General features: G+C 39.4%; 1 protein-coding gene across 4 annotated transcripts; it reads left to right on the forward strand.

Moving 5' to 3' along the window:
* The first annotated feature begins 407 nt into the window (after nt 1–407).
* gab1 (GRB2-associated binding protein 1) lies at nt 408–58,475 on the forward strand. 4 transcript variants are annotated; one of them, XM_074686717.1, is made up of 13 exons: nt 408–853; nt 989–1,148; nt 38,326–38,454; nt 38,932–39,097; nt 45,338–45,563; nt 46,267–46,949; nt 48,518–48,612; nt 49,679–49,979; nt 52,247–52,339; nt 53,568–53,661; nt 54,246–54,369; nt 56,402–56,530; nt 56,629–58,475. In XM_074686717.1, the coding sequence occupies exons 2-13, from the start codon at nt 1,077–1,079 to the stop codon at nt 56,785–56,787; spliced, it is 2,271 nt and encodes a 756-aa protein (XP_074542818.1). In that variant the 5' UTR covers nt 408–853; nt 989–1,076; the 3' UTR covers nt 56,788–58,475. The 4 variants fall into 4 exon arrangements, 3 of the variants coding, with proteins under 3 accessions (XP_074542818.1, XP_074542829.1, XP_074542837.1); XR_012599539.1 differs by lacking the exon at nt 54,246–54,369 and having other exon boundaries at nt 56,629–56,647; XM_074686728.1 differs by lacking the exon at nt 52,247–52,339 and having other exon boundaries at nt 409–853.
* Nucleotides 58,476–72,089: the final 13,614 nt, after the last annotated feature.

Here is a 72,089-nt window from a genome sequence, read left to right on the forward strand (position 1 = left end):
AAGTATCCCAAAGTTGCTACGCAAATAGGTACACAACAATTGTCTTAGAATACCATAGGGTCAGAATCTCTCTCTCTCTTTCTGAATATATATATATATATATATATATATATATATATATATATATATATATATATATATATATATATATATATATATATATATATAGTAATCAAAGGTAATTCAGCTAACAAGGCCCCACCCCTCAATAGTCAATTAAACAAGAAAATACAGAAAATAACTCTTAGAAAAGACTCAAAATGGATGTTCTTTCTTTTCTTCAGCAACTTTTAAGACAAATTTATCATGTTGAGGAAATTCAGTTATGGTGAGATTTTATTTTGAAATTGGTACTACTACATTTCCGGTTTTTAGCCGCTTTCCCAGTTGACTTGACTCCCCCATGTTCCAGAGGAGGGTGAGTTGAGGGAAAGACGGAGCCACCCTGTCAATCATAATTAAGGAACCATGGGAGTAAACTGGTAGGGAAGCTCGGTGGAGCCACTGTGTTTACGGTGAAGATTGTTTAAATTGCGCAGAACGACAATAATGCGCTGGTACACTGTGGGACGTTTACATCTGATTTCGCCAACTGGGAATCACTCTACTTTGGTGGGAATTAGCATGGAGCGCTGCATCTAACAACAAAAAACTTAGCGACTTTGAGTTGCCTGCGCCTGTTTTTGACCCCTCGGCGATCCATTTAGAACAAAACACACAAGTCATCGTTGATTTTTGTACAAAAGGCGGTGCCGCGGAGGTTTATATGAACTCCAAGCACAGGACATACCCGATTATTTGACTACTACTCGGGGAAAATCTGGTGTGTGCATTTCAGAGAACAGCCTTGCTGGTGAGTAGACTCGAAGGAGTGACGTTTTTTTTTTTTTTTTTACCGCTTTTCAAAGCACAATCATTCATTACGCACATTTTAACTTGTATTTCAACTTTAGAGTTTGAGCTTTGTGCCAACGTGTTTTAATTTCAGGTACAAAAAGAAGACACTCCCAAAAGCAAACGAAGGCAAACAGAAATCTGCACTCAAACTCCAGCAAGAGAGCAAGAAAGGAGCAGATATGAGTGGGGGAGATGTGGTGTGCTCAGGGTGGCTGAGAAAGTCTCCTCCTGAAAAAAAGTTGAGACGTTACGTAAGTGCAGTTTATATCCTATTTGTTACGTTGTAATACGGTAACCTGTTACACTAAATGAGACAGCATTTCCCTGAACACTTCAAGTGTACGACTGGGCGCAGTGACAAACGTGTAGGCCTCGTCTTGGGTGCACTTCAACAAAAAAAGTTTTTGCCTTTTCCTGATCCACAAATAGCATTCAAGTCTACATAACTTGGTTTGCTATATTGCTAACAACTATTTTATCATAACACAACAGGCATGGTGTTGATGTTTTAAGCCATACCAGAGACATTTTCCCCATGACACAGCTTCCTGAATGGCTGATTTATGCACAGCAATCCAAACCCTCATTTTCTCTGAGGATTTGATTTTTCTTGGAGCACAAACACAACACATTGATTACTTTGGGAAGCAATGCTTTTGCAGTCACGATGTAAAAGGTGATGGATGTCACGCCAAGGGTTGAATGATTTACAAAACATCTGCAGAATACTACAAAGAATGACCCCATTCCTGTAAAACGCAAACAGTATTTGTAAAGAGTTGTCAGAAGTGCACAATGAAGTGTTACAGTTGTTTTTGTTGGCGGTTACTGCCTTTCTCTGGATAATCCCCCATGCTGTCCCCTCATGTTGAGGACAAAATGTCTCTTTCATTATGAATTGTCTCAAGAGTTAATATCTGTGCTTATTTGTTGTGCACGTTGGCAGCAACAGCTGATGCTAAAACAAATAACTTGAGCAGTACATGAGCTGTCAAGTCTTCATGCTTTCCTTGTGGATCAGTGGATATCACCGTTATTGATATTTGAATTACAAGGCCAGCAACTTGAGAGGAGGCTTGGTTTTGCAGAAACCACAGGTCCAATGAAGTCTTTATTCTGAAAGCAATACAAGAAAATCTAGCCACAAAGACCCAGTTTCACAAGGCTGTGTCAGGATTATAACCTAGTGGTGTCTGATACAAGGAGGATGGAGTTTAAGTCTTTGTTTATTAAAGTTATGTATATGCTGTCATGACTCGTACATAAAAGCAGCTTCTTAACACTAAATATAAGATTTCTGATTTAGCATTTCATAACATTAAGTGAGTTTTAGTGTCCAAGGTCACTTTAATGGACTGTGTTTGACGCTGAGATTGACACATTTTCACCCAGAATGCTCTGTGTTCTTCATTACGCTATACAGTCTCCAAAACCAAGTGTTAGCATTGATGACCCAGAATGGTTCCATCTCAGTAAACAGAAAGCTGGTGAATGATTTTATTGTTCTCATGGGGATATTTCAGCTCACTGCTCCAGTTTCATAACAGGACACAGAAGCTTAGAATAGCCAGGAGGCCATCTCACAGTGTTGTGAAGAGCATGGGAAATCTCTGATGATGGCCCAGTAAAGAAATCTCGTAATGGTTTACAGCTTGTCCAACAATAAACAATGAGGGTTGTTGTTCGTTTTTCCTTTTTCAGGAATTTTTGCTCTTTGAAATAGTTGCTTGCTGTAATAAAATTATAAATGATTTAAAGTACTATTACCAAAACAAGCATAGGAAACAAGTTCTAGGGTTCAAGGGTCACAGGCCACCTCCAACCAGCTGCATCTTTAGTGATTACGCTGGTAGTCCTTGTCTTGTTCCAAACTTTGAAAGAGTAATAATGTTTCTTGCTGTTTTTATCGGAAGAATGTGATCATTACCAGGAGCTAAATTAATTATGTAGCTGTCAATTTTTTTTTATTTTGAAATAGGCTCCACATCTCCCCTAGTTACTGTGTTATACTCTGACTGTGTAACAATTAACTTTAAACCCTCCAAATGAAAAGCAAAGTTAATTTTGTCTCATGTTTGACAGTTAGAATTACATTAAAGAGGGGGTTTTGTGATATTTTCCAGGCTTTATACTCACCCTCTGGAACCTTGGTAGTAGCTTACATGATTGACAGCTCAAAAAAATCTCAATTTTTCTCACATTGGCCTTTTAAAAAACCCTTATTCCAGCCTCTGTCTGAAATGCTTAATCTCTTTGTGGCCCCCAGCTCCAAAAACCCCCTTCACTCTGATTGGCTAGCCCCCTGGAAGCCTTACAGTGGGCAAAGCTATGGCCAGATCTTGAAGATTGAAGTCCTTCCTTTCAACCCACCATCAACCAGTCCGGAGATGTTTATGCAACGACCTCATCATTCTGCAATTTTTACATTACTCCATCTTTGCATTTTGGGGAAGCATCATACCCCCTCTTTAAGTTTAACTAAAGTCTATCAACGAGTTGTGGACCATTTAACAGAAAACAGGGAGTTGGTTTAGTGAGGTTCCTCCTCAGTGACAGGCCATGGTTCTCTGTCACATGGAGCTGTGCAATCATTGGAAGTGCTGACGTTCTATTTTTGGCGGATGATGAATTGTTCAAGTGTTGCCATTTAGGAATTTACCCCCAGCTGTTTGCATTGATGCCCAAAATAAAAGAAGAAGTCTATTCTTCGCTAAAATAGAAACCAGGCAGCTGCTAATGAGGCACTGTGTTTTTAAACTGACAAGGGTTAGTGGGATGAATGCTCTGGTATTTCACTAATTCAGTGACAGTTTTTGGGTTTTTGTCTGTGTTGTAGTTTAAAAACAACAATGTGAGGCCCTGTTTAAACCTGGTGTTTGAGTTGACGCTCCATGTACAGAGGCTGTTGTCCAGGTTTGATACCAGCCTGCAGCCCCATTCCTACACATTTATTCCCTTCTCTTTCTCCTGGTTCCCTGCCCTGCCCATGGTTCCATCCTTTCTAATAAAAGCGTAGTAGCCCAAAATATCTGTCTTTGAGAAATAACAATACAATGAGCTAAAGCCACTTGTTGTTGATATTACATTTTAGGTCCTCCTTCTTTGATGATATTTTTGATGACATATCAAAGATTATGCAGCAGCATGATAACAGTGATGTGCTTTTGGTGCTTCTTTGCAGCATGAATCAATAAGGTGACTGCACAGTCCTGCTCCAAATACCAGAGGTTGTATGCATGATCTTGGTTGTTGGGTTGTGTTGTGTTCAGTAGCTATCATATGATTTGGTGTGTTGGCTAAATTAAGATGAATTGCACTTAACAGTCTGGAAACCAGCCAAGACAGAATCTTCTGTTTTACAATCTTTTGTTTGTGTCAGACGATGCCGTTTCCACATTATTCAAACACAGACTTGAATCAGTTGCTGTCAGCTATCATACAGTTTCCTGCATTCCCTGAGGATCCCATATTTTAATGACTAAAAGTGGACCTGCTCTGTGCTGTAAGAAAAAAATAGTAACTTCAATGTTTTCTCTGCCAAGAAAACTTTCTTCTCTTCTCACACTCTTTGTTGTTGTAAGCAGGTGTTTCCAGGTGAAATTATGGAGGGCACAGTTTAAAACTTTTTGGAAAAGTTTGTACACCACCAGATTGATAAGGTTACTCTCTTCACTGGACTGAGCAGCAGTCGACCTGAAAAACCAGGGCCCTTGCTTCCCTGATTAACCACTCAGGGCAAAGTTTGCAGACTCAGGCTCCACTCCTGATCGCTGGAGCTCAAAGGTGAAGACTGCTCAGCTGTCTTGCCTCTGTCTGGCCAGCCCTCACCATCACAGACTTAATGTGCTAGAAAATGTTACCTTTTTGGCTTCATTTCAGGGAAATGCGAAAGGCCTGAACAATTAATCAAATTAAAAACGACATTGCAATGTAATAGAATGCAATTTTCAAATCACAAAGGCTGCTATTAAAAAAAAGTTAATGTACACAAACCTGAAGGGAATATAGTAACTTGAAGTCAATATGCTGGTTTTTCAGGGAAAAACTTGTGAGCTTCAGAGATCCATGCAGTAGAATGAATGATTGTGGCTGGCAGAGCCATAGCCCTTGTTCACCTTATTTTGTATGGTTTGTTACCCTTACTGACAACTGGAGTAACATTTCTCAGTGTTCCTTTTTCTTTTTCAGTTAAAGTCTGATCCATTTTTCAGTGGTTAAGCCAAATCTTTATTTATATTTATATTTATGCACTTAAGTATGCGTTTTGTTACTTATGAGAAATCAGTAAGACTTTTAGACATTCAGTATTTTTACTTTTGTTCACTCAGTGTTTCTTTTTCATTTTATAAAAAAGTATGTTCCACATAACATATTACAGTGGTTGAGCCAGAGATTTGGTCTTATTTACATTTCTGCACTTCATTTTGTGTAAGATTCATAGATAAGAGGATTCATATTTATTTTTCATATCATTGTTCATTCCAGGCCTGTTGTTCTGCAGTGTTTTTTTTCCTTTCTCTGATTTTATTTAAGACAATTCATGATAATTGTATTAAATGGTTTGTATTAAATTAAGGCTTGAAGTTAAATCAGTCAGTCTATATTCTACTGTGATTGTAATAGTTTAATAAAGTTGTTATTTGTATCAATTCATACATCATATATTGAAAGTATACTTTGTCATGTTGGTTATACCATTTATACCATAGAATGATTTATTGCTTGTGCTTAGTGAATAATGCAGAAGATACCCCCCCCCCACCCAAGAAATAAATGAATAAATAAATAATAATAAAATAAATAAAAAAGAAAAAGATAAATTAATAAGTAAATAAATAAAAATAAATAAATTTATTTATTAACCAAAAAATTGCAAGTTAAATCACAATCACAAGATTAGTCCAAAAAAAAATTAAAACAATATTTTTTTTCAAAGTCGTTCAGCCCTAAAATGCGGTCAAGGACACACTATTCAGAATCCTCAAATTTTGACCTCTTTAACTCTTTGTTGGCAAACCACGAGTTTTCATCAATGAACGAAACATAAACAGTTGATATAATCTTCCTCTGCTCTGACTGTCCTGGCCTTTTGAAGATCCACCTCAATGAAAAGTGTTAGTTATTAGTTTTGATTTTGGGGAAGTTTTTTGACTTCTCAGGACAAGCTTCCTCAGAATTCTCTGAGAAAGACTCAACACTTTCTGGCAATTAACGTCTCATTTCAAAGCAGCATGCAAGTGTCTAACCACTATTGCTTTTTTGGGACTTTACCCAGCCAGATTTTTGTCATAACTGTGTTGTCTGTGGTTTTCCATTTCATTGACACTGCATTTTCCATCTGGTTCTCCTTTCCCACTTTCGTTTCTCGTACCTTTCATTCTGTATTTTCTGTGGAAGTCCACCAGTAAGTATAAAAAACAAAATACTAAAAAAAACATCTTCTAAGGAATGGCTTTTTGACGTATTTCCATAAAACATCTGGAGGTGCAGGGATGGAGGAGCATGGTTGTAATCAGGGAATTTTCTGTAAGGGAGCATGTGCATGTGACAGAACCCTGGTCAAATACAGAACAGAACTTCCTCTTTTTAACACAAAGTCAATATGTCTCGTTAAAGTGTAGCATTCTTTATTAGATGCGTGTTAAAAGAGATAGAGAAAGGCCTAGTTTTGCTCGGAGACATACTTTCCAGGAGAATTCATTCTGTATGAGATTTGTAAAGCAGGGTTATAGCTGGGTTAGGTTTTGTTTTTGTTTATACCAAGGTGCAGTGTTTGGGTTTGGCACCAGCTATTTGTCTTTGGCCAGGCTTCAATTTAAGACCTTGCCATGCAGTGCAGGAAGATTGGACCACAGAGATGTAACAGAATCTGGCAGGAATGGACGCCCCCTTACCTCCCACTGCCACCTCCTGACAGCTTGAGCAATACTCACAAGGCCAGATGCTTGACAAAAAAGATGGTGGTGTTTTACAATGCCCGTTCTCTCCTGTGCTCTTTATCTCTCTCTGTCTCTGTCTCTCTCACATCAGCACCAAAGCAAAGTGTCCTGACCTCTGTCTGACACTTCCTAACCTCTATAACCTCTTGCAGTACCTTATAAGAGGCTTATCGCTGTCTACAGTAAATTGAATAATATTCAGCACCATACATTTACCACCCACCCATACATGTTAAGTTTAAAATCCAGCTTTTAATCTGATCTCTCTGCTTGTGTCAGCCCTGAGATGGACTTATGACCTCTTCACCTCAGCTTGTCCAAACAGCTTCTAGCCCACAACCTAGCATGCAAAGGAGTGGTGTTTAAAATGCAGGGTATGTGCAGTAACAGGGGGCTTGGAGTCAGAGAAAGTTTGCATTTTTTAAGGAGGCAGAGATATACATCATGTAAGGGTTTACAGCTTTTCCAAAAACAAACAATCAGTGTCTGTCTGTCTGTCATACAAATGTCCATCTATCAGAATAGAATGGAATAGAACAGAATAGAATAGAAAATACTTAATTAATCCCTGAGGGGAAATTTAGGAAGAGTCACAGCAGCAAACAAGAAAGCAAAAGTAAGAAAGTGTTCCCAAAAACGATGGATGGAAGGACAGGTCGATGGTGTCACTTTTTAGCTCACACATGAGAACCAGCACGTCGTCCTCATCTCCTTCTCCTCACCTTGTGGGAAGACATCGGGCCCTTTGCCAGTTAGCATTGACATGCTACAGGCTGTTAACAGCTGATTTCACATGTAAACAATGCAGCCATGTTACATGAAGGATCTCCAGACAAACACAGGAGCAAAAAAAGTAAGAATATCACTGAAGACACAACCAGTTTGGTGTCCATGGCCAGCAAATTAACCATTTTAATTTGAATATAGAGCTCTTTTTGCTTATTGATCTATATATTAGGGCATAGCTGTTCAAAATCAAGTGGGAAGGTGTAAGTGTGTAGGAGTACACTGGTTGTTAAATGTGGATCATTATGATAAGTGTTGTCCTCTGGCATATACCCACTGGAAACAGATGAGCGTTTTGTAGTACACTGTCCAGCCCTTAACAGGGCCCCAGTGCTGCAGCAAAGAGCGGCTTGGTAGACCGGAAGAGGGAAAATATTGAACCCTAAAGGTCCTCCTCTGATGGCTGTAAAGGGAGACTGAGGATAAACTAAAATCAAGTCTTGAGTCCTATCAGCTGAGGGAAATGCATTTACTGTACCCCACTGTGGCTATTAGTCATTACATCTATCTGTGACCAATTCCAAACACCTCTCCTTTGAAAAGTGTAAAGAAACATGCTCTGAAGAAAAGTGAAAGGCTGTCAAACGAAAACAAAGGCATAGCTCTTTGATTAAATAGAGGATTCATTAAATCTGCTTAGCAAGTGGAACAGGGAACAAACACTCACTTTCTGTTCAGCCCCTCCTCCCTGCATGCTAAAAGAAACAAACAAACAAGCTATCCGGCAGGATTCAACAGAGAGGGACTTGTGTAGCATTAGCCTCTAAGGCTAACAGAAAATAAAAACAAAGCAAACAAAAAAATAGAAACCTGAATTTTTGTCTCTGTTCGGAGCTGGCAGACTTCTGTTGTAGGATCTGCCAGCTTGAAAATGGATTGCATGTGCCATCAATTATTCAATGTCCATTACAAACAAATAACCATTAAATATTAATATCTGTGCTACTACAGTAGTTATCCTTAGCGGCTCACTTTGTCTCAGACCCAGACTGCTGTCATTGTGTTATAGGTGTATCTGTTGCACAGTAGGAGCCACACTAGTGACAGTTTGGCCATAAAAAGTCACTATTTCATCCGCAGAGAAATCTGTAAACACACAGTGAGTTGTTTTTCAGTGGCTGAGATGTTTGTTAAAGCATTTGTTTAAGGACACAATAGAAGTGAACATTGCCTGCATTTTCCTTTGGGTATTTATAGAGTGTAGTAAGCCTGAAATTAACTTCTTGCATCACAAAGGAAAACACAGCCACAAAAACAAAGCAGCCAGTACAAGAAGAGGCGTCTGAAAGTTGGCAGTGCAGACTGAGTTTGTGACAGGTTGAATTTTTATTGTTGTATTTTTACTTGTTTAAAAAAAGAAAACATACCTAGGAATTAAGGACCTTGTGTGTTTCCGTTGTCACAAGTCCTCTGTTGACAGAATTTAATTGCCCACATGAGAACAACACAGATAGACACAACAGCATCTTAAGTCAAACTCATTTAGGTCCTGCTTTCGTTAAACTTTGACTCTCTTTTGCCGTCCCTTTCTTTGTAGGTCATCTGCTGTTTGTCATTTGGATCCTTCCACGCAGACTCTTGAGCAACAGAAGTGCCTTTTTTGAGTGCAGCAAAGTGTTATTTATACCAACACACCCCTATTTACAGTTTCAAAATAGAGACCAAACCAAAGAAGATTGTTGAGCTTTTGCTTCTCAATCTAAAGCTTCACTGCAGTATAAACTCAGGCTTATTTTCAAAGACGGTCGAATAAACCAAAGATCATGAAATTTGATTGGCTGTTGGGGAGCGTTTAGGAGAATGGGGCAAAGGAGATGCTGTAGAAATCAAACTTTCTTTCACGTGATTTTCAAAAAGTTGTAACTGCTTCATTAGTATAGTAAATTTTCAAGTTGAAAGGCCTCAAAAGATTCTTCTTTGTGTCCTAAAACAGTTCTAAAGCTCTGAATCTTTATTATTGTCCTGGTAGGTCAAGGCTGACATGGAGCATTTAGTAAACAGATGTGTCTCTTTTTGCCTGCTGCAGCTGTTTACTGTCTCATGTGCCAAGTCTACCAGCAGCCCACAGAGGGACTGCTTAGAACTGGTTCCCATGTGGACTTGGATTTCTCTTGTTTAAAGCTTGGGAGCAGAAAATGAACTGTGTTTTTTTTTTTTTATTGGAGTCAGATTCTTGTGAATTTCAAATGAAGCTTTTGTGCCTGTCACTCGGCCAAGTCGAACAGTTTTCAAGTGAAGCTATTATTAAAAACAGATGACAGAAACCTCTCAACTATTTGCCAAGGCTAAAAGTACACATCATCATGTGTTCTTTCTTTTTCTCATGAGTGCTAAAGGGGACAAAGATTCAAGAGCCTTAATTTATTTACACATGCACGTTTTTTTCCCCTCATGCATTGCATACTTACAATATTTGTCATGTTTCAACAGTTGCACCACCAGGCAGTGAGAATAATCTGTCACAAAGCTGCTTTCTAAGCCCAGATTGTTGTAGTTTGTTCTGGACATAGATCAGGGCTGGTAGGAGAACAACCAAAACAAAAAGGCTGCAGGCGTCTCTGTTCCCATCAGATTTATGGGTTGTTTCAGTAAAAAAGGACAACAAGGTCAAATTTATGGTAATGTACATTCTCAGAAGTGTGTCTATGCAGGAGAAACTTTCCCCAAGGCTAATGGAGTGGGACCATGAATATGTATGTAGTGACGTGCAGGCTGGGATGTACCACTAAGGCAATCAATAACTTTGTCATCATTGTAGAGAAGAGAGAAATGGGACCAGAAAGAGTGCAGCAGCATTAGACCATCTCCTGTGAGAACAGCTCTTTGCCTCTTTCTCTCTGTTCCCAGTGTTTCTTGGCAGGAGCACACAGCAGGAATGTGAGGTTGCACTGTGCTCCTCTTTGCCTGGTCTGCTGGGGTGTGAGTGCCTGGTCCTGGGCTGCTCCTGTTGCCACTGCTGCTGCTAGGTAGGATGGGCTAGTCTGCATGAGACTGCTCTGCAATGCAATGCACTGGCCCATTGTTGTTTCTGCAGCTCCAGAGAGAGAAGACGAGCCGCTCCCTGGCGCCCCAGCAAGGCACAGCCGCCCCTTCCTGTGTGAGGCGCTGATGGCTACCAGATGGCGGGGGAAAGGGAGAGGAGAAGAGGAGGGGTCCGAAAAGCTCTCTCTCTCTGTTCTTTCTTCATCCTTATTGTATTTCACGTTCAATTCTTCTTGTTTGCATCCTTAAATGTCACATTTTTAATTTAAAAGATCAAAAACAAAGAGAAACAGAAACGTATTTTCCTTTATACCTTGGTGTGCTTCTGTAGGTGTTACATATCCTGACACACAAAAGACGACACTGTGACTTAAATACGCTCATGACTCACTAAAGAATTGTATACCTTGAAAGCCCACTCATGACTCATCATCCCTTTTAAAGACCCTCACAGTAGCATCTAAACATTGACCTTTATCACCACAGCAGCTGTTGTCACCATGGAGTCTGCACACACCTGTGCAGCATGGGCTGAGTTGTGCATTTGCTGCTTGGTGGCCTTTGGGAAAAGCCATTAGAACTGAGCTTGAGTAACATTGATAGCCCACTCCTCACCAACAGGAGGCCCCCTAAACTCATTGCACACTCGGATCACTGTCTACTTTGGTGTCACAAAGGACTCACAGACATCAGGCTCTGCATTTTGGCTATAAGATAAACATGTCCACTGTTTTATCTACAACTTGGAGGCTTTTGGTTTATGATGAGAGTGATGGTTAGATGCAAATGTGGATTACAGTGGCATCTTTGAAGCCTGATTAAATTTCTGAAAGAGTTGTGACCCTTGAAATCACATGCCAGAGTCTGACTTGATGTTTTCAGAGTAGTCTTCCTTCAGAGCTAGAAATCATGGAATGGAAAAAGTTTGGTTAATTTCATATACGATTAAATCAGGCTGAAAAGAGAAGCTCTTGCACCAGAAGTCTTGTGACCCAGGCTTTTGAAAAGTTCCTCTTTGAGATTTTTTTTTTCCAAAAGTCAAAGATAATAAGCATAAATTTCCACTGCATGCAGACTGCTAGTTGTGCACCTTTGAAAGGACATGGTGCATGCAAAATGCTGGATAACAAATCATTTCCAAAAGGTCACACGTATGATTGGACATGTGTTTTATGTTTGGATTCTCCAGCCTTGTCTTGGAAAAGTTTCTTTTCCTGGAAACTTTTGTTGATAATCAATCCGACCTCTTTGAGAAGTTTAGAGGTTGCAAATGTTGGACGGTTAGAGTGATCAGATTTGAGCGTAGCGTTTGAAGACAGAAATATGTGCAACTGTATCTGTTCATATTTAACTCCAAAGCTTCACCTGTGCCCCCCCTCACACACACACATATACACAAACACACACACACACACACATATGCAGCAGGCACTTTAGCTATGCAGTGCTGTGTGATCTGACCCCAGCCGCTGTGTCTGCAGCCCCTTAATATAGCTCACTGCTGTCACTGTAGTTTCTGCCCTCTCTTCTCTGGCTCTGTGTGGTGTTTGTCCCAGCTTGAGTACTGGCTGAGGCAGACAGGGGGTGTTGGGGTGTCAGCCTGGAGACTTGATGTGAAATATTGGTACTGACCTGTGTAATTTCCCAAGTTACTGTGACTCAGACAGGCCTTCAATAAAATAGTACCTGTCTGTATCTGATCAGAGAGAATATGTTCTTTTTCTAGGTTTCAAATAGGATTTTCTCGGTGGGGTTTGTGGCAGGAAACGTCATAAAACAAGCAGAAATGAACAGAGAAATATGGATTGCTGTTTGCTATTCACCAGCCGTTCTGCTGTGGCTACTGTCCCTGATTGCATTAGAGTTACTATGGTGCTGCCTGATATCTTTGGCCTGGACTCGAGCCAAAGGACAAACCCGCTCACACACACACACACACACACACACAATCCCAACGATAGAGACACAGAGATACAGCTGAGACCCCTGCTCTCATTGAGCACTCGCTTCAAGCCTGATTGGGAGCTCTGAGTCCAGAGCACCTCCCCCCCTTGTCCACCTACTTTCTTGGCATTTCTCTGAACTTTCCCCTGGCATACTACTCTTCTTTTTATGACGGGAGTGTCTGTGAAACCTGTGGAATACCTTTTTATACCCTGTTTGGCTCACTTTTTAGCCCATGGCTTTTGGATAACTACCTGCTAACTGTTTGAAATCCAAGCAGAGGTCAAGGTTGGTCAATTTTTACTTGGCTTTTTATCAAATATTGGAAATTACCCAAAAAGAAGATCCCATTTTTTGGGGGTAGGAATACAGGTGCACACTGTTGTGTCTGTAAAAGATACTTGTAACATTTTCCAACTGTCAAGTATCACAGCCTGCTTGATATCATGAGAATACTTATTTTTATCAAGATTTTGATGCAGTTTGAGCTAACTTGCAAGAGCATCTTCCAACTGGGATGTTTCACAAAGCACAGTTTTCGTGTTTACTATAAAGTTTTGAGATTTAAGAGCTTACTGTGAAAGATTGTTGGCCTCTGACTTATAAAGTGTCTTACAAAGCATTGCAAGCTGCACCTGCCGCTCTAGTTCAGCCTTATGTTGAAGAATCTGCTTCACATCAGATGTTCTGAATTTTAGAAAAACACCTTGTATCAGAACTTCGTGCAAGTGATTTAGTAAGTGTTGTGTGGTTATCGTTTGCCCCACATGTCAATCTGTTTTTTTTTTTTTCTGATCTGTGTACATGTTTGGCTGAGCCCGCACTGTTTCACGACTGACAGGCCAATCGAGGCTGAAAGGAGAATTGTTTAAGCCTCTCTCGTCAGCGGTCAAGGAACGGCATGATCATGTGAACCAAGTCTGCCATGCCAAAAGAATGTGTCGAATTCTAACCATGCAGCTTTGACAAGTGCATGTGACTCGGTGCGAGAGCTCAGATTGGCGAGAGCAGGAGAAGCAAAGGCAGATAGGATGAAAACAGAGGAGATGATAGAGGACAGGCAGTCAGAGGAAAGAATGCAGTGGATTTAACCGTCAAGGTTACGGAGCAGCAGAGCATGCAACATTTTGACCTTTTGCTTATCTGGGGAAAAAGGACTAAAACTGAAAGACCAAACAACAAGGAGACACTGTGGGAACATGATAAACTTGCGTTTTGGGCAGTTGCATATCCTGAAGTCAGATGAGCTGGTCTTTATCTCCAGTACAGCTTTGCTTCTCGTGGCTTAGAGTGGGCTGCCATCTGCACTCACAAACCGTCCTCAGAGCATGCTGATTGAATAGGGCACTGTATGAACAGGGGTTATTATGTACGCTGAGGCTGGGAATCATTTTCAGCAAAGATTCCCATTGGCTATATAAAGGGTTGTAATAAATGTGGTGTTAATGTATCAGAGGGAGCAACAGTGACTTCTTTTAGTGTGTACACAAAGACAGCCTGATACTTGTTTCATCCACGAGCAGATGGTGTATTTAAACCAAAACATATCCACTGAGTCTCATCATGGTGCTCATGTGTTAATGCCACAATGTTTTCTTTTAACATCACAAAGAGGTCGAGGAAATGTTGTTGAATAAGCTGGATTTATTTAGAAAAGTTTCACAGATGGATTTCCAGAAGTTGCAATAACTGGATGGAATAGCTGAAAGAGAAATCACATGCACCGAGCTTAATGTTGTTTCCTACTCCGCTGAGTAATAGGTAATGATTAGTGACCTGGATTTTGCCTTTACCATCAAAAGTCAATGTGAGTGCAACATAGAGAGGGGCATATCAGAGTGATGGAGAGGATCTTCTTAATGCCTGACTACACATTTGTTCCCATCATGAAGGCTTCTTATTTGATCCTCATTTGCATGGTTGCTGTTTGTTTATAACTCAGTCATTAGCAGGGTTTGTGCAGGGTATTTTATTCTGCTAATAATCAGATTAACAGCTCAGTCAGAATTAGAATACGTCATGTACTGACCTTGTTAGGAATAAGATAGATGCAAGTATTGTTTTATCTGAGAGGAGTGAATGGAATCTTTTACAACTGTTTTAGGTTTTGGGTGAAAGACTTGTAACTGATGGATGTCAATTGGTGTAAACCATGTTTTTTGAGATATTGATATTGTGTTAAAATATCAGACATTGTGTAAAAAAGTTAGTATGAATATGGTTTCAGCAGTCTGCTACACTGTAACAATGAAATGTAAAATGATTTTAGACCAACAACCCGAAAATAGAGGAAACATTGACGTCTATGGTATTCTGACTTACTCTGCATGCTTTTGTGGTCACAGTTTTTGACAATTGAATGGGACAGATTCTGTTATTGGTTAAAAATGGTTGATAATAGTATATGAAATGGTATATATTATGATATACTATGACATTGACAGAAATGCAAACAATACATTCAAACAAACATTTTGTTTTCACAAGTTTAAAGCACATTTTTGATACCAACCCTTATTTGTATCTGTCCCTTTCACCTTCTTTTGTAATGTTGAATTTTGTTTAGGGAGTGGATTATTGAACTTGAAGTGTCTATTGGAACTTCTGTGCTGCAGTTATAAGTCCCTCTTTCTTATTGAAACAAGCATCTGTTTGTTGATCATGTGCCCCTGGACCTGTCTACTTCTGCAGATAAACTGTTTTGCGATTAAAGCAACACTTGAGTGGAAACACTTAAAAGAATAATAGCATGACTACTAAACCCTGTAAACCCTGACCCACTAAAAAGTAGCCAGAAAATGCCCCTTTTTTGGAAATTAGATATTAATCAACCTTTCTAACAAAATCCAATTCACTGAATGAATTCAGTGATTTCAAGTTTAGCCTCCTGATTGAAGCAGCAAAAATAACTGCCGCTTCAGCTGATTTTTGTTTCTACACTCGCAGCGCTTTGAAAATAAACTTGGCACAAACAGTATAGAGATTTGTCTTTTGATAGATTTTTTCTTTACTGTAACAAAGCTTCTTGGCGTATTCTTGGAAAAGCCTGTTCATTATCCTTTTTAACTGTATCACTTTAGTGGGATGAGCAGTTTTGTCCATAAAAAACTTGCCAGATCTTCTCTGCCAATCCCAAACAGCTTTTTCTGCTGCTGCCATTGACTCTTGTTTTGAGCTTCTGGTACGTCCAGGTGCAGCCAATCAGGTGCTTGATTAACACCTGATTAGCAGCTCCTGGGAGCACGGGCTCAGCAGGTGTAGGGATGCACTGTTACTGATCCTGGCATCGGTGTATTGGTGCCCCTCAAAGCTGGATCGGTATCGGTGGGAAGGGACCGAGCATCTAGGTCTGGACTTACTGACTTACATGATTTTCTTTATTGATTTTACTTTTTCTTTAGTAAATATATCAAAAGAAATAGTAAATATGAAGCATACAGTGCATTTTATTTCAGACTTAACAGTCTCTACTGAGGGTAGTGGGAGGGCTGGAAAACAATTTTTGCAACCTAGCAACAGTAAGTGCTGGTGAGAAGTGTGCTGAAACTGTTAGTGGACGCAGGGCCCAATACTAATTTACTCTTTCAGCTTTTTTGACAGTTTGGTGTGTTTTATTGAATGAAAAGCCTTTGTTCTGCTCAGTTACATAGGAACTAACACTGCGTGACAAACCAGTATTCTATTAATTTGATGTGAATGTGGAATCAAACATATTATGATGACTGTAAAGCATAAAGTGAAAATATTTGAAAGTTAAACTGAACTGGCTGAATAACAGTACTTTGTGGACTGTTAAAGTTAGGAACTGAAACCTTTTAATAGAATCAGTGTGCATTAGAGATGGTGAGGGCAGGTGAGCTAAGTACCAATGAGTACTAGCTGTTGGAACAGATCTCCAGGCATGCCAGCAGGCACACACCCACAGAATCCAGCCCACAGCCAAAGACCGAGGACTTTTTTTTTTTTTTGCTGACACTGTTTTGAGCCCCTTTGCGTAATAGCTCAGTTGGAAAGATATTTTGCATTGTTACCTGCACTCCCTGTATTTGTAAGTTAAAATGAATGTGTGCGAGGGATTCCACGCATTCCTCCCTAACTGTGAATCACTGTACGGGAATCACATGAACACACACGCAGCGCACAGCCTTCCAGGTATGTGTTGACACCACGCACATTCCCTTTCAACTGAAAGTGAAGCAGTATCATCTGTGTGTGACAACAGAGAGTGGAGGTGTGTACCAGTTTCACGCCACTGGCTGAGAAAAGGAGGTGTGTCCTAAAGTTGACAAGCCTGGGCATGCTCAACTGCTCAAGGCTTAATGCAAGCACCGAGAATAAGTATGGTGTATTTTTGACCCAATGAAAACAACTTATTTATCAAAACACTCATTTATTCCCTTGGCACACAGAACACACAATTCTTGCTCAGTCTCTTGTTTGCTGAGGAACCAGGAGCCTTTTTGAATATGTAACACCAGTGGCAGCACAGATGTGCATAACAGTCCATTTCCTTATCTGTGTACGGTATCAGAAGCCATTTCCTAGTGGACGGACTAAGACTAAAAGGGGCTAATTAGATCATGTCTAAGGCAACCTCTCACTGGCCGCTAAATGTGATTTAGGATAATTTTCATTGTACTGATTGGATTAGACGGCTGCTGCTTGCTGCAGGGCTGAAGATTGGGTTGGATGCAAACACAAAGAGGAGACGAACACAGAATTTACATGGCACAGTGTCCAATACTCACCCCTCCTTCAGTTTCCTTAGAATTAATAAATAGAAAATGTACTTAAACACAACCCATTGAGCAAATTGAAGGCTGCACACTCACCCACAGATGCTTTTCAGGCCTGATTATAGAGAAGTCAACCATCTCACCATGTCCAGGTCCCTCCATAGGAAGCAGTGGGACTGTTGTGAGTCTGCCACTCAACCCACAACCTGCTGGAGTGTGAAATCCTCTTCTGCTCTTGGGATGTGCCACTGCAGGCTCTTATTAAAATGTTACATTTAAAGGCAGAAATAGAAAACTGAAGTCTATTATCTGAACATTTTTAAAGACGTGCATGTGCAGGGTCAAAAGTGGGACGGCACACTTTAAGGCATGTGGGCACGGCTTGTCAAACAGTTGATGATATTTTTGGTTCTGCCCACCGATCCAGGGCCAGCGTGTTGGAGGGGTACCGTAGTGTCAAGGCAGCGTGCTGCGGAGGGGCTGGGGTGGGCAGTTGTTGCCAGGGGGAGGGGGTGTGTTATTTTCAGTCCATTGTGTCTACTTCCTGTGGGTCAGGGGTTATTGGAGCAGGGTGTTGCAGACTTCACGGAGTAAAGTGGAAGGGAGGGAAGTCAGCAGGATAGGCAGGAAAACGGCCAGACTCAGTCGACAACAGTGGTTGGTCAGCAGCTTGCTCACCTCACTTCTCTCGCTGCGTGTCTTGTTTTTATTCACACAAAGCTTGGACTCCACAGAACCAGGTAAGAAGCCGTGAACTGCTTCAGAATAAGTGACCGGGTTGTGTGGTGGTTTTTTAGACTGTTTTTCTGGTTAGCTTTGTTGTCAGCATTCTACTAAAAAATGTCTCACAGTTTCTCTTTGCTTTTTCGACTTTTCTTCATCATGTTTTAGGAACATAGTTTACTGACGCTTGTGTGACCTGAACACAGTCTGTTTGGAGTAGTGGAGCATTGCTAGCAGCACTTTGATTCACTTTGACTCCAGCACAAATACATCATGAAAGTACAACCTTCTAACTGCACGGATGGTTAGACACCCCCAGAGCTAAAAGATCATTTTGGTTTGCATCCGTCTCATCAATCAGGTACAGAGCATGCAAACGTGACATTCTAATTTCTGTTAAACCCTGTCCTGAAGCTAAGCGAGAGTCTCTTCTCTTTGAATGAACAAACAGTTCAGTCTCCAAGCTGAAGTACTTCTCTCAAAGCCGTTGTTCCTACAATATGGTGTCACTTTGTTTTGATGGTAAGAAGCAAGCAGGCGTTTGTATGTTGAGTTCTATTTCTTGTAAAATAACCATCACTATGCATCCACATAGAGCTTAAGCACAGACCTTCAGTGCTTCATTTACCTGCCCTGAAGTAGACATGATTTCTGAAATTTTATTTTTCTATTTTTCCAAATAGTCACTTTTACCTTACAAATATTAAGACAAGGGATGCACAATATTATCAGCACAATATCAGTATCGGCTGATAAAAGCTTAAAAACACATTCATCGGTATCGGATATGAAAATATCTGCCGATAAGCACAGCCGATAAGATGCTATTCAGTTAGGATTATTGTTATTTTCCATCTGAAAAATAAGCTCCTTAAATAAAATGTAGCACTTCATTTATTTGCACTGCAGAGCTCTGTGTCTGTCACCAGGTTGTTACAGTAGCTCTAAAATAATCAAATGCAACTTGGTTATGTTTAAAAATGCATTGTACATTTAAAGTTCATGTGATCTAAAGAAATTATTTTTCTGTATTTCAATACTGAATGTCTTGAGTTTGAAAAAAAAAATACATTTCTTATTTATGGTAAAATCAAATGTTTTTTGTCTTGTTTTATGTGTGTTTCTTAAACAAATAAGACCGTCACAATAAGAGTAACATATAAATTCCAGTACAGGATAGACTTAGCTTTTTTTACAGTGAAAAAAACAAACAAACTTGTGATTATCGGTATCGGCCAAAAGGGGTTTCGATATATTGGCATATCGGATATTGGCAAAAATCCAATATCGTGCATCCCTAATTAAGACTAGCAGTTAGGTCATGGGATGATAGTGCCTTTGTGTTTAAGTTCCACGTAATATAACAAATAAAAAGGATCATGGCATCCATGTGAGGAACACTTTACACACTTATAGTGGTATTGTTATATTTTGTAAAGGAACAAGATTTTTATATTTGCAGGTTATTGGAGTCTTTTGTCTGTTTCCATAAAATAGCTAGCAATGCTACTTTTATTCCTCATTTGATTCTTTGCGTACAGCTTTTCTCAGAGGACACATTGATTGTTATGTATTACCTATTTACAATACAGCAGGAGCAGATTAACAGCTTGGCTATCTAGTTTCCACATTGAAGTAATTACCTCTCATGATGCTCAGTCAAAGATAATGATGTTTTAGTGAGACAACACTTTCACTGTTTAACTTGTTTACACAGGGGTCTGAATACAAACTCTGTTTTTCAGGACAGCTGATGAGACATACGCTGTTGCAGCAAATGTTAATATAGACGTAGTTCTAAACTTAGCTCTCGACAGACCTCCAAACACAACCACAGTGACAAAAGGAGGCAAAACAGGAAATCTTTGTGCCGAGAGTGTGTGTTGGGAACAGATGACCAGGAAGATAAAAAGCGCTAACAAAGTGGAAACTTCCACTAAGGGATGTTATTTTGCCTTGTGTGTGTTTTTCTCTCTCCTTTTCTCTGTTTCACAAAGTCCTGTGTTTCCTGGAAAACACAGAAAGAGGTAGTTGGTTAAGTTTTGATGAAAAAGCGAATGGTGGTGAAGAGATTTCAGTTACTGAGGCCTCTGTGCTCCCCAGACATACATGATGTAAGGTAGTTGTGTTAATGTTTAAACTGGCTCCTGCCAGTTAATGCTTCACCCTGTGGACACTGTTTAAGTGTGAACATAACAAGTCTGAATGTGTGTGTATGTGTGTGTGTGTGAAGGGGGGGCTTGTTTGTGTTGAAGGAGTCAAGACAAAATTGAACCAACAGTGATGAAGTCGTTAGACAATCTCTTCCTCATGCACACCTTCTTTCCCCAGATTCTCCCTTTCTCTCCCCCTCACTCGCTCCTGGTCTTTCCTCTCTCTGGTTCATCCAATGTATGATTCTAAATGATAACTTGACTAAGAGCTCCTGGCCCCGCCCTATGAGAAAGGAGTTAGTGCAGCAATGAAAGCAATTACACAGTTGCCTACCCAAGACGCTGGAGTAAAAGCAGCACTGAGGTGCTGTGCTGGATGGAAAAAGCTTTAAAGGAGTAGAAAGCCACTTGAGGAGATACTTTACCAAGCGCTCCTGAAAACTCTGGTAAGCCTCTGTCTTCCTTTAACAGTTTCTGTCAAAGTTTTCTGAAGAAAGTGAATTTTCCTCCTCTTTCAAAGTTTAGGCTTTGAAGAAGTCTCAGTGTCTCTCTCCCTGTGTATTGTACTGAAACACTGACTGGTTTTTGTTTCTGATCTCAGCCAGAATGCTTGTTTTTGATGTGAAGCATTTGGAAGAATCCTGACATTGTGTTGTTATTGGATCACCTGTCAAAGCTCATAAATTCAGAACACCTGTTTGCCTTTCGGACGCTCTTTCATGAGAATGTTGGTCTGTGAGTGCTCTGTTTGCAAAGATAGCAGTATGACGACCAAGGTCTCTGTTCTTTGGACGGTTGCTGCAGATTGTTGGGGCTGGGGTCAGACAGCGCCTGGCTGGGTGAGAATTTCACAGCTGCACATGAAAGAAGAGCGGCGGTGGGATGGTAAATTCAGGCTGAGAGGGAAAGATAGTGAGTTTTTATTTTGAATGATTGGAGCTCCATATGGATCTATGGATCAATACATTGTTGATGAGCATGTATACAGAAAGTGCAGAAACAGGCACAAAGTGAGCTATTATCAGCACACTTTGAAAACAGGGTCACATGCACGCTGTCTTTACATTACACAGCAGATGTCGGTTTGACAGTTTATTTCTGGCAAAGTAGGAATGCACAAGTGTTACCTCCACAGAGTGTGCCCAGCTGTACACAACAATCGCTCTGTTTTTCTGGAGGCGTTTGGCCTGGCTGCTGCTGGTGGCTGCACTGGTGAACCTGTCTGTGGACTGGTTTGGTTTTGTGTCAAACAGCTTAGTGAATTTTCAAATCATGGTGGTGTCTTATAAAACAGTGCCATGCACCATAATAAATTATTCTAGGGTGAATGAGTCAATATTAGGGCTTGGACAATATGCTGTTCGCTAGATTTGATTCCATTATAATTTTTGGGGTGCGGATTCCATTTAAATTTGCGATTCTTCAATGTCTACGAGTTTTAGTTTGCTTTTTTAACACCAGACCATGGGAAAAAGTCAATGATGATGATGACAGTGTCTTCAGACTATATCAGCAACCATCCATCCATCCATTTTCTTTACCGCTTATCCTGTTACAGGGTCGCGGGTGGCTGGAGCCTATCCCAGCAATCATTGGGCGAGAGGCAGGGTACACCCTGGACTGGTCGCCAGTCAATCGCAGGGATGACACATAGACAGACAACCATGCACGCACACACTCACACCTAGGGACAATTTGGTGTGACCAATTAACCTGGTAAGCATGTTTTTGGACTGTGGGAGGAAGCCGGAGTACCCGGAGAGAACCCACGCATGCACGGGGAGAACATGCAAAGTCCACACAGAAAGACCCACCGGCCGAGGTGGGGATTTGAACCGGTGACCTTCTTGCTGTGAGGCTGCAGCGCTAACCGTTGCACCACCGTGCAGCCCATCAGCAACCATATGTTCCCATAAAATGCACATCATGAGAGTCAGGGAGAAACATTTCACTTGGGATGCACCAATATGAAAATTTTGGCTGATGCCGATATTCAATATTAATATTATTGTTATGGCCAATAACCGATATTAACAATAGGGCTGGGCGATTATGGTAAAAATAAGAATCCCGATTATTTTAAGTGATATTGAAATCACAATTAATATACACAATTATTAATTTATTCAAAAACTTCAGTACTGATTTAAAAACAACTTTAAAGAACCAGTAAGTGGCACATACAGTATTATTGATACACATAAGTCACACACACTCGCTGTGGCTGCACATGGAACACAGAAGAGCTATGAAGCACAGGAAGTTGCATACATCTACACTGTGTGGCATATTAATTGTTTTTCTTCGATTATATTGTTTTTATGATTGTCAGATGGCAAAATTGAAATCACGATTAAAATCTGATTAATTGTCCAGCCCTATTTACCAATATCACTATTGGTAAAAAAACAAAAAAACAATCTGAGATGATGATGTAAAGGTAGTTCAGAGAGATAGAGTGGCGCAATTGTGAGAAAAGACGACCATGAAGAGTATAAACGCGATCAAAGAAGCACCTTTTGTCTGTTTTTTAGATCAAAAACAGGAAGAGAGACATAAAAGAGGAAGGCCCACTCTTCCAAAGTAGTTTTGTGTTAACACAGTCATAGAAAACAATATTAATTGGGTCTTAAAAGATCATTCAAGATGCCCTGAAAATGGCCGGCAGCTAATGAGTAAATGTTTGCCCATTTTTACGCATCAGCTGATGCCGATGTGTCAAAAAAATTGACCAACATCGGCCGATACAGATATTGATGCAGATATATCATGCATCCCTTCATTTTACTCTCTGCAATAAGTTTTTTCCAACCCAGTTTATTAACAAATATTGAAATAAAGAATTTGAATTTGGAAAAAGAAAAAAAGAAATGACAAAGAATCCTGATTTCATTATTGACAAACACAAAATGTCAATATATCGTTTTTTTAATTCCAAATTTAAATAATATTGAGTCACTGTAAAAGAGTGTAATCAGATGGATTTCAATCAAGAACACTTCCTGTCATCTAGAATTCAGGAGCCAATGAGGAAGTTCACCTTCTTCACCATCTTATGTAAAATGCTTGGTATATGTTTTGGTCTGTATCTCCAATAAGACTCTGCTCCTTCCCTGGGCACACGTTCCTCTCATGCTCTATCTCTCATGTAATTGTTTAGTTTCTTATAAAAAGACATTGTTCTCATTTTAAGAAACTTGTCAAGCAAACTTTTTTTTTGCTCCAACTGAAGATTTGTTATGTCTTTACACTCAATTCAGGCATTGATTTTTTTTTAAGATTATATTATATGATGTATAATATTAAAATAAGTCACTTTTCTGTACTTGTCAGGTAAATGTGGCTCATATTTCATCTTATAAGACATTTCTACTAAAAATAAGGCATAAACACCTGGGAGTTTATTTTTTTGCAATATGCTTGAAAAAAAAATGGGTGATAGAAGGAAATATGAGCTTGCTAAATACTAAATAATGAAAAAAGCTGACTGGTTTCCTCTGTGTGCTTATGATAAGTGTTTATTTTTTCCTCATTTTCTCTCCTATAACTCTAATACTCAATCCAACACTTGATTTTTGTGTTTCCATGACTAAAATTTTGCACATTTTGCAGCCACAGGATGAGGAAGCAGCACAGTCATTAAAATGTGACAACATCCCACATAATTCACAAAAACCTGTGTGTGTTGTAATCAATAATTAGTCATTTTGTGTTAAAACTTGAAGCAGAATGTAGTCAAATAACACATGCGTGAGGCTCCAGCGTGTTGAAGCAAGTGGAGACATTTGTAGTCCATTAGAAGTGGATGTGCAGTTTCTGAGGAATTCTGGATGTGAGCTTCAGTTCTACTGGAAGAAATGAGACATGAAATGCTCACTGTTGTGTCTCTGACCTGAGTGGGAAGACGGGGCGCTTGCACACAAAGCAACGATGTGATGTTTCAGTTTAACAAAGATTAGTTCTTGTTTCCTTTTGGAGGGAAGAGAAATGAGGGGTTGACTCTCACTGAGGAGCCGCACTGGGCTGCAGACACAATGAATGGAGTGATAAGGAGTCACACATTGCACTGTGGATTTGTTTTTTTTTTTAAAGATGAACATAGTAGGGTGTACACACATCGAAGCTGCTGTTACTCTAGTTTTGGTGTTTTTGAATCTATCAGTAGCATGTTATTGTGTTGTGAGCCTCAGTTTCTATTGGTGGTGCCAAGAGGAGAGTTTGATTTCATTCTGAAGGTGAAAGAGTTTTGCACTGTTGTTGTTGGAGTTAAAAAGCCTTGTTCCAAGTACTTTTTGTTGCAGAAAGATGGAGCCTGTGTGCCTCAATTTCCTCAGGACTGTTGGCAGTATCAGCTTTGTTTGTGCTGAGATGTGCCTACTAAACATGGTGAATAGTGCATTATTGTCTCATTTGTAGCTGATAGGTAACTTGAATATAGTCAGTAAGCTGCATGCTCAGACGGATTACAAAGCAGAAGAGTGGATTTCATAGCAGTGGCTCATTATTATGTAGAGGTCTGGGTATAATGCTCTCTCTGAGCCCTTCTTATCCCCTGACTGAAAAGCCCTCCGCTCTTTGTGGCCAGCTATCTTTGCAGCGCCTGGGGTCAGTGGGCTGCCAAGGGAGAGTTTTTGTGTTGCAGGCCCAGAAAGGAAGTGGTCCATGCTGGGGCATCTCTGACCCTCTTTATTTATGGTGCAGATAGGAAACAGAATCTTGGAGTCCCCACAGGAAGCAGAGGAAGACCCAAATCCAGGGAAGAGGATGAAGCCTTCAGATGAGAAAAAGAAACACAAGGAAAGGGACTTTGCTTTAGGTCTGCGCACTCGCAACGAGGATGAGGATAAACTGAATACTTTGCTGCTGGTACAAAGGGACAAAGCTGCATTTCTGTATTGTAAGAAGTTAGAACCTCTGTTTTGATGTCCTCACCTCTCTTTGTTTGATTTCCTCTTCACACAGGATGTTGTTTGGGCGAAACACAAAAAGAGGAGGAGGGGAAGTAGTTTGACGGTCCAGTTGATCACCTGAGGCCTATAATACAAAGAGTGTTCAAAATACCCTGGTATCTTTTGGTTATCTGACTTCACTTACCCAGACAGAGGAGGTGAAATGAAGCGGTCCATTCAAGCAGGTTATCGACTTGATAAATCACTCCAGAGCCACTGTGAGTGTTCGAATGAATGGAGTGACGTAAACAGCGTGTGACTGATCATAAACATGAGTATAAGTGTAAGTCAAGATGTGATATCACTTTCTTTTCCAAAATGCACAAAAGGTCTGACAATAATAACTAACATCTCTAAAACTACATTTTTCCTGTGTCTTATCTCTATTGAAGTAGAACCTGCCCAAAACAGCGCATGTCACCCAGCTGTTAATCTCTCTTCACTGGTTTCCAGTGGTTGCTCAAATCAAATTCAAAGCTTTTCTTCTGGCTTACAAAACATTGACAAGAACGGCTCCTTCCTACCTGGGATCCCTCATCCAGGTCTACAGTCTTTCTCACCCACTACGCTCTGCTTGTGAAAGACGCCTGGTGCTCACAGCCCAGCGCGGCTCCAAATCTCTCGCCAGACTCTTCTCCTCTGTTGTGCCTAAATGGTGGAATGAATTACCAATTAACTTGATATGATCCACAGAGTTCCTTTCTACTTTTAAGAGATGTCTCATCTGTTCAGGGAACACTTAAGCCTTTAAGCTGACCCTTCTCCTCTTTGTCCTCAGAGATAGAATGAATCAGAAGTTCTAAAACTCAGTTCTTAGTGAATTTTTAGCATTAATTACTGAATGTTGTTGAAGGTCAAACTATATTGTTGCAGCAGTAGATTATTCTACATTATTTATTTAAAAAAATCCTGCACTTAGTGCCAAGTGTCCGCTTAATGAAACTGTTAAACTGTAGAAGTAGGATGTCAGACAAAGAGAATTGGTGGTCAAGCAAATCTACTGGTGAGATGTCAAATTTTTTTTGACAAGCTAGTCTCTCACCTCGATTAAACCTGCACCTGAAATAAGGAACCCTGAAGTTACCTCTTAAGTTTGAGCTGGTCAAATTCATAAAACGCTAAATCCTGTAAGGCACATTTTTTATATTAGTTTCTATTCATCAAATGCCTTTTAATGTTTAAATTCATTAATTGTGTGATACAGCATAAATTGGTTATAACCACCAATGCTTGAATTCTGGCCCTTTTCTGGCCCTTCCTAACTTTAAGCTTTCTTGGGCAGCTCATTGTTGTTTGTTGCAAAATAAACAAATAAATGAACCAAAAAAGGTTTATTGAGTAATTGTTGACGGTATGAGTTGTTGAAATAATGCAGAGTCAGATTGATTTCCACCTTGGATTATATTCACACCTCCATTACCTTGTTGAGAAAGTAAGGATTTCACTGTCATGTGTTGGGGTGCACCCCCTCTTTATTTTTGTAAACACCCTGCATGCGCTGTTGTCCCACCCCCTCTGAGTTTGCCCAGGCGGTTGGGAGGGTCTGGGACGACCTGATTACATTGAACAGGAAGTCAGAGGAGGGAGAGGTTACAAGCTACAGACCCTCACACACACTGCAAAACATGATAAAGACAGGACGCGCAAACAGGAGCATAAACATGTTGCTTGCTCATGACTGCTAACAGACATACTACAAGGCAGAATGAACACAGCTCTGATTGATGTAAGGTAGGCTCATTGTTGTTTCTCAGGTGTGGAGAATGATGTTGAAGGTGTTTATTTGATAGAAATCGAAATGAAGCTGTTTTCTTTGATGGTCTTGGTGATGACGGTTAGTGTTTTGGATTGGAGGCTGCTACTGAAAGATAGCTGGAACTGTGTAACCTCCACATCAAACACGCAGCTTTGTGACTCTCCAAGCCGCTGTTTTCCAACATACAAATAGTATTAACTCAAAGACAGAAAGAATATTCTAAGAAAAATCAATTATTCTGCTGATATTTCATTGTGCATGAAGTATTTTCTATCAATTCCCTTTATTCAATAACAGAGTATTTTCTAAGTTAGGTGAACATTACTGCTTCCTGTCTACTGTGACCCTTTTTTTTTCTGCAATGAGGGACAAAATGAGAAAAACTGTATGAGTATGCATAATAGTGAAAAAATAAAACCTTTTGTGCATTAGTCCATAATTAGCATTTTTATAAAGCTCAGAAACACAAAGACCATTTACAGATAAATATCCTAGAATATTAATATAGCCTCAGATATTTTTTGAATAGCATTACTTTTCCCTGCAGGTACATCTAAGATTGTTTTTGCAGATTGCATAGTTCAGATGATGTTTTGTTACGTGGTTTTAGAGATTTTTTGAATTTCTGCTGTATTTTACCTCCATGTTGAAGTAGAGGACCTTGGGGTTTTAAGAGCCAAGGCACCATCCCCTGAAGTGGGAGAAAAAAGGATGTTTGATACTAAGATTTCATAAATCTGTAAAATCAAGATCTAAATTTATTTTAGCCAGAAACCTGAGACGACTTTTAACCTTTGTCTGTGATGCTGGATGTCAGACATCCAATTCTATTATGGAAGCTAGCCCTCCTCCTCCCAGAAAGCAGAGGAGGGCTGATGACGTTGGCTGAGCAGCCACACTTAGCCAAAGGCCATGCACTCTTACTTGTACATTAACTGCCCTCTGTGGTGCTCAAGGATGTAAAAATAGCTGTTTAGCAAGAATCCCAGTCATGTCTAGCTAACAAAGACTGGTTTATACAAGTTGTAGCACCAAGCATAAAGGCACTTTTGTCCCTCCCCTCCTTCTCCTAGTGCAGACCTCGTCACCAAGGCCATGAGCGCCAAAACCTCTGACGCTCTGGACACTCCTCTCTTAGAACAGCCTTTGTTCAGAATAGTCCTACAGTCCTGAAGCGGCCTATGTGAGGCTTTGGGAAGCTCTCGGGTCCACAGGATTGCGTATTTGTTTACTGCATGAGTCAGATTGCAGTGTCATGGAAAATATTTTTTGGGCTTCCCTGCGTCAGCAAATGCTTCGACATAATATTCTAGTATCTGCTCAGATGATTGGAAAATGTCACTCGTATTCCCTGAACTTTATCTAGATGTAACCCAGCATTTCTGAAAGGCAGAGGGATTTTGTTCACAGACTTTGATAAGTCAAGTTCAAAGATTACTCTTTCTGTGGTTTGACTGTTGTGTACTCCTCCCTGTGCTCCTCTGAAACATTTCAAGGGCTTTTATGCACACTGAATCTCAAAGGACCATTTTTTCCAGGCATGTTACCATCTTAACTTAAGCTTTTTAAGTATCATAAAATAAAGCTATTGCAAAGAATGTACCAACATTTCAGTGTCCTCTAATGTAGTTCTAAGCATTGAATCCCACGTTTAATTTTCTAGGTTTATCCTGAGGAAGGCCACAGATTCTTCATTTACACGTTTCTTACCTCGCTCTCAGCGCCCTCCTTATGAATTGTCCAAACAGCACACGGGTAGATACTGACACACACAGCTGAGCTCAGTGTCACGTTTAATTTCCTGCCTAAGTGAGTGGACTGTGTGAAAAAAGAGCCAATGCAAGAGAGATCTGTTTCTAATTATAATCCTATCAGCTGACCACACAAGGTGGTCTGTTTTCTCCTTGTGTTGTCCGGTCGTTGATATCAGACAGTTTTTGGCTAAAATCACCAAACTCTTACCCTTCTCTCACCCGTCTTTACCCAGTGCTCTCCCTTGCTCTGTGTTTTTCTGAACAAACAGTGAGGCTGTCCTAGTCAGTATGAGTCAGTGCAGCTGGGGTGCAGGTCATTTACCCACAGCCCACTCAGACGGGACAGATGGCCCGACCACTCTCATGCTGCTTAGTGCTAACTAGGCATCCAGTCTGTCCAATGGGCGAAACGGGAAAAGCCCAGCTAATGCTATCAAATGGCTTCTACATGCAGTCACAAAGAATCAGAAGTCAAATCAGTCGTTCAGTTTTGCAGTTGTCTAACTTTATGGATACCTTTCCTCTTTCTAACTGTTAAAATGAGAACTCAAAATAAGTTTGACACATGATAAAGTCTCATGTAAAGGTTGATTCATGCACAGCCCTGGTATCACAGAGTGCTCCTCCAATGTACTGCTTATGGATTCCGCTCTGTATTGTTTTTAATATGCATTCTGCATGGATGTTGCATGCACTGAGTCTACATGATGTGCATGGAGGCGAGACGTATTAATGACAAAACACTTTGCAAAGACCCCAAAGCAGGATGGTGCAGAATGACATGAGAGTAACCATTTCTCTCTAACTTTTAAACAGCAGTTGAAGAAGGTTTATATTTATCAGGTGATGTGGATCTTAGTCAGTGTATCACCTGGAAGGATGTACTGTAATACCTCTCCAATTATTGTGTATGTGTGGAAAATAGGGATGGGTACCTTCCACATTTGGAACGATATGGTACTGATGCCCGGTACCTGGCAATTGGTACCGGTACTCAATGGTACCAATTTTCTGTACTTTTTTATGTTTATGTGGTAAAAAATATCAATTTGTTTAATAATCAAATCTCAATTTTCTAACATTTAATATATTGATTCTCCAGTATATAACCTTGCAATGCTGTGTTCATGTCCAGCATGGAAAATCACCTACTCGTCCACTCCCTCACAGTCACAAGGATGCATTTAGGGACCTAAACATGGTACCTTTTGGTTTTCTGTGAATTGGTGCCCGGTACTTTTGACAGAATTTGACCGGTACCTGTGCCTAATTCGGTACCCATCCCTAGTGGAAAACACAGCAATGTTTTCTTATTGTCTGAGTTTATTATGATCAACATTACAAGATGTCATTTTTATAGTTCTCAGAATAGAATAGAATAGAATAGAATAGAATAGAATAGAATAGAATAGAATAGAATAGAATAGAGGGCCTTTCTCTGTCTATTGAAATATGTAACATAATGTTTAAGTTAATTTTTCAATACGCTTCAAGACTATTTTTGACTATGTGTAACTTAGATAACACAGAAAAACATCTATTAAGTCCTGGCAATCATTGCAGTTATCGCACAAAGCTGGCACGTCATGCCTGCATTAACACAGAATAGCATACATGAACCAGCTGGCATACTAACAACACACCTGTCCTTGTCCAAAAGACACGACCCTGTGCTGCAGCAGTAATATGAAGACTGACTGTTCCATCTCTCTATCATTTACCGTTCGAGATATAGAGGACGAGTTCAAGTATGCAGTTTAACAGCCTGTGACGACAGTACATTCACATTAGCAATTAGTTCACTCAGAGGCTTTTTAGGCTACATTAAGCTATCTAAACCATGAAGCTCAATTAGCTTTTAAAGCGCAGTAAAACCAAAGTTGGAGGAGCTTCAGTGGTGCTGACAGGAAGGTTCAGCAGAAACATATCTAGACCAATAAATTAGATCAAACTGTCGTAATAGGAGTCTTTATTCAGACACAGTTTTATTTTAAGCAGCTGCAGGCTAAAGCAGAACTCATTCTGAACGTCATGTACTTTTTGGGACTCTTGCCAAGTCTATTATCAACATAGTATGACTTTTTGTCCCATTAAATTTATCATTTTCTTACAGTGGATTTCTTCTTAACTGAGTCCAAGCTTTTTATGTTACAGTAATGCATGTTATGGTGGCTATTAACTACAGGGCATCGACATGTTCTGACAAGATTGCACGGGTGGTTCATCTTTGGGTGGTCAAATAGGTAGGAGGGGAGGATATCAGAACACAATCACAGTCCAATGTCATTCTCTTTTTTTTTCTATTTTACTGACAGTCATGTTGAGGCATCAGTCTGCAGCTTGGTAGTGTTAGAGAAAGAAGTGAAACTTGTATTCTGGGTTTTTAATGGGTTTTCTATATTGTGGTATTATCTAAATGTTGATACATGCTTCTGCTTACTCACTGTAAAACTTTTGCCAGCACTTGGCAGATATTAGAGTGGAAACTGTGGGATGTTTTTGTGTTTGGTGGTTCATTACTAGCAGGTGAATTTCAGTAAGCATGAGTAGATTTAGGGCCAAAGTGCCAAAACTTTGAAGTCCAGAATCTACTCCGATGTTTTTTTAAAGATATAAATGTTGTGTTGTTTTTTTACTGTGATATCCTGAGGTACATTTTCTCCTTCTGTCATTTTCTGGAGTCTCCATCTTTTGCATTTTATCCACCTCCTTCGCACTTCATGTACTTCTCTGCCACATCCTCTGCCCTTTTCACGCTCCACTGATGATGGGTCAGAAGGCCTCTGATGGCTGTGTGACTCCACTCAGTTGGCATCTCCTCCAACCCCCCATCCCCCCACCCACCCTCATCTTCTTAGTCAGACCCTCAATGCCCTCTCTGTCCGGCCCCCCCTGTAGGATGTAGGACTTCAGAGGGCGAATAGAGGGTGTCTTCCTGCGTCCTACCCTATCAGGGGGCACTTGCTCGGGGAAAATGGGAGGTGATGACTTTGGTGGGGGGAAGAAAGCGAGGGGTTGGCGGGGACAGCTGCCATGCTGGGGGGAGCCCTCCCCATCCCAGTCCAGTCTCGTCCCATGCCGTCCCATTCCCAACACTGTGACAGCGAACACTGGGCTCCTGCTCGCTGAAGTGGGCTCTGTGGTTGTTGAGTGAGCAGAATATGTTGGTGTTTTAGGAGGGCTTGAGTGGATGTATCGTGTTGTCTGGTTGGGACCTGTTGGGATTAATTTAACTCCGGCTACCATGGGATATAAAAAACACAAAGCAGGACCAGATGTCTGTGTTATGATATGTTCTTCATGAGCTCCAAGAGGAGGTACGTATAGCAAAAAACTTAACATTTAGTGGAAAACAACCAGGCATACTCTTCCACAGGGGATTTGTGGTAGTGGGTCAGTTTACATTTATGGTTTGTGTGTGCACTTAAAGAAATTATGTTGCTTAAAAGATCAGCATAATGTTTGGTGAAAGTGCAGTTCTTTTTTGTTGTGAAAGAGGATTGTTGAGGTGGAGTTTGATGCAATAGATCTGACCCCATAAAGTTTTTGGAGAAAAGTCAAGTTAAGTCATTAACGGCAGAAATTTTACGGCCATGTTAGCAGGTTTCCAGTAGTTCAAAACGAGAAGCTGCATGCATGCATACAGTAAAATATTTCACCGGCTGCAGCATTTCAGAGGTGTGAAGGATAAGCTGACTGATAAAGTGCAAGAGAAATTTATTTACATTTCAGTTTCAGGAGCTGTCAAACAATATTTCCTGCTTTTGAATCAAATTCTTTTGAAAGAAGGCAAAGATGACCTCAGGCAGCGTAAAGGGTTAGGGTTAGGGTCACCAACACACTTTGAACCTGCCCCCTCTGGATCAAAAATAAAGTGGCAGAAAAAGGCAATCAGATCTTTTATAATTAATGTTTACGTGACTTCCTGCCTTCAACTGATTTCTCCCAGTTTCCTGATGTTTTGTGTTTTTTGAACTGAAGTAAGTGACTTGGTGCATGTCAATGAGACACATTATCAGGTTAGTGTTGCTCTCTGTGTCTGTAGCTGTGTTTGTCATTCTATCACTAAAGGACACTTAGGAGTTGTTGTTCTGCAGTGTCGTACTCTTTCTAGTGTTTTCATTTTGAAGGTGTTTATTTTTATGCTTGTGTCTGGTGCTTTATGTGGGTCACAATGTGGTGCTATAAAACAGTGAGAGTGTGTGGAATTGTTCATGAGGAAATCTGTGTGAGAAGTCCACAGATGGAGGAGAGATGCTTTAGCTACCACACAGCTTGTCATCTAATAGCTACTACTGTCTGTTGGCATGCTAATGTGGCTGTGCAGAAACAGTGGATGTAGATTCTCATAAGGGCTGAAAGGTGCTTCTTTTTACAGCTAGTGCCACCAGGGGACATGAGGAATAACATTACAATCACTTTATATAATGTTCATTTGAATATCTGCTGTTGATGCATACTCTTTTCTATTATCTCATCAATTTATTTATACACTAATATAATGCAATAAACAGTAAAATGTTTTGAATTTGGTCCATTAATTCATTTGTACTTTAACTTTTTTGAGTGTTGATCTCATACTTTAATCTATTTTTCTTTAATCTCTGCTATCTTTTTTCTTTTTTTTGTGATAGCTCTCATTAGGGATGCACCAATCTGATCCTGGTATCAAGTAAAAGTCTGATACAGATGCATCATGTCGGATCAGACATCAGTGGCAAAGGATCAATCTATAAGACAGATCTGTTCAGCTCAATTCTATACCCTGTCATCAACGCCACCCAGTAGATTGGGGTATTTTTGCTATACAGGGATGAAGCATTGTGCAGGAAGGCAACTATGGTAGTTCAGCAGTTTGGAGGTATTTCACGCTTGATTCACCAACAACTCAGACAATAACTTGCAATATGTTCAATTTTAGTTCCTGACAAATCCACTGCTGAGATTTACAGTTAAATTACATTTCCTGTCAGCACTGGAGATGTACTCATCCCACATTTAAACATTAATAAGCCAATACAATAATGATTCACTTAGTTTATATATGCTTATTTTCTTTTTGTTTACAAACATAGAAGCCTGAGAAAGCCGGAAGTTGCCAATTCATTACAAGAGTACATCAAATTAATGTTGAATCCAGCTTTTTGGGTCTGTTTTAGATACCCGTGCAAAATATGTATCAGCATTGTCTGGCTCAAACTCTTCAGTGATCAGGACAACAATCCACTGTTGGATGAATAAAAATAGACAAATTTGTACATTAACTTTGTTGATTTTACTTTGACATAGAGATTTTTTTATAAACTTATGCTGAGTGAGTGTGGGGCTGTATATCAACCCTCATACATACATGCTGGGCCATTACAGCCATTACATATAACCGAATGGGTTTTTTTCTGTTTGTCTGAATGAGCTGCTTTATGCTAGCTCACTACAGGAAACATGCTGGATATAAACTGTGAAATTTGAGCCACATTTATCATGAATCTGAATGAAATAGTGAGGACTTTCCCGTCTACAGTGTCGGGTTGGCTTAGTGGTGCTGTTATTGTCCTTGATAAAAATGGGTTTTAATCTGACATTGAATCCATCATATCTGCTTTATCTGCTGAAAAACATCTAAAAAAAAGAACTTAAAAGGCCAAAAATATACTAACCTCACGGGCACTGCCAAACTTCAGTGATTGTTTTTTTGAACTCCTGAAAACTGTTAGCACAGCTTATGAGTTAAACCTTATGTTGAGCATATAGAAGGGGCAAATGCTGAACAATTCTTGGTACTATAAGTGACTACAATATATTCTTTGAGAGTTTCCCCTTGAAAGTGTCATTCTATCATATCTCTTTTTGTCAAGGCACATTTTTTATCATGTCAGTCTCATACTTTCTCTGACACTTTTTGCAAAATTAGAAGTGTATGCTATAAATCTCAGCCACTTTTTCAAAGTTTGGCTCGATGATTACTACATCCTGTGAAAGACTTATGCCTGACACAGTAGCTATTTAAACACTGGTTATTCAGTAGGGGTGAGTATTGGCAAGAAAAAACAATATGATTTGCATCATAATAGTTGGGTCACAATACAATAATATGATGATATCACAATATTGTGATTGAAACATTTCTATTTTTGCGTTTGATACAATGAAAGTCAGATGCAATGTTCAATATACTTAATTTGAAAACATAATGTGCAACAGGTGTCACTTAAACTACTGCGACATTAAACTAATGCTAGAGATGTCCCGATACCGATACCAGCCTTTTTTCAAGGTATTGGTACTCGTACAGGCTGCAGATACTAGCAACAGATACTCTAGGCAAAAAATCGTATGTGCTATTTAGTTAGGAGTATTATTTTCCATCTGAAAAATAAGCTCCTTAAATAAAATGTAGCACTTCATTTATTTGCACTGCAGAGCTCTGTGTCTGTCACCAGGTTGTTACAGTAGCTCTAAAATAATCAAATGCAACTTGGTTATGTTTAAAAATGCATTGTACATTCAAAGTTCATGTGATCTAAAGAAAATTATTTTTCTGTATTTTAATACTGAATGTCTTGAGTTTTAAAAAATGATACATTTCTTATTTATGGTAAAATCAAATGTTTTTTTGTCTTGTTTTATGTGTGTTTCTTTCTTTCTAAACAAATAAGACTGTCACAATAAGAGTAACATATACATTCCAGTACAGGATAGACTTAGCTTTCTTTACAGTGAAAAAAAATAAACTTGTGATTATCGGTATCGGCCAAAAGGGGTTTCGATATATCGGCATATCGGATATTGCCAAAAATCCAATATCGTGCATCCCTAGTGAAAGACGTGGTCAGTTGGTAAAACTCATAAATGTCACTTAGCGTCACCAATGATACTCATAAAAAAATTGAATATTGCACAAAACATGACAATGATAAGTATTTTATCTGTATACCACACTGTACAGATCAAACTTAAAATGATTTTAAACTAACTGACCCAAGAACAGAGAGAAAACATTGATGTTTACAGTATCAAAACCCACGTCATTAAGTATTTTGAGTATGCTTTCAGATTGTATTTATTAGGGCTGAACGATTATCGCAATCGCAATCGCAATGTCAGCACATGCAATTCAGATTTTTTTCCATGATAACCAAGCAAGTCTGTAGACTCATCATGACACAACTATTTTTATCGCAATCGCAGTATTGTCTACCTAATCGCAAAACGCACCTTTTCCCCAAATCGTGCAGCACTAGTATTTATGGTACAGTTTATGGGCAACATACCGTGGAGTAGCTCTTCAGCTCTATCTACCGCAGTGGATGTGCGGAGGACGTATTTTTTCCAACTCACCTAAAAAAAAATATTTTTATATTAACTTAGAAAAATGATGTTTAAGTGTTGATATATTGATAATTTATCACAGGTAAAAGTATCTGGATATATTACTGTACCAATACTCTTTCAAACCTCTGTTATTCAGTGATGTGATTACAGCCTATGAGGCTTTCTTTTACCTCTGGACTCTTACTGCTCCACCATTTCTCATGCTCTTTAAAAAAACAAACAAACTGCTCCTTCATGTGTGTGAAGTACGCACGTACAAACAGGTCTCACTCCTTGCCTCTGTCTCCAGCATGTACAACTTACCATGCTGTCAACACTCCCACACTGGGCGGGCCTAGCCTCACTGTAACCTAAGCTGCGGGCCCTTCTGTTCCCCACAGGATAACTTGACCCAGGACTGCTTTGTCATGTGCCAGAGAGAGAAAGAGAGTGAGAGGTTCCTTCTCCACACCCACCATTCTTTGTCCCATCAGCACAGTACAGAGCCATCAGTGTTGTTTTTGCACATTCACTTCAGCTTTGTGGTTGAATTTGGTATTTCAGTTTGCCTGCTTCAAAAGATGTATGTTAAATAGGTTTAAGCCTCATTTGGACTGAGTGGGTGTGTGTATGTGTGTGATTATATAACAGTACTTTTGAAGTGCAGAGTGTGAAACGTGCTGCATGTGTGAGTGCAATATGTCAGTGTGGGACATGAATGGTGTTTATTGTTTCAGCATTGTTTGTCCATGTCATTCCTGTATGTCTTGTGTGTGTGTGTGTGTGTGTGTGTGTGTGTTTTCCAGCTCTTTAAATGTGGGGGCTTTTGGAGGTTTGCTTATTTCTTCGTTCTGTTTGTGGAGGGAAAGGTTTGATGCTCTTCATGCTGTCTCAGTCCAAAGCTTGGCCCTGAAACAAAGGACTCCCCATAGAGGGAAAAACAGCCGAGGGATGAAAAAAAAAAACTTAACTCCACAGCATTGTTAATGCCGTTCAAATCACACCCAGCGACAAAAAATTGTTTGCATTCCACATATTCTGCTGGTATGCCTCCTGATCTGATTAAAATGTTAGAAAAAACAACCACCACTGAGATCATGCAGCCCTGGGAAGTTTCTTTCGTTCCCTCAATCATCAGATTTTTTTTTTTTTTTTGATACGTCACATTTGTTCAATTTTTTTTTAGACATGTTTTTGTAATGCATTTTCCTTTTTTGTACATCAACACTCTTACCAAGTTTAGTGGCTCTTAAAGTCCGATATTGATATCGGATATCGGTCCGATATCAGCTAAAAAACAAGTATCGGTATTGTATTGGAATGCATCTAAAATCTCTGATATAAGCAGTTTCTGTTACCCATTGGATAATGATAAATGGGTCAGTTTTGCCTCATACCTACAGTTGCTGACTACCGTTCTTTGTTTGAATAATATCACTTATTCAAGCCTTTTCTAAGTATGCATGTTTAATGCTGATATTGTATCGGATTATTATCGGTATCGGCCAATATTTAATGCTGCTGTAACGATATCGTATCGGAAGTGAAAATGTAATATCGGGACATCCCTAATTGAAAGTGTCCAAAGATATTATCTTTTCTTTCTGTTTGTTGTCTTTTTGTCAAATATCACCACTATTTTTAGGGGAGCTTATTTTGAGCTGTCAGAAAAAACTGACATACTATGGTATTCAATGACTATCACAAATCTGACGCTCATGAAACCCAAAACGTCAGTATTTATTTATGTTCTTGCCGCAGGGAATTTTCTCTTAATAAGAAAATGAACAACATAAGGAAAAATTACAATATAAGTTAAGCACCAAAACAATTCTGTCCCTGGCTTTACATTTGGTTTTAAGGGCTGTAAAAAGCTGATGTAAACGCTGTGTATGTCAAAATCAGATTCTGTATGGGTTGTTTTTTTGGCTATAAAAGTAGCTCTGCATTTTAAACTTCATTAGGTTTCGCATATTGAGGAAATTTTTGTGTCTTTTATTAAAGGGTCATTTTTATTGACGTATAAAGTCATAAATCATCTGCTTACCTCAGTATTTGCTTTGTCTTCTTGTGGTGCCCTTCTCTCACAGGCATTACATCCCTCAATGCTCGCTGCTTTTTAAAGATTTGGTTATTCATCCCAGCCTGGGTGCTAGACCAAACTATGTGGCTTTTGTTCTGGTTATCCCAGACACATATTTCTGGTTTAAGGCCTCTTCCCTCTGGCTCATGCAGCTGCTGCAGAATGCACACAGAGACACCAGCTATGCTAGGACGCATTGGCTAAACTGTGAAAATAAAGCATTCGGCCGGCCTGTGGTCAGTGGGGAATGGAGCTGTCATTGTGAGAACACACATGCAACCTTTGGCCTCATTCTCTGTGTTCACCCTGCAGGCATGGAAGAAGCGGTGGTTCATTCTTCGCAGTGGCCGTCTGACAGGCGACCCAGACGTGTTGGAGTACTACAAGAATGACCATGCCAAGAAGCCCATTCGCGTGATTGATCTCAACTTGTGTGAGCAGGTATGGTTCTGTAAAAATGCAGGTCTGCATAGGAATCCTGTTACATGTTTTTTACATGAATAAATCATAATTATTAACAGATCTGACTTAATTTGATCACTGCTCAGGTCTCCCGTACAGTAATAAACTTACCTGGCTGTTCTAAATGATAACATATGTGACTTGTGCTTCTTTTCTTTTTTTTTTAATCAAAATGAACTTTGAAAAACCTGACTGTCTTGTGCTGTTGATACAGGAATACACTTTTTTCATCCCTAAAGCCAAACATGCAGATGAGATATTTAAGCTACTATAATAAGCTTAATGATTTTCTTATCTAAATATTTGTTGACTGATTTTCTTACAGTCAACTCAATTGACAGAATAGTGATTGTGACTTATTTTTCTGTTTTTTCAAGGCTTGTTCAATTTTTTTTCACCATTTCTTTTTGACCCATATGTAAAATTTATAACAAGACTTGTCGTTTGTCCCTTCAGGTGGACGCTGGGCTGACGTTCAACAAGAAAGACTTGGAGCACAGCTTCATTTTCGACATTAAGACCATTGACCGTGTCTTCTACTTGGTGGCGGACACTGAAGAGGAGATGAATAAGTGGGTTCGCTGCATCTGTGACATCTGTGGTTTTAACCCCACTGATGATGGTAAGGAGAGGCTTTATCTTTGTAAGATACACATCACTGCTGCGTGTTGCCTCCATGCTGCTTTATCTTGGTTAGATCTAAGCTGAGACCTTAACTTCACTTAAAGGAAGTTGACAGAGGGTTTTTTACTGACTCTGAGTTTTACATTTTGTGCCATGCATCAAGATTCTCAGGACATCAGTTCTGACTTGGTTGCTGGGGCTTATTTTATATATTAATAAATGCCTTAGTAGGCGTAATATGAGCCAAATTCACCTGACAAATCTCTTATTTCAACCTGTGAAAAGTCAAAAATGATCATCTTAATACACAAACCAAACATGTACATTGTTCCTTCTTGAGCTGACTTGCTTCTAACATTATCCAAGCTCATTTTTGACAAAGGATTGCATGTGTTTTTATCTCCTAATAGGTGTTTCTCATGCAAAATAAGATGTTGTCTTTCCGGGTATTCTTTATATATATACATTAGCTGCAACACTTCAAATGCCAAGTTCTGCACTTGATGCAATACAAAATTGACTTTTTAAGAAAATGTAATCGTCATCAATACTTAATCCTCTAAACCACCTTCATATAAAAATTCCCATTTTAACTTACTGTATTGACCCTAATATAGGACGACCCTGATTATAAGTGACCCCCCTCTTTACAAGACTGATCTTCAGAAAAAGACTGATAAGCAAAATTTACTGTGCAACTATTTTTTAATTAAATTCTGAGACAATCATTGAAATAATAGAGACTGCTTTAATTTTGGGCTCTAAATCCAGTCACTAAGATCTGTGTTTTGAATGTAGTTCCGATGACAGCTGTTTTTCAATAACAAACTCACAAGCCCACCTGTCAGCCTCTTAGTAACAGCTGCTTATAGGACCAGGATAAACTCTTCTTTTACAGTTCACATTTTTTAGACGGTCTATATGGACATGCAATCTTCAGACATTACAGACATTAACTATGTTTTTGGCGACCTGACAGTTCTTTGAGGTTTCTGCTGCACTGACCATCATTTTCTTCGCATTAGCATCATAACTCTGCCTCAGTTGTCTTTCAACTTGCCAAACTTTTGGTCCATTTTGCTCTGGACACTCACCGCACCTCTGCATTTCTCATCTCCTGTCCATAGCTCCTGTCACTTCGTCCTTGCTATTAGGGCTGAACAATTTTGGAAAATACTCTAATTGCGATGTTTTTTGGACCACTATTGCGATTGCAATTTAGCATGTGATTTTTGGGGGGATGTTTATCCTCTACATTATTTATTTAACACTAGCAATAAACTGTTCTATGGTATGACCAACACAACAAAGGATACTGCCAACACATAAACAAGTCTTTCCTGTTATGATGAAATGAGATCAATTGATAGGAACAACCCATCTTAAACTATTACAATCACAGTAGACTATTGACTAATTGATTGAACTTCAAGCAGAACTAGAGGCCTTGTATTAACAATAATCTAAAAAATAAATATGAATCCTCTCTTCTATGAATCTCACGCTAAATAAACTGCCGACGTGTGAATAAGACCAAATCTCTGGCTTAACCATTGAAATATGTCAACATGTGGAATGCACTGTTTTATAAAATGAAAAAGAAACACTGTGTGAACGTAGATATCAAATGTATTAAAAATCTTACTGATCTCTCATCAGTAACAAAACACAAACTAAAGTGCAGAAATGTAAATAAAAAAGTTTTGGCTCAACTACTGAAATATGTGAACTTTCAGATTGCACTTTTTAAATGCACTTTAAAACCTTTTTTTTTTAAATAAAATTGCAGCCTTTGCGATTTGAAGATTTCATTCTATTACATTGCGATGTTGGTTTAAATTCAATTAATTGTTCAGCTCTACCTGCTATAATTGGTAGATCACCTCAGCCACTGTGAGGTCACTGTCTTTACAAAAAGCTGGTGCTCTCTGCTGTTGTAGTTGTGTACCAACCCTGGATAACTATAAGCATGTGTCAATGCTTAGACTCTGATTATAAGATGACCCCCTACATGTACATCTACATGTACATGGGAAAAGCTAAATTCCTGTCTAGCTGCTTTAACCAGCTCCAGCAGTCCAAGAATTTGACTGAAACATTTTAGCTAATCTCTTACAATAACTTATAGCTTATAGTTTAGGTTGATTGGTCTCTCCTCCTGTGCCTCTACCTCTCTGCCTTGCTGACAGTGTTTGGGAAACCCGACGAATGTGCCAGCAGGCATCTATTCAGCAAAGTTCTCACCGGGGTCCAATGATGCATGTGTCGATCCATGTGTTGTGCTGAGGCTTAGGTTACTCTTGTTCCCAGTACCGGATAATCAAAGCATTGTGTGCCTGTCGGTCTTACTGCCCCTCTTCCATCCTAGTCCACTCTTCTTATTCTTATTCTCTCTACTTTGCTCGCCTTTTTTTCCCCTCTCATTTATAGACCGAGAATCAAGCTTAAATAATAAATCTCAGTCTCCTACAGTAAAGTTATACGTAGTATTTCAGTGTCATCAACAAAGTTGAAGTTATTTACTGTCTGACATATCACGCCTCTGAGGTTCTTTTCAGTGAACATGTACTTTTCAAACCCAGCAACTGAGTCACTGATTATACTGCTTCAAGGTTGTCCTCTGTTGAGTATTGTGGCTTTTTCTTACCCTCTCTAACACAGAAAGTGTTACAGGGCAATCCTGACAACAGCATTCATAACACCTCCTCAACAGAATTGGTACTAGCTGTTAAACCCTGATGTGAAACAAACAGTAGGGAGAAACTGGGTCTAGATACAGATATTCTTGCAGATAGCTTTCTTCACAGCTCTGATTGTAAAAGAGTGTCTCTGGCTCTGTCTCTTTTGTGCACTTCAGTGTATGTGCGACCCGACTCCCACTCCTCTGTTGTGTGTGGCCACGCTTGAGTGCTTCATGGCTGTGTGCAGAAAGAAGAAGAGAAGGGGGGAATGAACACTTACATGAGGAGAGGGGATTTTCCTTTTTCCTGTATGATTCAGCACTTAGAGCTTCAACAAATAAATGAGGAGAGTAAGAAGATAGTGGAGGAGGGAGCAATAATGCCCTGTCGAGATACAAAATCACTCTTTAAAGAAGCGAACAAGGGGACCTTGTGTTAGATAAAGCTGTGTCAGTTATAGAAGAGAGTGGGAGGAGAACTGTGAAAAGAGAGCAAAAGTAGAAATATGTGGAATGAAAACAGATATATTCCAGCGAGCATACGCACCGGCCATCTTGGCTCTGAGTGCAGTTCAACAATCAGGTGTGCAGACAGGTTGGAAAAGGGATTGAATGTTTAGAAAACTCAGAGTGACAACACACTGAGGAAATGCTGTCTGAAGAAAACTGATTGGGCTTCTCAGTATTGAGTAGGTCCCCTGCAACTGTTCACGGTGCCCTGTGTGTAAAGGTTTCAATAAGGATGTCCGTTTAATTAGAAATTAAGGTTAAAGACTCCCAATGGCTGTTAAATGATATATGTCTGGAAGTTGTTCTCACTTCACTGTTGAAGCTACAGTTTATTGTTTGGTCAAGTTTCAGAAACACTAAACATCTGTTGATCTTTATAGTTTTCCTAATGGAATTTAAAAGCCCTTTTGACATTATTGCAATAACAGAAACATGGATTAACGAAGAGAAAGGCATGGACTTTGAATTAGAATAATATAACCTCGTCTGTATGAACAGAGAAAACAAAGTTGGGGGGGTCGCACTGTTCATAGCTGATAATATCAAATTCACAGTGTTGAAGGAAATAGCTGTAGCAGTTGACAACATATTAGAATGCATTACGGTTGAAATCCATCTAAAGAAAAATTGTAATATTATCATTTGTTGTATTTACAGAGCACCAAGTTCGAATTTGAACAACTTCATCACATATGCTGGAGATCTTTTCTCAAAAATTGGGCAGAAAAAAGGTTTTATCTGTGGTGATACAAACATTGACTTACTAAACCCAAATAAACACAAGCTCAATGAGGAGTTCTTAAACTCCCTGTACAGTTTAGGGTTTGAACCACTTATCACTCACCCGACCAGAATCACAAAACACATTGCTACAATAATTGTCAACATGCTCGACGTGCATGAGGATAATTTAATAAGTGGGCTGTTTGTGAATGACATAAGCTATCATCTACCAAATTTTGTGGTCTGTGACCAGACCTGTGAGGGGAAGAGATGCAGAATACAACTATTAACACACGAATTAAATCGGCGGTATATCTAAATAGATTTAAAAATGCTCTAAAAGAAGAAAAATGGGAAGAAGTGCTCAAGGCCACAGATGTGAACAGTGCGTACAACAAGTTCTTACACACATTTACAAGCATACAAGGAGAAACCAGGTGCAGCGGTTCCGTGAACATATTTAAGAAAAAAATTGTCAAAATGACCTTTGACGGGTATGAAGATGATAATAGCTAAGTGTGTATCATCTAAAAATTGTCAAGACCTGAAGGATGCTGAAATGTAAACATGTGGGTCTGTTTGGTCTGTAAGACAGCAGGAAAGACCAAATGTTCCAAAACAATGATAGTGAATGAAGTGATGATGTAAGACAAGTGAGGTAGCAGTGTATATCCCACTAACTGTAGAGGGACAAACAGTCTCAAAATGGATCCACGAAGTTGGGCTCTCAACGCAATCAAGGAACCTTAAAAGACACTCATGAACTATGCCTTATGTGGAACAAAGGATTGGATATTAAAGATCAAATATGGACACTAAAAGATAATCAGGAATTATGTCATACTTCTGTAAATGGAATAAAAATTTATAATGATCTGATGATATGTGAAAAAGAGGAGACTAAATATTGAGGAAATGGGGATGGGACTAGATAAGCTCTGCTTGTCCCGTCTTCCCTTTCGGACATGTACAATGTGATCATCTATTGACAATGTGTGATGTTGTATAAGTGTGCTGACATGACCGAAATAAAAATCAATTCAATTCAAAATCAATTCAATAGTTTGATAATCTGCAACTCTAGCCCTGACTGTAAATACACTTGAGGTTGATGTAGTTTCAGTGAAAATGAAGCTCATTATTATTATAAGATTGTTTTGGGTTGCTACTCTCAAAATGCTCCGTTTGTACATTAGAGGAACAGTTGGATGAAAATGCCTTTAGTAGAAATCCAAGGTTAAAATGAAGTTGGGTGAATTCAGTTAAAGAAGTCTAACATATTGACTGGGTTTGATTGGGGGCGGGGCAAAACAGAAAAGAGTCGTACATGCCAACAGAAGTAAATCAGGTATTAAATTACATCCATCAACTCGTTTTAACACCTGTATGCTTGAATAGACTAACAAAGACAAATCTGTCATTTCAGTAAGTATTTTTAATAAAATTTAAAGGTTTAAGGCAAAGGAAAAGGCAAAAGCAACCTGGCCAAGAGGCACATGATTTTTTTTCAATTACACAACAAAAAAACTCAAAGATATATGCTCATTAATTAAAAAGGGAGAATTAAGAATATACATTTTAAAAAATTAAATTTAAAGCGGAGATATGTGCTTCTACAATTGCTGCAACATGTGGACATACCAAATAAAGTTAGGGTAGATAAAAGCAGAATCACTCCCGTAATCTGATATTTTCTGTGCTCAGAGCAACCATCTGCATGTTTTATGATCATCCTTTTGAGTCCAAAAAGTGGTCAGAATTTTCAGATCAGAGGTGTTTTAACAATTTTGGTCACTGTTGTATATTTTAATCATTACTAGTTTTGCATTGTGTGGAAAACTTCCTCTAGTTTCTGCATCTTTCTTGTGGAATTTTGAGGATAGCCTTAATGGCTTGTTGAAGTGTTACCTTGCCCTTAGCCCTGGGAAAGCCTAGACAACGCACAACATATTGCTGAATCTAACTGAACACATTAAAGTGCAGTCATGTGGATATCTGCTAACTTCTTATTGGGAAATTATATCACACATTAACCAGGGGCTCTATATAGGTATGTGATTGCAAAGCTGTTCAACAGCCTGATAAATTAGTCACTCAGTTACATCTGCAGAACAAAGATGGACAGATGTTGATGATGTTTTTATGTTGGGTCTCCAGATAAGAGGTAAGACTGTAACCTCTTATTTATAACACGGTCTATGGTCACCTGAAGGTTGAAGCTTTTTTTTCCCACAACAGTGACTTTATTTGATATTCAGTGCTCTGAGGCACACATTGTTTGATGATGAGAAAGGTAACCTCTGCTTTCGTGTTTGCCTCTTTTAGAAGCAGCAAAAGCTGCTCATCAGTCAGTCATCAGCGGCCTGGTGGTGGATACTCCCCCTCACCCAGCACTGGGTAATATTGTTGGTCCAGCAGCAGTGCTGACCAATGTGCCGCCTCCGTATCAGCCAGTCAGCGTGCGAGCCCTGGACTCTCAGTCCAGCACAGAGGAGCCCCAGGATTACCTGTGGCTGGTCAACTGTGAGAGCAAAAAGCCTGAACCCAACAGGTGAGTTTATTTGCATCGTTGCATACTGTGTTTTAAGATTGTATGAGTGAAGCTCTGCATTTACTGTGCTTCTAAGCTTACTGAGCTTCTTCTGTATGGGTTTCAGGCCCAATTATGCCTCATGTACATTTACCCACTCTGCCACTCTTGTCCCTGTCTCTGCTGTGTGGTGTGTAGCTCAGTGCAGCTTCACTCTCCATTGGAGGGAGACCAGGAGTATTTGCTCCTGGAGGAGTGTGAGAGCAAGACTCTTCCTCTCCAGGCTAGTCTGTGAGTGTCCAGCCATCCAGCTGGAACTGCTTGCTTGTGTGGAGTTTTGCACATGTGTTTAAAAGAGACACAAACACTTGCACCGCTCACTAGGTTTACATGGTTTCTGTTGAGGATTTCTTGTGGTAGATTTGATGTGCTTGAATGTTTACCAGCTCTTCTTGTTGTTTAGAACTCATAGAGTTATGTCATGTTTAATACAGTTTGTTATTAAATGCATGCATAGAAATAGCTCATCATCAGCAGAAGACTTGAGTTCTTCAGTTGACCTGGTAAGATGTGTTGAGGGATGTCTGTCATAACTGAAGGTGACTAATGTTGGCTTGCAGACGGGGCTGAGAAGACTCACCATAACTGAATGGATTTCGCACTTATTGTAATTATAGGTGGATATTTAATCTCTCGTGTGTATTTCTGTGCATTTTTTTCTTAGAGCCCATGCCGAGTGTTCCAAGTCTACCTCTTCAGAGACAGACCTGAATGACAACCTCCCCTCTCACCGCACGCCCACCTCCTCCACCTCCTCTGCCAAACACACCTCACACAACGGCTTCTTCCAGCAGCATCCGGCCCCAGCTTCAGCCTCTTCTATATACGACTCGCCTCCATCACGCGGTGCCTCGCTCTCAACAGACAGTGGCCTTTACCACCTCCCCCGCAGCTACTCCCAGGACACTGTGCTGCTCCCAAAGTCGGCCTCCTCCCCTCCGGCCCATCAGGACAGCGGGGAGGGTTCTGAGCTCTATGTCTTTAACACGCCATCGCGGAAACCTTCAATGGAGACACAGATGCGTAATCTTTCCATCAGTTATGATATCCCACCTACACCTGGCGCAAACTGTACCTACCAGGTGCCCCGCACCCTGTCAGCTTCGGCAGGTGTTGGCACAGAGGGAGGGGGAGATGTAGTACCCCCTCCAAGACCACCTAAGCCTTTACTCAGTTCAACCTCAGGACCTCCACCTCCCCCTGCTGAGCGCTCACCTACAGACACTTATCATGTGCCCCGCTCAGCCTCAGAGACAGACGGAAACTACTGTGTTCCTACTAGCGCTGGGAATAAGGCTTTACGCAGCAACACTATTGGCACTGTGGACTGTTCGCGCCTACGCAAAGGTTTGTCTCCAGGAGAGTATTTTTTTATTTTAAATGCTTGGGACTGTAGGTTTTTGATACTAAATCAATGCGACTAGAAAAAGAGGTCTAGTTTACTATCTTAAATACTGGAACCATATTATAGTGTTTTTTAGACACACACTTACATAGCCATACCTTGTTTGTGCAGTGATATTTTTCTTCAACCAGGCTCCACAAGACTCTGAGCAGCTCTTATCCTGGCAGTCCTAACCTTTTCACTTTCTTTTGATGGATGATAAGAGACATCACGAGAGCTCTCTTAGCTGCAATCCTTGTTTCACCTTTGCTCCTGTGTGCTGTTCACAACCCATTCAAACTGTCAAAAGCTTATCAGACCTTAACACAGCCGTTTTCTGTAGATGTCTGCAGGGTGCTGATGAATGAGGAACGTGGAAAAGTTTGTGCAGCCGGTATAAAAGTACTCAGCTCCAACATCAGAAAGAAAGAAAGACATATGGTTTTATGTTTTTTATGTTGTGGACTATTACCTGCCTTCTGTTGTGACTGATATCTCGGGCATGTTTTCAGCAGTCTGTTTTGTTGGTTACATATTTTTTATGGTATTACTTTACCTTAGAGCTAACATTTTGTTTTCTAAATGTAACTAAGATAGAATCATACATGCCTGATACTTTCAGAAGACATTTTCGTTTAATAGCTTGGAGGTTACAAGGTGAAAAACCAGAGTCTAAAAAATTAAGCATTTAGATGTTGCTCTAGAAACCTGCGATCATATCACAGACCATTATTTGACAGACAAAAACTTAATTAGTACAACTCAACTTTCTTTTAGAGGAATAGGAACTTCTGGAGGAAATCTGGGCATAACGTAATCTGTTCTCTCCTAACTCTTCCCTCTTATGGTGAAAAATGTCATTACAGAGGTATAAATGCTAAGCTAAGTTTTCACAAAACCACAAGGGAGTCTCAAGGCATCATTCTCACCTTTGCTTAACACGGAAAGCCAACAAACCAAGATTCATTATAGATGTATCGAATACGAGCTAGGATTTATTTCTTGATGTTTCATGAAAGAGAAAAACACACCTAGGAACCACTGAATAGCTGCAAATGTTTCATTATTAGCTTGTAATATCTTGCTGTGAGAAAGCAAAGGGTTTCATCAGACCCATTTGAAAATGTGTTTTCATTTCTTCAGGGCAGTACAAAGAAACAACATTTCTCTTTGCAATTATCCCCCATCGTGGTCTGCCCCCACTGAATCTTCCTACTCAGCTGACTCTTTCTTCTTGCCTTTCAAGTGTTTATTAGCACTGATGTTCTTTTGGCTGTGAGTGAAATGCATTAGCAACTGCATCAGTCCCTAATGAGAATGCAAAAAAAAAAAAAGTCAGAGCCTTTTATAACTGCTGAACTAAGTCCTACTGTGAATCAAATAGTATTTACAAATTCATAAAACACAATCAAATTTTTAAAAAGGCCTCTATTAAGTTTCATTTAGTGCTGGTTATTAACCATTTCCCCGGAGCTCCTGTCTGAGTATGTCATTGATGTCTGTTTTTGGTAACCTTGTTCTTGTTTTGCAGATTTTGGATCCCAGGACTGCTATGACATTCCCAGATCGTTCCCTTCCGACAAAAGCTGCTCATTTGACTTCAATGAAAGTTTCAACAGCTACTTTGTAAGTGTTGTTTCAAGATCCCTAGTTTATAAGCTCACATTTCTGTGGAACACAGGTGTGCTTTCAAGCAATGACTGCCTGCTGGAGAGGAAGTTCTTTTTTAACCATAGCTGATGGGTTAGAGGCATAAACTTTTCAAATGCACACAGATTGGCTTAGGAAATGCATTTTCTATTTGCAATGAGGTCCAGACTCTCCTCAGCTAATCCTTCCATACCCAGTGTGCTTATAAAAAAAGACCCTCCTAGGGTGACAGGAAACTCTTCTGTATACGGAATGATATTTCTTTTTCAAAAAGCTTATTGAGCTGATACATCATAAGCCTTCTGTAAATGATGTTTGTAGGCTTTTGTTTGTTTTACTTTGTTCTTGAATCAGCCAAAGACAGGGCAAACTATCAAAAGAGGAAACCAACACTCAACCACTACTTGCAGAGTTTTTGCATGTGTGGAGCACACCACCGATCAAAAATTTAAGACCAGTTACATTTTTTTTCCAACTGTTCTTAAAGCTTTGACTGGGTGTGTATTTCATGCATACGAGATGCGATCTTACTGGCACAGCATTGTAAATAAAGACAATAACATTATTTGGGTTTTTTATTATTATTATTTGTTTTTCTTGTTTTTAAAAATACAAAAGCTTTTTTTGGATAGAAAAAAGATTTTCATTGAATAAAACTTTGTTGCAAGTTTGCCTCGATCAATCCCATCAGCTGTGTAGGTCGAAGTTATTATGATCTTGTGGTACAAGCTGATGCTACAACTTCTTGTGTTGCAGCAAATGCTGAAAAGTAGAATTCTTGAGCGGATCTGTTATCTGTGGTTTTATCTAGATTGCTCTGCTACCTCTGGTTTTTGATACTCTACTTGTATAAGAATGAATATCCTGCAAGAACTTAAAATGTGCAAACATGACTAGTGAGTGATTTTTTTACTAAGTGAGAGCAGACTTGAACTTTTGCTTTAACATTGAATAATTTCATTATTTTCCTGAGTTTGCATGAAGCCTCAAACAAACTATGTCTTTCCTTGGTTTGTGAATGTGAACTTTATTCCCTTCTCAGAAAAACAAAGGCATAATGCCAGTGGGAAGCCAGTCCACAGAAGAGGTCGACCAGAACTACGTACCTATGAGTGCAAACTCTCCGTCGCACCATCACTCAGGCAGTTTATCCGAGCTGATGCATGAACCGAACTATGTGCCCATGACCCCAGGCACCATGGAGTTCTCCTCCCTGGGAAAGCAGGTTCCTCCTCCTGCTCACATGGGCTTCCGCTCCAGTCCTAAAACCCCACCTCGCAGGCCGATGCTCAGTGACTGCCAGCCCCCGCCTGTGGATCGAAACCTTAAACCTGATCGCAAAGGTTAGTTGACTGTGCAAGTGTATGCATGTGGAGCTCTGCGGCTTTGTTGTATTCTCGCTACAGGTTGATGTGTTTGGACGTTCACAGTATGCTCACTATTAACTAATGCAACTACTGACCATGCTTTTTCTCACACTCACAGCTGCTTTACTCTCAGTGCTGGCTCATGGTCATAAAGCCGTCAGTTAAAAGTTTCACTAAGCAGTGTCTTTGTTCATCATAATTCAGTTGCTTTTGTTAATGTGGTTTGTTTCCTCTTATCTGTGTGGTTTTCAAAATACCTCCATCTTCCCTTTCATCTGCCCCTGACCAGCTTACTTCACCTCTTGATGAATTAGTTCAGCGCCTGCTACACCCTCTTACATCCAACACAGTAAGCTCCTTGTCAAAAGCACTTTTGTCCTGAGCTCAAGAGGCCCTGTAGACCGTTTTTGAGGGGGGCTGGTCTCTGTGCCATGGAGTGACCGAAGCCCAGAGTGGTCACCTCCATCCCCTTTGTTCCCCTCGCCTGAATGGAGCTCTTTGATGAAAGACCTAATAGCAAGGGGGAATTACAATCTGGGCATATTGAAAGGCTGAGCAGTGGGCAATGAGAGGAAAGAATTGAAGGACATCAGGGGGGACAGGGAGTCATCACGTAGGCAAACCAAAAGCCAGGGCTGTTTTTGTCACTGAACAAAATAGGGCAGGTTGTGGAGTTTGATTTTTCCCAGTGGGTGATCCTTTGGCTCGGAAGGTCACAGACAAAGATCAAGGATCATGCAGACATCTCCAAATTTGGATTTCGTGGACCACCATGGTTTTTATTCCTCTGAATTGTTTTATTCCAAACTAAACTTGATGTCCATGGAGACAAAATCACAGCGCCCTCTGACAGCCTGTACTTTATTATTGCTTTATTCATTTCTATATTCCAAATTTAGTCTTTTTTTGCCCCAGAAACTGATCCACAGTTGTTTAAGTAATGCATACACTATGTCTAAATCCACCACATATAGAGTTTGCAAGAGAATTTGCCTTAATTTGCTGTTCCCCTTTCAGAGTTTTTACCCCTTCATTCTTAGTTTCTCTGCAAATCCAGATCTTCATTAATTGACATTTTCCACTTTTCCACTTTTTCCATTCTGTTTTTGTCAAATTGACTTCCAGAGCTGTAGATAAAATCTTTTTTTTTTTAAATATTGCTGTTATATTAATTTTGACTTCAGTAGGGTTATCACCCTATGTATAACCAATAAGTTTTGACATACCTGCAGACACTAAAGCTTAAGAAACTAAGGGAAGTCAAAGGTGCAGTGTGTAGTGATATATAGCATGCAAATGGCCAGATTCTCATCCCTTATAGAGATATAAAAGGCTCATTCCAACTTTTAACAAAACTTTTTTTTCTATTCATATCAATAAACATTATTTCAAATTACTCCTTCTGTTTCAAACATGTGTGTTCTTAAAAATTTTGCTGGATATTACACACTGCTCCTTTGGCTACTTGTTGTCACTGACACACTTTTTTCTTTGAATTGTGTTTTAAGTGAAGAGTGTAAATGGATGATTTTAATAACCACATTGTTACCTGCTCCTGCAGCTTTTTCTTTGATTCAGTTTTTTTCAGTATTGACCATGAGCCATGTAAAAAATCCTCTGGACTGTGGACTGATGTGTTGCACTAACAGTGATGCTCATCCTGTTTGTTTTGGTTTTCTCAGCCGTTAGTTGTAAAAGCTTCAACTTGCAAACAGCTTTTGCTCTGTTAATACACTAATACGAGAATCCAGTCAAGGTTATTATCTTACACTGTAGCTGAGACAAAGATATGATTTTCTTTTCTTTTGGTGAGGAAAACGTCACATTGGTGTTTTATTTATTGTAAACAAATCTACAATTTGTACAATCTCAGTAAGCTCCTTTCCTTTGCGGACTTTTATGTGCTGTATTCAACATGACATGATTCCTCAGTGTGCTCTAAAGCGCTTATACACAGCTCATCGTGCATGCACAGCTGTGATGTCAGTCTTTGTGTGGGAAGCCTTGGTGCATGGAGGAAGGTGCATGGAGGGCAGAATGGGTCTGCTGTTGTCATGACAATCATCATCTTGATAACTGTGCTGCACAAAAAAGGTGATCGGGGTGTACGTGAGGTGGTAGTTTTCTTGTTCAGCAAAGTCTTGTCTTTTGCTTTGCATGGCAGGTCAGCTGTTACTTCAGGGCTTAACTGTTGTGATCACCCAAAATCTTTATAATGAGCAAAGTCTTTTTTCACCAATCAGGTCAGAGTCCTAAAATAATAAGAGCAAAGGGTGTTGGTTTAGAGCGAACCGACTCTCAAACCGTAGGTGAATTCCCGAGGGGACGACGCAAGGGTAGGTACTCCACATCGAACCGCCACTGTGTGTCTGAAAACTCTTCTACCCTCTGACTTGTCCAAACTTTACTTCATCCTGACTCTTTGCATGCTGTTTGTAGTGTTGTGCTGAGGTCCTCTTGGTTCTCAGGTCTTTGGGTGTCTTGAGATCTTTAACAGTGTTCCAACAAGTTTCTGTTAAACTCAAGCTTAAATTTCACAGAGCTCCTAAAATAGGCTCAGATGGAACATGCTTGTCTGAAAATTAATCGGGCCTTATTTTAATCCCAACAGGAAGGATGGATAAGTGTGCACATCATGCATGGTGGATTTCACTCGATACGGTGTTCATTAGAATCTCACTATGATGCGACTTTGAATCAGCAGCCAACCAGAAAACTTACTAACATTGTGTTACCAAACATTCTTAAATCTTCTTCTTTTGTGGTTTCATTTGCAGTTTCACATACTTTGTTGTCAAATACACAGACACGCAGTCACATCAGAGCACTCTTTGGCTCTGGGAGGTGGTAGACACCTCTCTAGGAGGAAATTGAACATTGATATAATCTAATGAAAGAGTGACTCACATAAATAACCATATCCACTATCCTGCTTGTGTACAACACACTATCAAAGGCTTCCTTATACATGAGTTTTTAATGTTTCGTGATGAAATCCAAATGTATTAAGCCGAAATTGGTAACATCAACTGTAGGAATTCAAAATTAGACCACAATAACAGATCAACTTCTATGTTGCATAATTTTTGCATCTTGCCATATTGTAGGTTTTTTTATTCTTGTTTTTGGCTTTTTTTTTAAGGAAGCAAATTTTCAGATATTTTTTGTTATTTGTTTGACAGGAACAAGTGCTACACAAAATGTGCAAAATAGATGCCATGCACACAGGTGTCCTGCCATGGCTAATCTGCTTCTAAAATGAATGATTGCAAGATACCAGACCATTAAGTGAAAAACATAATTGATATATGCAAAATATGATGCATATATTTAGAATTTTATTTCAAACAGCAGAATGATTTAGAACACTTGTTATTAACGTCTACTTCAGAAACACCATCATTTTCCCAGTCTTGATCTTCATTAGAATAATTTCAACAGTTTAAAACATAAAAATAAACACACAGGTTGATGTACTTTACATTTTATCCCCCTTTTTGTTTCCTTCCAAAAAAATCATGAAGTGTTTCTGCAGTGTCTGACTTACATGTATATTTTCTTTAGCAAAACCCGCCCCACTGGAGATCAAACCACTGCCTGAATGGGAGGAGCCCTGTACGCCTGTCCGCTCACCTGTCACACGGTCATTTGCTCGCGAGTAAGTATTCAAAACTTTGATTGCATTGTACATTAAGCTAGCAACTAATATAAGGGCTTGTTCACACTAGTTTGAAGTCAGTAAGGGATTTTGTCTGATGGCATGCATAGTGACACACTTCATTTCAGGAGTGATTTTCTGGAACTGTTTAGAGTATAAGAAGTGAAACGTTATTGTGAGATTGCCGAACTTGATCTGCACGGGGCAAGTGTAAAAGTGCCTTTTACTACTGTGGAAACAGTTGTCAGTCTTTAAACTTTTCATAGGTAAAACGTAACTTGGTGTGAACATTCCCTTTTGTAGTAGATACATTTAACTTGAATACAGAGAGCACTAACACTTCATGCATTACTGTTGTCACTCTGTGTCCAGAATAGCAGTTCTCTTACAAACTGTCAGGGATATGTCTCAGACCTGTACCACAGTGTATGCTTGTTGGCTTATCTGGGTTGAGGTCTATTTCAGTGGAGCAGACACTCTCCCAGCTGCAGTGGTGTGAAGCTGTGTGTGTGATGTTTGTGTTGTCATTTCATGGACTCTATTTGCCTGGAAGTTGGTGTGTAAACACTGTGAATGCTGCTCAGTTTTCCTAGGTTTCCAATGCCATCAAGACCCCTGTCAGAGCATAGTACGGCCTCCAGCACTGACTCCGAGGACTCTGATGAGAATTATGTAGCCATGGTCTCTAATATGTCCACAGATGAACCAGTATGTAACACACAACTACCCTCTGATATAAAAAGTGTAAAAGATTTTTCTTAAATTTCAGGTTTTTATTTATTGTGATGTTATTTTGTTTTGTTTTGTTTTTTTTACCTTTTCAGCATTCTTATACAATAACTTAAACACAACAGTTTCCCTCCATATTCCTTAAACACACATACATATAGTAAGTTAATAAAAGGCAGTAAAAGTTGAAACCCCTACGTCCTAAATGTTTAAATGTACGTGTTGTGCTGAAAGCTGCAGAAACACTGTCATGTGTTGGCACTGGCAAAAAAAACACTGTTTGCCGCAGATGGACTTCTCATCCCTTCAGCTCTTTTATAATTTGTCAGTTTCTCTTGTCCTGCTGCTCTGCTTCCTTTTTTCTATCTTTTTGTACTACGTCTTTACAGGTTTGTTTTTTTCTGGTGTTGGAATAAATCATGCTTTGTCAGATCAGTACCCTCACTCTAGTTCAAAAAAATCCCTTTGAGTTACCTGGGATTCGGCTGAAAAGTTAGGATAAGGACTAGTGGTGTGTTCCATTTGTACTTGGAAATTGGAATTTACCTATTTCTGAGTGGGGACACCCAACTGGAGCCCCCCCTCAGGTTTCTGTTAGATTCTTTTTATTTTGGAATTTGTGACTCGTGTTTGTCGCATTAAATCAGCCATATACATAGTATTATTCAGTGTTTATAAACAGAAATATTGCTATTATGGCAAGTGCTTAACATTCCCACCCCCAACTTCCTAGTTCCGAGTACAAATGAAACACAGCATAGACACAAGTGTCTCTTGTGTAAATTATCAACTGCAAATTATGGGACTCAACAACAGGGATTCTTCTCCTACGGTTTGGGTATTAGATGTACATCTCCCCTATTTCTTTCTGTATCAATTTAACCTTTCCTAACCTTTTCTTTGGATTGTCTGCTGACATCTTATTTTATCACTCATGTTTATCCCTTTCTCCCTAGCTGCTCGTTTCTCTGGCTTCCCCCAGGCTTCATTTTCTTTATCCTACATTTGTTCTTGACCACCTGCTGTTTTCTTTCTTTCCTTTTTTTCCTTTGTTTCCTGCTTTCTTCTTGACCTGTGTAGAGAGGAGTCCTTCTACTGCACAGTCCCCATCACCCCTGTTAAGAGGGAGGTGGAGGAACTTGACACGATAGAGGAGGTGAGCAGGGTTGCTCGGTTAGACGTGCATGGCCTGCCCTGTCAGACCACCAGGGGCTGCCAGTTTTAGGTGTTATTATTTATTAGAATCTTGACAAAGACACAGCACTGGGGCTTGGATGCGCAGTTTGCAGTGACTTGAAGTAGTTTGAAACCATCACTTTTCTTTCAATTAGTGTGTCTCAGTTTTGTCACCATCCTAGTTCAAGTAACTCCACCCACTTATAGTTAGAAAATAGCACTAACCATAGGATGAAAAAGTACATCAGTGTTGTCTCAATACCACGGTTTCCTTTTAAATCAATTTTTAATGCTCTATAACCTGTTAATTCAAGAAAAATTAAAATGGAAATATGTCAAAAACAGGAAAAAATTGAGTATATGTGAGTGAACTACAGTTTAATTCAACTCCAGATTATAGGAAGTATCATAATTGATTCTAAAATAAATTTATTTGTAGAAATTTTGCCAAAAAATTGTAAGTATTCAAGTTAAAATATGTAAAAGTCACTGTTTCTCAAATATATTTTTGCCGTTTAATTGTTTTTAGGCAGCAGAAGCATTTTAATCTTCTATTGGCTGTAACCGAGATATAGAGAAGTGACACTCCAAAAACACACTTTGCCGGTGTGTAGGCTCCAAAATTGGTGTTGAATGCAGTCTTAGCTCACAGAACATGTGTGTAATAGTACCAACCTTCTGGTTAATTTAATATTACACAATTATGTTTTAAATAAAGCAAATTTTGGCTATTGTGACAACACTACATACTGTTATGAGCAATGTTTTAGTTTTGATTGAAAGTGCATCAGCGATCGTATTCTTTAATAAAAGCACCTTTTGCTGGCTCCTCTAGAACATGAAGCTTGCTGCACCCATGACAGCTGATGGTGGAAGCAGCCCGATGATAAAACCGAAGGGTGACAAACAGGTGGAGTACCTGGATTTGGATCTCGACTCTGGCAAGTCTACCCCACCTCGGAAGGTAACAGCTTATCAATCTTGCATCGTGAATGCCTCATGTTTTCAGGTTATTGGTCAAAAGGTTTGTAAAGCCTCCCGCCTTCTGTTTTCTTCCTTCAGATGAAAAGCAATGGAACTGGCATGGCTGCATCAGATGAGCGTGTTGACTATGTGGTTGTTGATCAGCAACGAACACAAGCCCTTAAGAGCACCCGGGAGGCCTGGAACGATGGGCGGCAATCCACAGAGACAGACACCCCTTCCAAAGGACCCAAATGACCCTGTCACCCCAAACCCCAGCCCAGCCACCAACCTCTGAAATCACTTGGTCTTTCACACTAGTGTAGGCTCTGGTTTGTGCTTTGGGATGGCCGAACTGCCACGTTCCACCTCAACAAGATCCTTAGTGTTTAGGGGCCAGTGGTGCTTCAAAGCCACTCAACTGTGTTTAGTTTACACTGCTGTCAGGCCTAGGACAGCATGTTGTGTACAGTTGGAGGAAGGGGTGTGAGCCAGGAATAAGCTGATTGTAGTATGAATGCAGGTGGAATGACTGGACATGTCAACAGGGTTTGAGTTAAATGGGCTCAAACTATGAACATTCACTGCCTCCTGTTTGGGATTACAGTTTTTTAGTCCAGTTGTTCACCTTTCAAAGGCTGGTGGGCTGATACAAACTTAACATTTCCCTAAATTATAATGCTGTGTAATGTTGTTTTGGAGTGTAAGTGAAATCACTTGATAACATGATCAGAATACTTTATCAATGCAACACTCGAGCAGTTGGCAAAGCTGATGAGTTGCAGAGATTTTTCAGGTTTCCCCTGTTTGATCAGGGGTAAGTTTCCATGGGCACTGTTCACAGATCAGTTTTACCATTTACCATCTTAAATGCTGAAACTGACCTCAATCTGTGTCTAAGACAAACTTTAAACCTGAATCCTTAAATGTCCCAGTACAACACATTTTTTTAACTTTTTCCTTGTGATGCAAAGACAGTTGAACTTGTCAGTTTCACAGATAACCAAATGCTTAATTTAAGCTATGGATTCACTCAAGGTTTAATCCACTGAACATGATTTAGTTTCCATTTACGTAGTATGTGGAGATGTTTCAATCTGTTATAATGGAAGTGCAAAGACTGTACAAAAGTGTTATGTATATAAACAGGAAAAGTGTCCTTTATTTGTATGGAATATCCAGTGTGTTAGACTCGAAGGTATGAGGATTCTGCAGGGTAGAATCCTGTGCCTGTCTGTGGTGGTATCAGGACTTGATTAATGAATGAATTACTGTGAGTTTTTAAAAGAACGTGACAGGTTTTCTATAAGTTATGCAAAGGTATCAAACTTAGGCTAGAGAGAATAAAATCAGGTACTCTTAATAAATGCAACTAAAACAACTATCCGTTTCTTTTTTTTTTCTTAAGTTATTTCATTTGGTGGATGTCCTATCCACTCATAGCTCAGTATTCTTTATTCACATGGAGGAACATTTGTTTAACTCAGAGGCGTATTTTGACGAGAGCCGGTCAGTTAGTTTCACAAGTTCATTGGTAGTCTTCATTTCTCTCTCCTCTCGGGTTTAATTTATTTCAAATTGAACTGGCAAACAGTTAGAAATTGACTGCCTCACTCAGTCAACTTGATACATTTTTTATTTACAGAGAAAATGGCCTCATGTCTGCATAGATCTCTGCTTCAACAACCTGCAAACTGTCACTGAGAAGTCCCAAGCATGTGCTACCACAAACTAAAATAATTGCTGTACATATATTGTCATCAATTAGATTAACATGTATCATTTGAAAAAATGTGCCTAATAAGTCATCTTCATTCTACTTCACTCTCTCTTTATTGCAGTCTCTTTGTGATATGGTCTGCAGAGCTGATGATGCTTATCTTTTTTTTTATGAATCTCAACAGAGAATGTAAATTTTAAAAGTGGACTAAATAAAATCCAGCCTCTTATGCATGTGTTGTCTTTCGTCACATTGATTTCCAGCTTGGATGAATGAAAGGGAAAAATAGAGCATGAAGAAAGTTAGGTCTGAAATTGATGGGACTTCTGTGTATAATATTTCTTATGTTTTAGGTTTCTAATAGAAAGCTAATAATATTTTTATAATTGGCAACAGGCTTGCACCATTTCTCAAGTTCCAACGAGACAATTCGATGATATAGATTAAACAATGAACAGTAAAAAATACAGATCCACAATAGTTTATCTCAGGTTAGAAGTATCCTAACAGTTCTGCTACACACAGTTTTGTTGATTTACTGAGATAATTCTTCGACCCGTAAATCTGAGTAGATCTGTGCTCTTTCTCTGCCCTATATTTCTCTTTGATTTGAGCCCTATCCTCCTGGAAGTACTTAATAGGAAATTCATAAATTGAAGAATGATTAACTTAATTTTGGTCATCAGCAGCAGAAATCATGACAATCACAATCATTACGAGAGAAAAATGAAATAAGCCAAATAGATTCCAAAACCTTGGTTTTCCTAAGTTAGACAAACAAAATGAAGTTTTGAAAAAATCTTTGAAATGTGGGAGCATAGAGCCGGAGGAATATAGGTATACTCCTAATGTGAGTGGTTGTTGTTGCCCTAACACCTTATTTCACTCCTGAATTTCTTATTTATTAAATGTATTGATATTTATATATAAATATTATTTTAAGCCCAAAGTGTTACTTTCTAGTATAACTTTGACTATTGTCATTTTGATTCTGACCCTGGTTACAATGAATGTTTATTTATAAAAATTCAGTAAGAAATTTATTATTTATTTATTTATTTTTATTTATTTATTGTTTTAAAGGAGCTCAAAGCCCTGGTTTATTTTTCAGTTGAATGTACTGTACATTCTAACTGTGAGCTAAGGTTTTGCTCTACTAGTTTTAAAGAATAACTAAATTCTGCATAATTTTCACCCTTGGATGTTTCAAGCTTCTGCTTATGTGCTCACTGAGGCTCTGCATTCTCGCTGCTGTTGAAAATACAACCTAAAACCAAAACCTCTGCATTAGCATGAGTCAGCTTGCTCAGGAAACAGGAGTGTTTGGATTATTCAACGCTGACGTCTCAATCCACTGCTCCACTAGATGGAGCTGTTGTTTGAGTAACTATCAAGGGAAACTCCTTTGCCAATGTGTTTTCTCCTCTTTTCCCACACTCTAGTCAGTGAGCCTCCTCTCTTGACATCATCCTGGGTGACACTGCAGTACTATGGGATACCAAGCTGCGTTTCTAACCAGATTACTGCATTAGGCATATGGAGCCCTTTAAAAACGTAAAGCCTTACTTTAGATGTTGCTTTTAAAACCTCCTGATGTAAATATGTGACTGATACAGTGTGCAAAAATGATGTTCTAACTTTAGTTCTTGCACACATTTTTAACTAGTGTGGCTGACATAAGAGCTCTTCAGTTAACTCACACATAGCATTATTTTTATTAAGACGCAGGGTTTGCCTTATAATTTGTAGAAGGTGCAATGGATCTCAGTTGAGCCATAATCTCATTAGACCTCTCCTAATGTAATCTATAACTGGTCGCAAAATGAATTGTACAGTTACATGTTGCAACTTTTTTTTTTACTACTTTCTGATTCACTCTTTTCTTTTCCAACTGGAAACAGAGTTAGGCAAACTTTATTTATCTCAAAGGGATTTTTGGTTACACCTGCTTTTTCCACAATATAACAGTACAAATCTAAGGATGTTGGAGCAGTTGCAGCATTGAAAAATACAGATATTGCAGAGTATTGCACAGCAGGCTCAGTGCAGGACTAAGTTTTACAGTTTCTTATCAGTGTTGCATTAATAGGTTTTTTTTTTCAAGCTGCTACACCAGCCAAAATGGATTACATGTAATGGAAAAGCATATGGCTTCTAAGGTAAGAATGTTCAGGGCTAGACAGCGTGTGACACTCAAAGTGACAAGTTGCACAGTTTGATGGCTGCAGGCAACAATGACTTCCTTTGGCATTCTGTGGTGCATTTTTGATGGAGCAGTCTAGCACTCAATGTGCTCCTGTGTTTAACCAGCACAATATGGAGTGGGTGGTGGATGTTTTCCAAGATGACATGCAACTTTAGCAGCATCCTCCTCTCTGTCATCACTGTCAGAGTCCAGCTCTACTCCCACAACATTACTGGCCTTGCCAATCAGTTTGTCAGGCCTGTTGGCATCTCCTCCCTTTAGCCTGCTGCTCCAGCACACAGCAGCAAACAGGATAGCCCTCCAGACTCATCTTCAGCATTGTCCTGCACATGTTCAGGGACCTCAGCCCTTCATTGAGATGGCTTCACTGTTCTTGTTCCAGTCTTGTGCCTCCTTACCCTTGCTCATATGTCTAACTACAGCAGAGTCTTCAGGAAACTTCTGAGGTTAGTACGACTCAAGCGGTGAAGTCTGTTGTGAAGGCGGAGATGAAAGGAGACAAGGCTGTCCTCTGTGGGGCAAGAGTGTTGCTGACCACTCTGAGACAGTGATGTCAGTGCAGAAACTGTGGTCTTTCACTCCTTAAGTCAATCATCCTGTGTAAGGGAGGAGCACCCATCACAAACAGTTTCCCTCTCAGTACAGCTGGCCTGATGGTGACAAAAGCACTGAAAACAAAACAAGACCCACACAGTCCTCTCCTGCTTGTCAAGGTGAACAGAGACGCTGTTGAACAAGAAAGTGATGGAATCCACAACTCTCAGGTGTTGCTGGCACCAAATCAATAAAAGCATGACAAAGATGCATGTCTGTCTGTGTTAGCCTCACACTGACGTGATCTGAATGTGTTAGTGAGGAAGGCCGGGGGCTTCATTTTTCAGTAGATATTTAGCTTGGACAAGAGAATTACAGTAATCATATCTGAAGGCTGCTTTGGGAAAAACTCTTGAAAACATCAATGGCAGCGATGTGACACCTGCAGTCTGCTTAAAAAAAGTTTTCCTTGTGTGCCATTTACAATTATGCTTGAAGATAAAGAGGGATGTTATTTATTTATTTATTTATTTATTTATTTATTTATTTATTTTTTAACTTATTGAGATACATACATTTATCTACAGATACACTGCTTTGAGAGATTTGGGGTAAAACATTTGCACTGTATAGATTCCCAAAAGCGAGCAGGGCAGAAAAAAATATGAGTTTTTCTTTGGTATGATAAAAGGCTAACTTTAACTAATTCTGTTCAAATTAACAGCTTGCTTGATTTTTTTGACATGAGCACTGATAATTTCACCATCTAGATCTTAACTTTGCCAATTTTCATACTAATCATGACCATAGGTACATGTTAAATGTCTATATATCTGTAAGCATAACTGAGACTTCTAACATGAAATGCTTCATGTGAAAGTAACATTTTGGTCACTTTCTCCCCAGCTGTCAGGTTTTGTATTTTTTTTTAATGTTTTTATTTAGAGGATGTTTTACACCACTCACATACAACCCTTATTAGTTAGAGGTAGATTTAGAAATCATATTATGTTTGAGCACCATTGTTAGAACTTATTGTTAAAAAGGGGAATATTTGATATATAAAAAGGAAACTGGGACTGTTTTGTTTGTTTATTGTGTGCCACTGCCTACACAGAAGTATCTGTGATGGTACAGTTTGGGGAACCTTGATATTTCTCTGTAGTGTCTCTGGCAGTGTGTGAGTAACAGAAGAGAGAGAGAGTCTTTGGTTTCTTAACAGGGCCAGCAGAATAATTAGGAGGCAAGCTCAGAGCTCTTCCCAGGCAGCAGGGAGCCTGTGAGCTTGGTCCTCTGTCCTCTCCTCTTGGACCTCAGCCTGGACTGATGGAAGCAGTCTGGAGGGTGGCTTGGGTGCTGCAAAGTACATAAGACAACTGCTTTGTATTTTTGGTCCAAAATGTGGGTGGTGATACGGAGAGCCGCTCAGGAAATTTCCAAACCAATTTAAGAAACTGTGTCGTCCGTGCTCAAACTAATACATCATGCCCTCTTAATTAACACCATTAGCATGAGCGAAAAGTCAGCACTATAGACTTCAGCACATTATGCAGACTTGTGTCATATTAATGGGGAACACACTGCAAGTGTTGATAATGAACATTCCTCAGGAGACATGTTTGCCCTAACAGGCATCACTGAGCTGGCAGAGCAATTAATAGATGAGGCTGTGGCAGCTGCATGTGTCCTCTGCTTGATTCAGCTGCAACTAGAGTGCAATTGATGATTCTGCTTTCAATGGTTTAACATTTTACAGTCAAGAAAAAAAGTGTCATGATACATTTTCTTACATTAAAAGGAATATTTGCAACTATGTTCCTGGTGGTACAATGATTATCAGCCTTGATTACTTCTTCAGTCACAAGACTTTACTGCAAATTTAACTTTAACTTTACGGAGAGTGTTTTAATTTAAGTAAGACATATTTTTCACATGGAAAGGAAACGTGAGGCCTTGTACATATGTAGTCGGATATTTTAGTAGATAGACATCCCCCCCCCCCCCCCCCCCCGTTTCGATTCTTAATTTGCTTTCATCCTCAGGTAACCAAGCAAACCTATTTTTTTTTCATAATTAATAAAAAAGAAAAAGGGAAAAAAAAGAAAAGAAAAGAAAGAAAAAGATTTTTGGCTTTGATGAGAATTTTCTTATTTATTCTCATAAAAAGTTGAAATCATGATACAAAATTCAAAATTATGAGTAAAAAAGTCATAATCATGAGATAATAAGTCATAATCATGACAAACTAAAGTCATGTTAATGAGATAAAAAGTCAAAATTATGATATAAAAAGTCCTCACCAAAGAAAAGTATTAGCTTTACTCCTATGTACACTCTAGCAGCTGTGTATGATAGAGGAGTGGACTGTGAGTATACTAAGACATATTTTTAAACATGTTTTTGCCAGAAATGCAAATACTCACCTCTCTGCTAATTTGTTTTTATTGGTAACCTCGTTTAGGATTGCATATTGTTTACATGGCTGGGCGAATGAGGTGATGCACATCAAGTGAGGTGATTCAGAGTCTACAAACCCAGCTGGACAACATGAATCTCATAATGTCAACTATATTATTTCAAAATTTTGACTTTTTATCTCATCATTTTGACTTCATTGTTTTATAATTTTGACTTTTTATCTCATTTTTTCGACTTCATTGTTTTAAAATGTTAACTTTTTATCTAATAGTTATGACCTTTTATACAGTCTATGTTTATGACTTATCATGGGCAAAAACAATCTCAATGATGCTAAGTTTTATTTTGATATTATTATTATTATTATTATTATTATTATTATTATTATTATTATTATTATTATTATTATCATCAACTACGCGGAAATGGGCTTCCATAACAAACTGCCGAGAAGTGCGACACGCGTGTGATACGTTTTTCAGACGTAAAACCCGTGCCAGCCAATCAGAACTCCCACTAGGCTATGACGTTTGGGAACCAAAACCTGCGCTCATCGACGTATGTGAAACCGGAGTTTTTCAAAACTTTCACTTTGGCCGGAGTTTTCAGAAAACAACAGTGACTTCAAACTGCGGTTTCGTGTGGATAACAGGCTTAAACGAGATGACATGGCTCAAATCTAGTCCTCAAGTTGCCTCACCAATCAGCAGATACTGGAAGCAGCTGCGAGGTTTCCCCACACCTGGTGGCAATCAGCAGACACAGGTAAGCGTAGTGGGCTTTCTTTTTGCACGTTTTAGTTTTGAGGCTGCTTTACCTGTCTTTAGTGACTCCCATACGTGACTCCCTTTTCTTTTCTGGGCTGAGCCAAGTGGACTTGTTTTATTGAATCAGCACGTGTCTGACTTCCTACAAAACCTTTCTGACCACATTAGGTCCCATTTTCCTTTGAATTTCGAATTCAGTGCAGTTTTTGTTTTTCCTTCGTTTTTTTTCGGGGAAACATGACAAATCATTCTGAATTCCCCAATTCAAGTGTTAAAAATAAAGCCATGTTATCAGGCCTTTAGGTAGCCACATTACCCCAAAATCCAAAGACATTCTCGGGGCTGCTGTTAATAGGCAGACATAATCTTGTCTTGGTTTCTGTATCATCACAAGTGTCAGTAACTGTTGGCTCCTCCATCTTGCCTCTTAGAGGTGTGATATATATGCCTTTCTTAATACCTGTCTGTGTTGTGTTCTGCACAGAGCTAATACTTTGGAGGGAGTAGCAGATGCTGAATGTAGAGAAGATGTGGCACTGGCACACAAACACTCACTGGTTACTTTCTGAGATACACCTGTCCAACTGCGCATTAACGCAAATTTCTAATCAGCCAATTACATGGCAGCAACTCAATGCGTTTAGGCATGTAGACATGGTCAAGACGATCTGCTGCAGTTCAAACTTAGCATCAGAATCGGGGAGAAAGGTGATTTAAGTGACTTTGAACGTGGCATGGTTGTTGGTGCCAGACGGGCTGGTCTGTGAATTTCAGAAACTGCTGATCTACTGGGATTTTCATGCACAACCATCTCTAGGGTTTACAGGGAATGGTCCAAAAAAAGAGAAAATAATCAGTGAGTGGCAGTTCTGTGGGCCAAAATGCCTTGTTGATGCCAGAGGTCAGAGGAGAATGGCCAAACTGGTTCGAGCTGATAAACAGGCAACAGTGACTCAAATAACCACTGGTTACAACCAAGGTCTGCAAGAGAGAATCTCTGAACACACAACACGTCCAACCTTGAGGCAGATGGGCTACAGCAGAAGAAGACTACACCGGGTTGCACTCCTGTCAGCTAAGAACAGGAGAGTGAGACTACAATTCACACAGGCTCACCAAACTGGACAATAGCAGATTGGAAAAACGTTCCCTGGTCTGATGAGTCCAACCTGGTACCAGCAAGGTGTACCTAATAAAGTGGCTGGTGAGTGTATCCTGCTAATTTGGGGTGCACTCAGTAAATACAAATGCACAGTGGTAACAGAAACTTTTTTCAAGTTTTTATCCAACTCTAACTTTTGTTGGCAGAATCTTCGTGTGGTGTCGTTCATATTGGCAGGTGCACACTTGGCTGACACGTGTTTTGTCTTTACTTTTTTATTCAGCCAATATTTCTGTCTGCCTCTTGTTTGAACTACACTTAAACTTACCTGTCTTTCTGAATGAACATTCTGACTGTTGGATGTACTTCTGATCAAGTGCATCTCATTACAGAACTTCCTGGCAGCCTCGTATTGAGCCATCTATAGTTCTGTTTACCGCATCTGTCGCTCCCTCTCATCTTCCAGTTCTGGCAGCCACTATATCATTCTCTTACCCCTCAACACACCCAGTCAAACTCTTATCTTGTCTGCATGCCATTTCTCCATCCACTTTTCTGTCTCTCACAGCCTCTCCACTTTTCCTCTTTCCTCTCGGTTTTAAAACTCTAATAACATTAAGGCTGACCCAGAGCTGGACTGAATCTAAAACAGTTCACAAAGTGGCATCAGCGAGTCCAGATAGATACACACTTCTTCTTTGTTGTTCCCAGACAAAATCAATTTCTTCTCCTTGTCCAACTCTTGAGTCAGCTGTACACCAATATCCTCTTGACACAGGCTTTCTCAGTACACTATTGTGAAATACATGAAAGTGAATGAACATTAAAAAGGAGATGTAGTGCAAGGAAAACCCACAATAGACTGTGCGAAAAGTAATTTTTGTGTGGTTTTTGAAAAAATCTTTAGGAATTATTTAGAGCCCTCTGAAATCTTTTTTTCTTTTCCATTTAAAATTTCAGAATTCAGCTTTTTACAATATAACCACATTTTTTTTGTGTGTGAAAAATGTCCAATCATGTGATCCATGAATACAATTTCATGTGAATTTGAATTTGAATAAGTGCTTTGGTTCAACAGAACACTCCTATTCTGAAATGTTCAGAAGGCTTCCTAAAAGTTTATTATAAACAGAATAATTCTTCCTTTTTAACAAAGTTCTTTAGATGCAAGGAAAGCAAATATGTTTCAGAAATAGCATAAAGAAGTACTCTATAGCAGTGTTTCTCAACCTAGGTCCTGGGGACCCCCCTGCCCTGCATGTTTTTTATGTTCCCGACTCCAACACACCTGATTCAAATGATCAGCTTGTCATCAAGCTCTGCTCCAGCCTGATAACAAGCCATTCATTTGAATCAGGTGTGCTGGAGTGGGGTAACATCTAAAACATGCAGGGCAAGGGGTCCCCAGGACCAGGATTGAGAAACACTGCTCTATAGCCTATATTACTAGTGTTGAGATGTAGCCTACTTTACTCACTCACTTGTTCAAAGTAATGATCTTTTCTGTTGTTTTGCTTTGTTTTTAGTTAATGACACTTTTTTTTCCAACTGATCTTCTGCAGGAGAGCCTCCATATGCTGCTCAAACACACAGGATAAGTGAGTCCTGCAGATGCTTCTCTTTTACTTTGGTAATGAGCTGTTTACAATGCTTTACCAGATTTTTTTCTGGTGGAAAATCTGATTCTGTACTGCTACAGAGTCTCTGACAAACCCATGCCTTACCTCTGGATGTGTTATCGTGAGAGATTTGGTGATGAGGTGATGGGACCTTGCTAACAAACTGGCTCCTCCATTTCTGAAACGAGTCTATGATCATTTTAATGAAGGTGGCCATTACATCTGTTTTTGACAAGCTTAAAGACAAGTTACTCTTCCAATTCATGGAAGTTGTTTGGCTTTTACTTTGCTGTGAACTTCACACCTAGTGTTGCATTTCTTAATTTTGTTTTTTGACTTTGCTACCCATGGGGAAAAGGACCGACATGAACAGGTTGAAGGGAGCTACAGCGCCCAAACAATGTTAGAGACTATTGACGAAGTGTTCTTGTAGCGGGGTTAGCTTGATAAACACTTTCGGTGTAGGGAGATTTTTGTGAGAATATTTCAGAAAATTCCACGGCAATCCATGTTTCCCACATTACAGAAATCATAGAATCAGTTTACCTGTGTATTTCGAACATTATTAGGGATGTGCACATTTAATCAGCACATAATTTTTTATACCCAACGGTCTGAAATGCTGATCATATGTTGTAACTAGGTTGTAACGTTGCAACCTACCACTAGTGGGAGCTATAGCTCCAGCCAGTGGCTGCTGCCAGAATACTATAGGGCTGTACTACCTAGTTGTGTACAAGTGTGATTATAGATGTTAACTTCTAGTAGCGGATGGGTTATGCTGTAGGTAGATTTCTGTTAAAGCCGCCAGGAAATTAATCACTTTGGAAAATTGCAAATAAAAGTTAACAATTTTGTAATTTTTGAGACGATATCTGACATTATCAGTCAGCCACATTGTCCTGCTGATATTTTTTTCACAAGTACTTTCCTAAACTATTTTTGTGTCTAGAATTCTTGCCAGTTGCCATGGTTGGGCAATTTTCTTTAATACAGATAAAAGATTGTGAGCATACAATTTTCCTCACATGTACAATTTCACTCTCCTTTGAGCTGCCATCATTAGTAGGTCCATACCTGCCTATGTTTTTGAAAGCATAAGAAAGCATTTGTAGTGATTTGGCCTTGTATATTGATTGATTGATTGAAGCTCCCACAACAGCAAGTATTCAGCAATTATATGGCTTAACTGCTCTGCCTGCCCTCTAGGCTTTTGACGTTTACACTTTGGATCCCATTTACTGGCAAAAAGCCAGTAGAAAAAGAAAAGAAATATTTCCAAACTACTTTTCAATCTCACTTGCTCTGTGACTCACCGAAGCTGGCTGTAATCAGATTTAGTGAGGGCTCCAGGATTCTTTTGTGTGTGTGTGTGACAGTGTCATCTGCTGAGATTTTGGAGCAGGAAAACCATCACTGTATTGGAAAAGTAGTAATTGTATTTAAAAAGCAGGATTCAATGGGGAATCATAATCCAGCTCATGATTTAGGTCATTTTCCACACCACAGTTTTACTGCATTTATTGCACACTCGCACAGGTCCATTAACTGAGCTGATGATTATTGTATTACCAAGGATATAACTGGACTCAAGTGTCCATGTAGAAACTAACTTACTCTCCATAACAGGGGGAGGTTAATTTTAAATGACGGGAGAAATTTGCCTTAAAAATAATAATAATCATAAATAATTTCTTCCTGATAATGCTGTTACGCTTCAGCAGATGTCTGTTACTCCATAAACTAAAGCACTAAATGTTGCAAAAGAGTTCAGTCATTTCTAAACAGGATTTCTCTAGTTGTCAGCATTGAAGATGAGACGCTTATTAAAGGTGACTGTTGAATATTTTTCTCAAACGCAGATGCCACTTCCCTTTTCAGTGTGCTCAGTGTGATAATGATGTATCAATAGGGTTACAGTAAACTAATTTTCCTGAAGTAGTTAAGTTTTATTGATTGTTCTTGCGATTGAGTAATCTACCAGGAAAAACAGCACGCTCAGACATTTTTTTCTCTTTTTCGTCAAATGTAATTTTTCTACGGCTGCCCTGACAATGCTTATTTCCATGTTTTAATCATCCAAGATTATCATATGCTTTTAATAGGCCACAATACTTCAAGGTTATGAGACTGGCTAATATGCAATAGCCTTTTCAGTAAAGGAAACAGTAATAATCTATCTGTACAAATTTTTGAATGACAGTGAAAGAACATAGTGAAGGCAAAAAGGGTACATTCTGATATCCTGTGTGTTTTCACACACACCTAATCTGCCTTTTTCTCTGTTAGTGCCCTATTTTTGCCACCCCAGTTGGAGGAATGATAACATGCTTGGGCTGGGTGATGAAACAGCAATGATAATTTTTCCTTGAATTAAATATTACATATGTTCCCATAAAATCTAATATTTAAACTTTTAATTGCACCCTCCAACAACTGGAAAAGAAGAAGAGAGCGCCAGTGAGCTGTAAAGGCTAGTTACCACCCAATATTAAGGAGAAGAAGACACCAACAAACAACAAAACATGTCGTCAGCTGAAGGTTTTTACTTCAGCGCCAACTCTATGTGGTAGCTACACTACCCAGGAGTGTACATGACGCTGCAATACTTCAAAGGCATGAGGGGAATGTTGTCTGTGATGATTGCTAGATTACCTTTTTCCATTCCCACTACATTTCTATGAGAACAAACAACAGGAAACACAGTCAAGGTACGCAGACCTACAGGGTTGAGTATGGCGTCATTGTGATGCACTAGTATAAACCAGGCTGGGGAGGATGGCAGCCACAAAGACTTTGGGTACGTAATAGAAACACAACCAGGATGGAATATGTAGTACCTACAAACTCAAAGCAGGGTGACAACACTGAGAAGAAAAGCCACTCACACTCTGCTATATACTATCATAATACTATCAGCCCATCTCTGGCACCGTTTATATTTTCCCACTTGTTTTTTATCATCCCTTGAACCTCTTTGACTTTTCATGCATTTCATTATACTAATTTGTTGCAAATAAGTCAGTAATGAAGTTTTCTGGCTCATAAATGAAATGTTTAACTGTTGCTATTCCCTGGTGAACACGTTACAGAAGAAGTAATAGCTCAAAATCAACTTCAAGAAATAAGCTGTAGGAGTACAAAGCCAAACTTCTTGAAACTGTACCGAGGTTTGTTAAATGCTGAATTAAAACCATTAATTAAAAGCTGTTAAACTATACCCAGCCACTCGTGGTTATATATTAAAACCACAGATATCCTAATATTGGGACTGCACTGTAAGAAAACGAGACTGGTTCTCATGTGTTGCCTGTAACAAGGGCTTCCTGTCCTGATCAGGGATCACACAGCTGAGTTCAGAAACCTATCTAGCTGTGGTGTATCTTTGTCAAAAGTTTACAGAGAACCAGCAATTCACTTTAACACAAAGCTGCATTTAACACCCTGTCTTGTAAGCTATAAAAAAGGCCTTTGAGACAGTGAGCAGTACAGTAAGAGTTTGGCATTTTCTATTCAGCTTCGTATTCTGTGCTATTTTCAAGACTCTACAATCTCTAATGGTCGGTATCTTCAAACAGCCTCAATATGTTTTTTAAGTTAAACAAATGGATGAATAATTATTAGCTTTCCTCTACATGAAATCAGTATAATTAAATTGTTACCTCACTGAAAAGCTCTTTGTGTTAACAGTTCATATCCATAATTCTCCCTCCACATTTAGGGTTTGATTATTTCCTTCTGTTTTTTTTTTTTTTTTTTTTTTTGAAATCTGATCTTGTATCAAAGCTGCCAAAATATTCTGAGAACATCATTCAGTCTGAAAGAAACATTGAGATGTGTTATTTTCTCTGTCATGAAACACATTGTGTCATTTTTGCTGTTGAGTTCTGTCAGTAGATTGCAGCTATCCCTGTAATTACCTTCTAGAGTATATTCATGCTCTTTGGCTTTCATGGGTTACTCAGTCTATTGACTGCTTTCAGATGTGTTTATTTCAATTTAGATATTAAAAGTTAAAAAACACTTTCCAATATAGTCTCTAAACTATAAGTTTTGTTAAGGCCTCTGTGTTCTTCAAAGTCTTGATGTCCTCATGGCTAGCATTTTCAAACATTTTTTAAATGTTCAATGAAGGCATTGAATCTGTGAGACAGCTTTGTATCTACTTCTGCTGGGTTCATTTTGAGGTTGCAGCACTCACAATTTATTCATCAGTAAGACCATAACCTGGCCTCTTGGAGCCTGTAGAAAGTTTTCCATCCAGTTAATAGAATAATGGTTCAAGCTATAATGAAACCGGTACTGGAAACTACCTTTTAATTTGACTGTATGCTGCAGTTTATACCTACATAAAAGGAACACTGAGATGTAGCACTATTGATTTGGAAAGGGTCATAAAAATCAGCAATACTGGGCACATTGCATCATAAGTTTATACAATTTTCTCTTTTATGCTCTGGATTTTTCTTGTGCTGTAAACGGAAATGAGAATATAGATGATGATGCACAGTGTGTGGTGTTTATTAGTTCCACTTATTGCTGTGACAAACTGAACAAATAGAGAAAAGAAGGTTAAAGTCCAAGGTTTCATTATTTATACCCAAAAAGAAATGTCTGTTGTGCATCTCAGAGGCTCCGCGCTCCAAGAAAAAAAAAAGACCACATTAACATAAAACATAAAGTAAAGCAATTTGTGTTTATAGATTTCTTTTTTGTAAAAATGCTTCTTGGCAATAAATCTTATACCATTGGAAATGCCTCATTTGTAAGGAACATGCATTTGTGGTATGAGCAGCAGAGCTGAGTTTGTGGGTTGCACCATGAAAAATTTGCCAGCTCTTCTCTGGCAATGCCAAACATTTTATTCTGCCATGACTCTGCATTGTTACAACAAAGAAACAATCTACTAAACACAAATTGCCCTAGTTTTAGTGTTGAGTTAACAACAGACAGACATAGTCAGACATCCATATCAGTGGCGGCTGCTGGTCAGTCAAGGAGGGGAAGCTCATTTTTTTCCAGCCTACATCATACATTTTTTTTAATTTGTTTAAACGTAAATTCTTCCCTCCGTGCCAGCTTGCTTGCAGCTGGAGCTGCTACGTGAGACTACAACAGGCTGTATGTGTGAGTGACAGGGGGAGAAGCTCCGCAGCTGTAGCTGTAGCTGCTTATTGGTGAAAAGAGAGAGAAT

Source organism: Halichoeres trimaculatus, unplaced genomic scaffold (genome assembly GCF_033239565.1).
Source record: "Halichoeres trimaculatus isolate MK-OKI-2021-1 unplaced genomic scaffold, fHalTri1.1 fHalTri1_scaffold_2, whole genome shotgun sequence".
In the NCBI taxonomy this organism is placed as follows: Eukaryota; Metazoa; Chordata; class Actinopteri; order Labriformes; family Labridae; genus Halichoeres; species Halichoeres trimaculatus.

What these genes read in the sequence shown, in the direction of transcription:
- gab1 (XM_074686717.1), top strand. Translation starts at nt 1,077, where the DNA reads ATGAGTGGGGGAGATGTGGTGTGCTCAGGGTGGCTGAGAAAGTCTCCT. An exon ending in TTTTAACCCCACTGATGATG is followed by an intron (nt 39,098 to 45,337) that starts GTAAGGAGAGGC and finishes TGCCTCTTTTAG; the next exon opens with AAGCAGCAAAAGCTGCTCAT. An exon ending in ATATGTCCACAGATGAACCA is followed by an intron (nt 54,370 to 56,401) that starts GTATGTAACACA and finishes TGGCTCCTCTAG; the next exon opens with AACATGAAGCTTGCTGCACC.